General features: G+C 42.7%; 3 protein-coding genes and 1 pseudogene across 5 annotated transcripts; 1 reads left to right on the top strand and 3 right to left on the bottom strand.

The window, feature by feature from the left end:
• Window positions 1–11,514: 11,514 nt before the first annotated feature.
• On the bottom strand, window positions 11,515–12,789 carry LOC123482499 (annotated as a pseudogene).
• A 13,356-nt stretch (window positions 12,790–26,145) lies between these two features.
• Window positions 26,146–38,509, bottom strand: nrros (negative regulator of reactive oxygen species). The gene is made up of 3 exons (XM_041861382.2): window positions 38,419–38,509; window positions 35,204–35,324; window positions 26,146–28,662 (listed from the first exon to the last, which is right to left on the bottom strand). Exons 2-3 carry the CDS (start codon window positions 35,309–35,311, stop codon window positions 26,695–26,697), a joined length of 2,076 nt encoding a protein of 691 aa, XP_041717316.2. The 5' UTR covers window positions 35,312–35,324; window positions 38,419–38,509; the 3' UTR covers window positions 26,146–26,694.
• Window positions 38,510–41,554: 3,045 nt separating this feature from the next.
• fbxo45 (F-box protein 45) lies at window positions 41,555–44,212 on the bottom strand. Of its 2 annotated transcripts, none has more exons than XM_041861380.2 (3): window positions 43,720–44,212; window positions 42,924–43,280; window positions 41,555–42,512 (listed from the first exon to the last, which is right to left on the bottom strand). In XM_041861380.2, the coding sequence occupies exons 1-3, from the start codon at window positions 44,035–44,037 to the stop codon at window positions 42,306–42,308; spliced, it is 882 nt and encodes a 293-aa protein (XP_041717314.1). In that variant the 5' UTR covers window positions 44,038–44,212; the 3' UTR covers window positions 41,555–42,305. The 2 variants fall into 2 exon arrangements, with proteins under 2 accessions (XP_041717314.1, XP_041717315.1); XM_041861381.2 differs by having other exon boundaries at window positions 41,555–42,491.
• A 2,459-nt stretch (window positions 44,213–46,671) lies between these two features.
• On the top strand, window positions 46,672–51,493 carry LOC121550088 (myelin-associated neurite-outgrowth inhibitor-like). 2 transcript variants are annotated; one of them, XM_041862221.2, is made up of 7 exons: window positions 46,672–47,443; window positions 47,983–48,077; window positions 48,219–48,305; window positions 49,660–49,802; window positions 50,204–50,387; window positions 50,536–50,657; window positions 50,968–51,493. In XM_041862221.2, exons 2-6 carry the CDS (start codon window positions 48,002–48,004, stop codon window positions 50,643–50,645), a joined length of 600 nt encoding a protein of 199 aa, XP_041718155.1. In that variant the 5' UTR covers window positions 46,672–47,443; window positions 47,983–48,001; the 3' UTR covers window positions 50,646–50,657; window positions 50,968–51,493. The 2 variants fall into 2 exon arrangements, with proteins under 2 accessions (XP_041718155.1, XP_041718154.1); XM_041862220.2 differs by having other exon boundaries at window positions 50,201–50,387.
• The last annotated feature ends 3,416 nt before the right edge of the window (window positions 51,494–54,909 follow it).

Here is a 54,909-nt window from a genome sequence, read left to right as displayed (position 1 = left end):
GCACAAACTCAGGAACCGTCTCAGGGAAGCTCATCTGCATGCTCGTCGTCCTCATCAGGGTCTTGACCTGGCTGCAATTCGGTGTTGTAACCGACTTCAGTGGGCAGATGCTCACCTTCGATGGCCACTGACACGCTGGAGAATCCCGGTTTCAACTGTACCGGGCAGATGGCAGACAGTGTGTATAGTGCTGTGTGGGCGAGCGGTTTGCTGATGTCAATGTTGTGAACAGAGTGTCCCATGGTGGCAGTGGGGTTATGGTATGGGCAGGCATAAGGTACGGACAACGAACACAGTTGCATTTTATCGATGGCAATTTGAATGCACAGAGATACCATGATGAGATCCTGAGGCCCATTGTCGTGCCATTCATCCGCTGCCATCACCTCATGTTTCAAATTGATAATGCACAGCCCCATGTTGCAAGGCTCTGTACACAATTCCTGGAAGCTGAAAATGTCCCAGTTCTTCCATGGCCTGCATACTCACCAGACGTCACCCATTGAGCATGTTTGGGATGCTCTGGATCGACGTGTACGTCACGTTCACGTGTCTCTCTATTCTGCTTGGGAATACTTGGGAACATATTTCCAAAATTAAAGATGGTACACTACATTACCAAATGTATGTGGACACCTGCTCGTCAAACATCTTATTCCAAAATCATTTGCATTAATATGGAGTTGGTCCCCCCTTTGCTGCTATAACAGCCACTAGATGTTGGAACATTGCCGCTGGGACTTGCTTCCATTCAGCCACAAGAGCATTAGCGAGGTTGGGCACTGATGTTGGGCGATTAGGCCTGGCTCGCAGTCGGCGTTCCAATTCATCCCAAAGGTGTTCGATGGGGTTGAGGTCAGGGCTCTGTGCAGGCCAGTCAAGTTCTTCCACACCGATCTCGACAAACCATTTCTGTATGGACCTCGCTTTGTGCACAGGGGTATTGTAATGCTGAAACAGGAAAGGGCCTTCCCCAAACAGTTGCCACAAAGTTGGAAGAACAGAATCGTCCAGAATGTCAGTGTATGCTGTAGCGTTAAGATTTCCCTTCACTGGAACTAAGGGGCCTAGCCCGAACCATGAAAAACAGCCCCAGACAATTATTCCTCCTCCACCAAACTATACAGTTGGCACTATGCATTGGGGCAGGTAGCGTTCTCCTGGCATCCGCCAAACCCAGATCCGTCCGTCGGACTGCCAGATGGTGAAGCGTGATTCATCACTCCAGAGAACTAATTTCAACTGCTCCAGAGTCCAATGGCGGCGAGCTTTACCCCACTCCAGCCGACGCTTGGCATTGTACCCAAGATGGCGTAGCAGTGCGGTCGCTTTTATTCATTGTCCCTGTGTAAATATCCAGTTTCTTGTTTTTTTGTCTATTTTGTATATATTTCTAAATTTTTACTTTTCATTCTTTAACTAAATATACTTTCCTGCAACCCGCCTCACCCAACGTGGAAAGGATTCTATTATTTCTTTATAACTTTCATCAAGAACCGTAAGCTGAAAATAGTGTAGCTGCAACTGAATGGCTACTTACTATTAGTCACCGTTAGCGTCTTCACCACTGTCCGTGGCCTACACTATCCACCAGCCAGCTCTAGCTCTAGCCTGGACAATTCGTCGGCCAGTCTGCACAGCGTGCTATCGACCCAGCGTGCTATCGACCCAGAGCTTATTGGACTTTCTGCCGGAATCACTGGACCCTAGCGCCGGATCATCGCAACCAGCTAGCTAGCTGCAACCTGTTGTTGGCTGATTACCATTGCCCTATAGCAAGCACCAGTTAGCCTTGAGCTAGCCTCAGGCCCATCTCCCGGCTATCTACCTCTCTGTCAACCGGACGGGACCTCCTAGTGTTGACACTGAGCCCCGCCGATCCAACACGACTGGTCTGCCCACGAAATAGTCTGATGTGGTTTCAACAGGCTTCCCGTTGCGACGACCACGAAGATCCATCTGCCAGCCCCGGCCCGCTAGCACACGCAAACTACAACTGTGCTCCCTGCTAGCTGTGCTGAAGCACCAATTTGAACTGCTCTCGGACTCACATATTGCTGTTCACTGGACCTTATGATCACTCAGCTGCACAGCTGATGCCTGCTGGACTGTTCCTTTACACGGTATCCTGTCCTGTTTATTCTGTTTAGCCTTAGCCCAAACGTTATCGCTATTTCCAGTTGTTGTCTTAGCTCTCTCTATTAACACCTGTGACTGCTTTATGCCTCTCTCCCATGTCAATTATGCCTTGCCTATTGCTGTTTGGGTTAGTTCTTATTATACAATTTCACTGTAGAACCCCTAGTCCCTCTCAAACTGCCTCAAATAGTTCCTTTGTTCCACCCCCCATACACGCCGAGACCGGCTCAATCGGTGCCTCCAGTGACGCTATCTCTTTCATTGTTACCCAACGCTTAGGGTTACCTGAACTGTACTCATATCCTTCCATATCATTTTCTGTACATAATGCCCTGAATCTTTTCTACAACGCCCGGAGAACTGCCTCCTTTATTCTATGTACCCAACGCACTAGAAGACCAGTTCTTAAAACCTTTAGTCGTATCCTTATTCTAGTCCTCCTCTGGTGATGTAGAGGCTAACCCAGGCCCTGCAGCCCCCAGTATCACTCCTACTCCCCAGGAGCTATCATTTGTTGACTTCTGTAACCGTAAAAGTAAAAAATATCAGAAGCCTCCTTCCTAAGTTTGAGTTATTCACTGCGTTAGCACACTCCGCCAACCCTGATGTTCTAGCAGTGTCTGAATCCTGGCTTAGGAAGGCCACCAAAAATTCTGAAATGTCCATCCCCAACTATAACATTTTCCGTCTAGATAGAACTGCCAAAGGGGGTGGAGTTGCAATCTACTGTAGAGATAGCCTGCAGAGCTCTATCATACTATCCAGGTCTGTGCCCAAACAGTTTGAGCTTCTACTTCTAAAAATTCACCTTTCCAGAAATAAATCTCTCACTGTTGCCGCTTGCTACAGACCCCCTCAGCCCCCCAGCTGTGCCCTGGACACCATATGTGAATTAATTGCCCCCCATCTATCCTCAGAGTTCGTACTGCTTGGTGACCTAAACTGGGATATGCTTAACACCCCGGCCATCCTACAATCTAAACTAGATGCCCTCAATCTCACACAAATTATCAACGAACCTACCAGGTACAACCCTAAATCCGTAAACATGGGTACCCTCATAGATATCATCCTGACTAACTTACCCTCTAAATACACCTCCGCTGTCTTCAACCAGGATCTCAGCGATCACTGCCTTATTGCCTGCGTCCGTAACGGGTCCGCGGTCAAACGACCACCCCTCATCACTGTCAAACGCTCCCAAAAACACTTCAGCGAGCAGGCCTTCCCTAATTGACCTGGCCCAGGTATCCTGGATGGATATAGATCTCATTCCGTCAGTAGAGGATGCCTGGTTGTTCTTTAAAAGTAATTTCCTCTCAATCTTAAATAAACATGCCCCATTCAAAAATACAGAACTAAGAACAGATATAGCCCCTGGTTCTCCTCAGACTTGACTGCCCTTGACCAGCACAAAAACATCCTGTGGCGTACTGCATTAGCATCAAATAGCCCCCGCGATATGCAACTTTTCAGGGAAGTTAGGAACCAATATACACAAGCAGTTAGGAAAGCAAAGGCTAACTTTTTCAAACAGAAATTTGCTTCCTGTAGCACTAACTCCAAAAAGTTTTGGGACACTGTAAAGTCCATGGAAAATAAGAGCACTTCCTCCCAGCTGCCCACTGCACTGAGGCTAGGAAACACTATCACCACCGATAAATCTACAATAATCGAGAATTTCAACAAGCATTTTGCTACGGCTGGCCATGCGTTCCACCTGGCTACCACTACCCTGGCCACCAGCTCTGCACCCTCCGCTGCAACTTGCCCATGCCCCCCCGCTTCTCCTTCACACAAATCCAGACAGCTGGTGTTCTGAAAGAGCTGCAAAATCTGGACCCCTACAAATCTTCTGGGCTAGACAATCTGGACCCTTTCTTTCTAAAACTAGCCGCCGAAATTGTCGCAACCCCTATTACTAGCCTGTTCAACCTCTCTTTCGTAACGTCTGAGATCCCCAGAGATTGGAAAGCTGCCGCGGTCATCCCCCCTCTTCAAAGGGGGTGACACTCTAGATCCAAACTGTTACAGACCCATATCCATCCTGCCCTGCCTTTCAAAAGTTTTTGAAAGCCAAGTCAACAAACAGATCACCCGACCATTTCGAATCCCACCGTACCTTCTCCGCTATGCAATCCGGTTTCCGAGCTGGTCATGGGTGCACTTCAGCCATGCTCAAGGTCCTAAACGATATTATAACCGCGATCGATAATAGACAGTACTGTGCAGCCGTTTTCATTGACCTGGCCAAGGCTTTCGACTCTGTCAACCACCGCATTCTTATTGGCAGACTAAATAGCCTTGGTTTCTCAAATGACTGCCTCGCCTGGTTCACCAACTACTTCTCAGATAGAGTTCAATGTGTCAAATCGGAGGGCCTGTTGTCTGGACCTATGGCAGTCTCTATGGGGGTGCCACAGGGTTCAATTCTTGGGCCGACTCTTTTCTCTGTGTATATCAATGACGTCGCTCTTGCTGCTGGTGACTCTCAGATCCACCTCTACGCAGACGACACCATTTTGTATACATCTGGCCCTTCATTGGACACTGTGTTAACAAACCTCCAAACGAGCTTCAATGCCATACAACACTCCTTCAATAGCCTCCTACTGCTCTTAAACACTAGTAAAACTAAATGCATGCTCTTCAACCGAACGCTGCTTGCACCCGCCCACCCGACTAGAATCACTACTCTCGACGGGTCTGACCTAGAGTATGTGGACAACTACAAATATCTAGGTGTCTGGTTAGACTGTAAACTCTCCTTCCAGACTCACATTAAGAATCTCCAATCCAAAGTTAAATCTAGAATCGGTTTCCTATTTCACAACAAAGCCTCCTTCACTCATGCTGCCAAACATGCCCTCGTAAAACTGACTATCCTACCGATCCTTGACTTCGGCGATGTCATTTACAAAATAGCCTCCAACACTCTACTCAGCAAATTGGATGTAGTCTATCACAGTGCCATCCGTTTTGTCTCCAAAGCCCCATATAATACCCACCACTGTGACCTGTACGCTCTTGTTGGCTGGTCCTCACTACATATTCGTCGCCAAACCCACTGGCTCCAGGCCATCTATAAATCACTGCTAGGCAAATCCCCGCCTTATCTTAGCTCATTGGTCACCATAGCAACACCCACCCGTAGTCTGCGCTCCAGCAGGTATATCTCACTGGTCATCCCCAAAGCCAACACCTCCTTTGGCCGCAATTCCTTCCAGTTCTCTGCTGCCAATGACTGGAACAAATTGCAAAAATCTCTGAAGCTGGAGACACTTATCTCCCTCACTAACTTTAAGCATCAGTTGTCAGAGCACCTTACCGATCACTGCACCTGTACACAGCCCATCTGAAATTAGCCCGCCCAACTACCTCATCCCTATATTGTTATTTATTTTGCTCATTTGTACCCCAGTATCTCTATTTGCACATCATCTCTTGCACATCTATCATTCCAGTGTTAATACTAATTGTAATTATTTTGCACTATAGCCTATTTATTGCCTTACCTCCATAACTTGCTACATTTGCACACACTGTATATATATGTATTTCTGTTGGATTTTTGACTTTGTTTTGTTTTACCCCATATGTAACTCTGTGTTGTTGTTTTTATCGCACTGCTTTGCTTTATCTTGGCCAGGTCGCAGTTGTAAATGAGAACTTGTTCTCAACTGGTTTACCTGGTTAAATAAAGGTGAAATAAAATAAAATAAATAAAATTGTGCATGGTGATCTTAGGCTTATTGTTGGCTGCTCGGCCATGGAAACCCATTTTATGAAGCTCCCGACAAACAGTTATTGTGCTGACATTGCTTCCAGAGGAAGTTTGGAACTCGGTAGTGAGTGTTGAAACCGAGGACAGACAAGTTTTAAGCGCTACGCGCTTCTGCACTCGGCAGTCCCGTTCTGAGAGCATGTGTGGACTACCACTTCACGGATGAGCCGTTGTTGTTCCTAGATGTTTCCACTTCACAATAACAGCACTTACAGTTAACCAGGGAAGCTCTAGCAGGGCAGAAATGTGAGGAACTGACTTGTTGGAAAGGTGGCATCCTATGACGGTGCCACATTGAAAGTCACTGAGCTCTTCAGTAAGGCCATTCTACTACCAATGTTTGTCAATGGAGATTGCATGGCTGTGTGCTCGATTTTATACACCTGAAATAGCCGAATCCACTCATTTGAAGGGTTGTTCACATACTTTTGTATATATAGTGTACTTGTACTGTAGCTTTGTTGGTCTAAGGCAGGGGTGTCAAACTCATTTTAGCTCAGGGGCCACATGGAGGAAAATCTATTCCCAAGTGGGCCGGACCGGAAAAATCATGGTATATATATAACTTAAAAACAACAACTTCAGATTGTTTTCTTTGTTTTACAGTTTTTCTCCATTGGTTTGGCTCATTTCTTGAAACAGAAATTACATTCTCAAAACTCTAAGATCATTTGGCAAAACAGTCTTACAGTTCAGCACAACACTATAGCTCACTTGCAAAAGCTCATATCTCTCCTAAAACTGTTCACTCATGCTTCAAAACTAAATTCCTTTCCCATATAAGGAGTCAGTGCCACGAAAATGGCAAAGATCCTTCTCAATTGCTTTGGCTCATTTCTTGAAACAGACCGGACGTTCTCAACACTCTTGGTGCTTTAGCCAAAATAACGTGGATGGTTCGGCACAACACCATGGTTCACCTGCAAAAGCTCATACCTCTCCCAAAACAGTTCACGCATGTGTCAAAACTAAATTTCCTTCTCATTTAAACAGTCAGTGCCCCCCAAAATGCTTCGTCCCTTTGGCATTGTGTAAGCACTGCAAGTCAAAATGTTTAGATGTTTTGTCACTATGGCAGAGGACCATTGAAATATCCCTCATGTCCACCTTTCAGTCTTAGCCCAGTCCTTCATTGACAATGGTTACTGTACTGTTTTTTGTCTAGCTAACAGAATACAATTGTGTATAAAACTGAAAAAAATAAATAGGATTTTAGGGTAAGAGTAGCCTCCAAGGTTTGACATCACACATTGCACTCATACTGCCAAGGAAATTGTAACCATTATCATTCACACACATAAAGTAACTTCCATACATCAGAGTAAAAGAAAATGTATACAGCATAATATACTGTAATATAAACACACAAACAAAAAACAATGAAAATTATATGCAGCCTACAGTGCTGTAAATAAAGCTGGAGTTTCACAACTAACAGTTCTTCACTGGTCGCTGTCCTCACCCTCCTGGCCATCCACACGCTGCTGTCTGTCTGGCCACAGATTCTCGAATCCACATCACAGCGTATATTCTCCCTTGCGATGCAACGAGGGAAGAAACGGCGTGCATGTCGCAACCATCCCCTACACTGATCTCCTGTAATATCCTCACACGCAGCATCCATTGCATGGAGCAGGGACCTCTGATCTTGAGCCCGATGCTCATACACTCTCCACCTCCAAGCGGAGAAATACTCCTCAATAGGATTGAGGAAAGGAGAGTAAGGTGGTAGGAACACCATGACCATCCTTGGATGAGTAGTGAACCAGGCCCTGATGAGCGGGCCACGGTGGAAATTCACATTGTCCCATACAATGACATATTGTGGTAGGTGAGGCCCTACGAGACCGCTCTCATTTTCAGGGATCAAATCAACATGAAGGCGGTCCAAGAAGATGAGGAGCTTCTGTGTATTGTATGGGCCAACACTGGGGATGTGAGTGGCCACACCATTCTCCGATATGGCAGCACACATAGTTATATTGCCCCCTCGCTGGCCTGGGACATCCACCATGGCCCGGTGGCCAATAATATTACGGCCACGTCTTCGGCCCTTGGCCAGGTTGAAGCCAGCTTCATCCACAAACACGAGGATGTGATGGGTCTCGTTTCCTTCCAATGCCATTATTCTCTACAATAGCGTAAAAAAGAAAACATCAAATCAGTCATACAGAAGAGTCATACACTACAGTTACAGACAATTACATAGGAATGTTCTATGTTCTCCACAAGTTCAATATACTACTGGCCACTACTCCAGTGGTTCCAAACCTGGGGTACATGTACCCCTATGCAGAAGGTACTACAGGGGTATTTGACAGAAAGGGGAGGGGGGAAATCATCAATGACTAGACTTACTGAAATGTTACAGTAAAACCCACAGTATTAGATAGATTTACATGGGAGGCACTAATTGCAGCTCTTTGACCCCTTTTCTTATTGTATGTTATATTCTTCAAAATAAGGATTATAATGATAATTGCATCATACAGTAAGCTGCAGTTTTTAGGCGAAATGTTGAAGTCAGATAAATCAAATACTTCCATACCTGGATTACCTGGATACACAAATCAGGTAAAGTGGGTACTGAAGCCAAAAAAGTTTGGGAACCACTGCTTAATTGTAAAAATGTTATAATGATGGACAACCAGTAACTGACTTACATGTACATACTGGTACCGCAGCTCTTTCACTCTATCAGAGTTCCTCTCAAATGGTACCCTGTAAATTTGCTTCATTGTCATCTGATGCTTCTTCAATATCCGGTCTATTGTGGAGATGCTTATAGAGTTGACATTTTGGAATATGGCATTGTCTTGTAGGATTGCAGCGCGGATCTGTCTCAATGTGATGGCATTATTTGCCATCACCATGTTACAGATCTCTTGTTCTTGTTGTTCATTGAGAAGTTTTCCTCTGCCACCTGTGCAAGGTTGTCGTCCAATCCTAGATATAGAAGTCAAAGGACAACACTCCATTCAGTAATGTATACCTTATGTATTCCTTACAGAATGAGTTACCTATGTAATTGTATTGTTGTTTTACTTACAGTAACTTTACCACAATTCTAATGCATCACTGCACAGTGACTGGAATACTACTGTAAACTGTATCATCAATACTGTAGAAAATAAACTATTCCATAGTTTATTTTCTCCAATGTTTTTCTTGTCATTTTTAGTATCATAACATCCCATTGAGGTAAGATATTACTGTAGGCCTATCACACACACACACTAAATGAATAGGTAAATATGTAAATAAATATATTTCTTGCTCTATGCACAGTGTCCTGTCCTATACAACATATAATTCCATCATTGACTGACTACATACCTGTTTTCCCTGCGAAAGGTTTGGATGATGGAGGAGACTGTTGAGCGAGGCACATTAGGCTGCACTCGGCGACCTGCCTCCGCCATTGTGAGGCCATGGTTGATGACATGGTCTATAATTGTGGCCCGAATTTCATCCGGGACAGCATGGTGTCTTCGTGCTCCTCGGCCTCTTCCCCCTATTCCACCACCACGCACCCTTACTCCTCCTCCTCCTCTTCTTCTTCTTCCTCTTCCTCGAGCAGGCAGTTGCCCTTGTTCATTTACTTGGCCAGGTGCCTCCATGTTCAGAAATTGTACTGGTCCTGCATGGTCAAGCTCTTTACATACATGTTTGGCAGCATTCACAGTCATGGACAGCACCTGTCAGGTAACTAAACATACTGTTTGATTGGTCATCTGAGATGTGTGAAACTCCTCCTTCGTTAGTCAAGTTCTAGTTTCACCTGACTGTCAATTGCTGTAATAAATTTATCAAATGTTCCAAGGGATTCATATATGGTATTCATGGTATTATGTTCTTGACTAATTTTGACAATTGAACAGACTATTGTGCATGTGATGACTTATACAATGAAATGACGCTGACACGTTTTGGAGCGAACAACCATTAGACTGAGAATCAACAATCAGTTTAGATCAACAAGATCTATTCACTTGGAAATTGTGCTAAATGTAGGCTACCTGTACTTAATCATTTGCAAAGATGTACTGAGACATTGAGACATGTACTTAGACATTTGCAATTTGATGAAATGAATGAGAAATTCAATTCTGTTGTGAACAATTGCCAAGTGGTTTGGAGGTTTGTCCATGTAGTTTTGAGAATGTAATTTCTGTTTCAAGAAATGAGCCAAACCAATGGAGAAAAACTGTAATACGATCAACATACAACATAAAGCTGGAGCCTGAGGACAGTGTGTCCAAAATAGTACAAGCACAACATTACTATTAATCATAAAACACGTCAAGTTTATTTGAAAATTCTAAAGAAAAAGAACACACAAACACACAATGCCTCAGTGATTAACAGAACTGTTTCACAGATCACAGAACTATATCAGGGTGTCATTTCTCAGGCAGAAATGTAGATAAAAATAATGAAATCCTGTTCCCCAAACAAGTGCAAGAACCACAGAGTCAAGAATATGTTAAATATACAAATAAAATAAAAACAATTAAAAACAATAGCACATCAACATAAAAACATATAAACATAAAGCTGGAGCCTGAGGACAGTGTCCAAAAGCACAACATCACTATTAATCATAAAACACCTCAAGTTATTTGAAAGTTCTGAGGACAAAGAACACACAAACACACAATGCCTCAGTGATTAACAGAACTGTTTCACAGATCACAGAACTATATCAGGGTGTCATTTCTCAGGCAGAAATGTAGATACAAATAATGAAATCCTGTTCCCCAAACAAGTGCAAGAACCACAGAGTCAAGAATAGGTTAAATATACAAATAAAATAAAATCAATTAAAAACAATAGCACATCAACATAAAAACATATAAACATAAAGCTGGAGCCTGAGGACAGTGTCCAAAAGCACAACATCACTATTAATCATAAAACACCTCAAGTTATTTGAAAGTTCTGAGGACAAAGAACACACAAACACACAATGCCTCAGTGATTAACAGAACTGTTTCACAGATCACAGAGCTATATCAGGGTGTCATTTCTCAGGCAGAAATGTAGATAAAAATAATGAAATCCTGTTCCCCAAACAAGTGCAAGAACCACAGAGTCAAGAATAGGTTAAATATACAAATAAAATAAAAACAATTAAAAACAATAGCACATCAACATAAAAACATATAAACATAAAGCTGGAGCCTGAGGACAGTGTCCAAAAGCACAACATCACTATTAATCATAAAACACCTCAAGTTATTTGAAAGTTCTGAGGACAAAGAACACACAAACACACAATGCCTCAGTGATTCACAGAAGTATATCACAGATCACAGAACTATATCAGGGTGTCATTTCTCAGGCAGAAATGTAGATAAAAATAATGAAATCCTGTTCCCCAAACAAGTGCAAGAACCACAGAGTCAAGAATAGGTTAAATATACAAATAAAATAAAAACAATTAAAAACAATAGCACATCAACATAAAAACATATAAACATAAATCTGAAAGCGTTGCTCAAACTCCCGTAACAGTCCCGTTATTTTATCTTTGAACCCCTTCATGTCTGCCACATGTTGGGTCGCGCACACATTTTTCAGACAGGGAAGTGAGCTGCATCACCACCGGCAAGTTGCGTCTCCCACAATGACAGCTTCAACTTGAAAGAACGTATGCTGTCATAATACTGCGTGACAACTTTGTTGCGCCCTTGCAGCTGTTTGTTCAAGTTATTCAGGTGCTCTGTAACATCCACCATAAATGCAAGGTCCTGCATCCATTCTGCGGAATGAAATTCTAACACTGGTTTGCCCTTTTCTTCCATGAACTGTTCAATTTCTTCTCGTAAATCAAAGAAACGCCTCAGCACAGCACCTCGGCTTAACCATCTTACCTCAGTGTGGTATGGCAGGCCATAGATGTGGTCTTTCTCTCTGAGAAGGCTGTCAAACTGACGGTGATTCAGGCTTCTGGATCGGATGAAATTAACAGTTTGGATGACCACCTTCATGACGTTATCCATCTTTAATGACTTGCAACACAAAGCCTCCTGGTGCAAAATACAGTGAAAAGTCAAAAATCACGTCCTCCATTTGCAGATTGCACTTTCTCTCTGAACTTTGTCACAACGCCTGCTTTTTTCCCGATCATTGAGGGCGCACCATCTGTAGCCAGGCTGACAGCGCGGGACCAGTCCACTCCGACCCTGTCCAGCGCGCCCGACGAGTGCGGTAAAAATATCAGCTGCTGTCGTTGTATCTGTCATCGGCACCAACTCCACGAACTCCTCGGTGACGGTCAATGTGTCATCAACTCCGCGGATGAAAATGGCCAGTTGTGCAACATCTGTAATGTCCGTGCTTTCATCAATTGCAACCGAAAACGCAATAAATGACTTTACTTTTTGCTTCAACTGGCTGTCCAAATCCACTGAAAGATCGGAAATCCTGTCTGCAACTGTGTTTCTTGTCAGGCTGATATTTGCAAAAGCCTGCCGCTTTTCAGGGCACACAATCTCCGCTGCCTTCATCATGCATGTTTTTACAAATTCACCCTCACTAAATGGTTTTGAAGCCACTGCGATTTCATTAGCAATGAGGTAGCTAGCTTTCACTGCAGCGTCACTGATGTCTCGGCTGTGAGTAAACACAGACTGCTGTTTCTTCAGACCCGCCAACAGTTCATTCACCTTCTCTCATCTCCGCTGTCCTTGAAAGTTGTCATATTTGTCGGCATGAAGACTCACATAGTGGCGACGAAGGTTATATTCTTTCAGCACTGCAACATGCTCTGAACACACCAAACATACAGCTTTCCCATTCAATTCCGTGAATAAATAGGATGACCATTTTTCTTGGAACACTCTGCACTCTGCGTCCACTTTTCTCTTTTTTGACAGAGACATATTGGGGCAAAGAGGGTGCCAAAGCACATAATGTTAAAAGTAGAAGCCGTAATAAATATCGCGGGCAAAACAAAGTATCTCATTGGCTGCACGTGCTTGACCTACTTGCTCTGCCCCGGTATAAACAGTTTGCTTGCTTAACACAATTGCTATTGCGCCATCCAGTGGACGCAATTGGAACAGCAGTTTATTTTATTGAAAAATTGCAGCGCATTTTTATGCTTTACCAAAACATTTTTATATATATTTTTAATATTATTATTTTTTAATCATCTCGCGGGCCGGATTAAACCCGTTTGCGGGCCTGATCCGGCCCGCGGGCCGGACGTTTGACACCCCTGGTCTAAGGGCAAGGGCCCCTTGTGGCTGGGCTGTTACCCAGTATCTGTATTAGGCCTGCTACTTTTCACAATTTGATTGAATAAAGTGGCATTGAGGAATGTCTAAGCTTCCACATAGGCCTTCTGTTGTTTTGAGTTTGATTTCCGTGGCATTGCATCATTTACATTTACATTTACGTCATTTAGCAGACGCTCTTATCCAGAGCGACTTACATCAATACTTGTTTACAATGAGACTGAGTGCAGTAGAGTATACGTAGAGACTACATCATAGATTACTTTGGAATTCACCCTGTGAGTTGTGAAAGCACACTTCCTCTTTCATCAGGAGATGGCCATTTTATATTTCTTTTTAATGAACAAACCTATGCTCAGTCAGCTCAGTAGATAACCCCCCGGAGTGGAGAGCAGCCCAAAGTGTGCAGAGAGAGTGTGCTCCAGGCTTCTCAAAGGCCTTCCCTCCCTGCCAGCTGGGTTTCTCTTACTCTCTCTGTTCCAACCATAGACTTAGATAGACATTGCATTATTGTATCTGTCCCATTATTGTGTCTGTGTGAGCAGGGGCAGCACACTGAGGTATATATGAACTACAGACAGCATCCAATATGGACGCCCGTTGTTTTCAACATAATCTACTCATGTTCACATACGCCGTTTCATGGTTGCTGACATCTTTCTATATCTGCTTTTACTGGGATTAATACGCCGCAACACTAGCAGGACAGAACTGGACAGCAGTATCGCACGAACATGCTCCATGAACTCTGCCAGAGCGTGCCAAGCACATGGACAGTTAAACAAACAAACCAGCACTTGGCCCCTGGCCAGCTGAGCTCATGACGTCACAGCATGAATACAACATTTTAATATCTTCGGCTGTAAGTGATGGAAAAGAAATCGGCCTCAGCGCCATTATTTGAATAATTCAATGGATGTTTTATAAACAAAGGTCTAATTAGGAATTTTCAAATTTGACTTCTTTATGAGGTTGTCTATGGGAATTGTCTTTCTGGGCCGTACTGCAATACCGATGCTGTCCTCTGGGCACAGTGGAAAGCATGCTTCCAGACCAGAACCCTGGGGCCTTGAGGCAGCGCCATTGAGGCCATCTCCATTTTGAAGTAGTCCATTTTCTTTTTTTACTACTTCTATGAGTTGGCAAACAAACTGAAAGGGTGCATACCGCCACATAGAGTGTGTTTTTTTAACAGGTATAAAGTCCAGGTTGGAGATTTACTACCACCTGCATTTGTGGAATATTTGCTCACAAATATAATTAATTGGCTAATCCCTCTTGGTGACCTGAATGGAATTATGTGATCCTTCCCTAACCCATAAGAAGTACCACACAGTTGACTAAATGGTGAAAGTTCTCAATGGCACTGCCCATGCTAAAATATGATTTTGGGCACTAGAGTCCTCTATCTATCTCTATGGTTCCAACCACCATGACCTACAGCCACAGCATAACCACAGTGGTAATCTGGTTACGCTCTGGTTAAGCCTGTACTCCACATCACGGTTGCTCTGCACTCTACAGCTCCAAACAGCCATCCTGACCGGCACCCAGTACTGCCTGCCTGCCAGTAACCCTGAGGGTCCTGCATTGATACACACACACACAAACACTCTTTAAATACCAGAGCTAAGGTAGCTGACTAAACTCAACTCCATGGTGAAGGGAGTTTCTGATTAACTCCACCAACGGAGTTGAGCAGAGACCAGGCTTTGTGGAATTCAGATCCACCTACATCGATTCGCCCAAGGTCAATACTTTAAAAAATGTAATTTATGAAACACCTGCCTTGTACCTATGTTTGTCCTCTGTAGTTGTGTGCCTTACTTTGTTTGCTGAAATTCATACTTTTTAATGAAATGTTAATCAAATACAACCACTGACACAAAAAGATCCCATCATGTCAAACGAACAAATTGTCTGTCTACATTTATAAAATTGTACCGTCATTTCCTGTTTCCATCAGCCCGGTCGTGTCTTTTTTCATGCGTAGCCAAAATTAAGACATTTTATATAAGATACTTTTAGCTCCCTCAGCACCCCTACTTCCCGCGACTATGGAAATGTTTGCCATTTTTTATATGATATCTGAGTGAGACTGACAAAATCAATGGGGTCCCCCTGGCCAGTAATTGACCATGATAACAAGTTTAGATAGCTGGCCTCTAAACTAATTTAGCAATCTAAACAATTTTAGCTGACATGGGCTAATTGACTGATTATCAGTGACTGACATAACAAAATAAAAACTGCTGATGCACAACCAAATTTCAAAATTGCACCTTGTATATTCTACTATTCTAACTCGCAACAGTAAGTTGAGACCTCGACTTCCTTTTTGGGAAATTGATCCGAGGGCCTCCCTGTTTTATTAAATTTTTTTACATTTTAGTCATTTAGCAGACGCTCTTATCCAGAGCGACTTACAGGAGCAATTAGGGTTAAGTGCCTTGCTCAAGGGCACATTTACGTCATTTAGCAGACGCTCTTATCCAGAGCGACTCACCAATTGGTGCGTTCACCCTATAGCCAGTGGGATAATCACTTTACAAATTTTTGTTTTGGGGGGGGGGGGCGGTAGAAGGATTACTTTATCCTATCCCAGGTATTCCTTAAAGAGGTGGGGTTTCAAATGTCTCCGGAAGGTGGTGAGTGACTCCGCTGTCCTGGCGTCGTGAGGGAGCTTGTTCCACCATTGGGGTGCCAGAGCAGCGAACAGTTTTGACTGGGCTGAGCGGGAACTATGCTTCCGCAGAGGAAGGGGAGCCAGCAGGCCAGAGGTGGATGAACGCAATGCCCTCGTTTGGGTGTAGGGACTGATCAGAGCCCGAAGGTACAGAGGTGCCGTTCCCCTCACTGCTCCATAGGCAAGCACCATGGTCTTGTAGCGGATGCGAGCTTCAACTGGAAGCCAGTGGAGTGTGCGGAGGAGGGGGTGACATGAGAGAACTTGGGAAGGTTGAACACCAGACGGGCTGCGGCATTCTGGATGAGTTGTAGGGGGTTTAATGGCACAGGCAGGGAGGCCAGCCAACAGCGAGTTGCAGTAGTCCAGACGGGAGATGACAAGTGCCTGGATTAGGACCTGTGCCGCTTCCTGTGTAAGGCAGGGTCGTACTCTCCGAATGTTGTAGAGCATGAACCTGCAGGAGCGGGTCACCGCCTTGATGTTGGCGGAGAACGACAGGGTGTTGTCCAGGGTCACGCCTAGGCTCTTCGCACTCTGGGAGGAGGACACAGCGGAGTTGTCAACCGTGATGGCGAGATCATGGAACGGGCAGTCCTTCCCGGGAGGAAGAGCAGCTCCGTCTTGCCAGGGTTCAGCTTGAGGTGGTGATCCGTCATCCATACTGATATGTCTGCCAGACATGCAGAGATGCGATTCGCCACCTGGTTATCAGAAGGGGGAAAGGAGAAGATTAGTTGTGTATCGTCAGCGTAGCAATGATAGGAGAGGCCATGTGAGGATATGACAGAGCCAAGTGACTTGGTGTATAGGGAGAAAAGGAGAGGGCCTAGAACTGAGCCCTGGGGGACACCAGTGGTGAGAGCACGTGGTGCGGAGACAGCTTCTCGCCACGCCACTTGGTAGGAGCGACCGGTCAGGTAGGACGCAATCCAGGAGTGAGCCGCGCCGGAGATGCCCAGCTCGGAGAGGGTGGAGAGGAGGATCTGATGGTTCACAGTATCAAAGGCAGCAGACAGGTCTAGAAGGACAAGAGCAGAGGAGAGAGAGTTAGCTTTAGCAGTGCGGAGAGCCTCCGTGACATAGAGAAGAGCAGTCTCAGTTGAAGGACAAGAGCAGAGGAGAGAGAGTTAGCTTTAGCAGTGCGGAGAGCCTCCGTGACACAGAGAAGAGCATTAAGATTCCCCAAAGACAAAGACAAAACAGCAAATGAAGGGAACTCTTAAGAACTTGAGAAGGATTTTATTGTTTCAAAATGCCATCATTGCAGAGTTAAAGCAAAAGTACCACAGAAGAAAAAATCACTAGATTCTATGAACATGATGACAACAGTAGAGCAACAACAGGGAAAAAGGACACTAACGAGGAACAAGAAGAAAAAGCAGAAGCGCTTCTTAAAAGGAACAATTCAGAACCTTTATCTAAAGTTTAAGAGGGAATATTCAGATATTCAAATGTCCTACTATGAATTCTGCAAAAGACGTCCTTTTTGGGTTGTCAAGCCAACAGTCCAGGATAGGGACACATGCCTCTGCAAAACCCACGCCAACCTCCAGTTCATGGTGGACAAACTACATTGAGAACCTTATTGAGTCTTTGTGCTGTGAGAACATTTTACATTTTAGCCATTTAGCAGACGCTCTTATCCATAGCGACTTACAGTTAGTGAGTGCATACATTTTTCAAAACCTGAAGAAAGAGTGCATGTACAGAGAGTGCTCCCTTTGCCAGGCAAAAGAGCTTAAACATCTGACTTTGATGCTGGTGAGCAGACATGGTGGTTTGAGTGGAAAAACAAAGCTGAAGAGAGAGAGAAACATGGAGAAGTTCACTGTACATTTGACAGTAAAAGAAAAGGTGGGTGGCACACTGCAGATTCTACTGGAGGACTTCTCCAAAGGATTGAAAGAGAAGTTGGGGAAACACGTGTACAACATTCGACACCAATACTCCAAACTGAGAGAATTAAAAGAGAGTCTGCGGAAAGAGGAGATCATCGTGCATTTTGACTTTGCAGAGAACTACCTGTGTAAATACACCAGTGAAATCCAGGCAGTTCACTTTGGTGATTCTCACAAGCAGGTGACCCTCCACACCGGTGTTGGATATACCACAAATGATACAGTTTGACTTTGCTCACTGAGCTCTTCTATGTGGCTTGACCCCTCTGCTATTTGGGCCCATCTCTCATGGCTTGACCCCTCTGCTATTTGGGCCCATCTCTCATGGCATGACCCCTCTGCTATCTGGGCCCATCTCTCATGGCATGACCCCTCTGCTATCTGGGCCCATCTCTCATGGCATGACCCCTCTGCTATCTGGGCCCATCTCTCATGGCATGACCCCTCTGCTATCTGGGCCCATCTCTCATGGCTTGACCCCTCTGCTATTTGGGCCCATCTCTCATGGCATGACCCCTCTGCTATCTGGGCCCATCTCTCATGGCATGACCCCTCTGCTATCTGGGCCCATCTCTCATGGCTTGACCCCTCTGCTATTTGGGCCCATCTCTCATGGCTTGACCCCTCTGCTATCTGGGCCCATCTCTCATGGCTTGACCCCTCTGCTATCTGGGCCCATCTCTCAAAAACACTGGCCTACTTCCTTGAGCTCTGCCCATCGGCTACTTTTGGAATCTTACTTTGTCTTATATTAATTAAATGTTGAACAATGGTTGTTGTTCAAAAATGTTTGCAATAAAATATTGTTTTCATACGTTTTTTATTTTATTTCCACCACACCTTGTCTTTTCCATCACACCCATATTTTTGAGGTAAATGAGTATACTATGTATAATTTACATTGATTGATTTGTTGTAGACAGGGAAATCATATGGTTGTTATCATAATCTCACAAAACGGTTGGGTGGACATTTTTATTTTTCATGATAAATAAATGTTTTCAGCTGTCACAAAGGCAAGTTTATACATTCAGGGGTCGTGTTGAATTATTAATATTAGGAAAACCTTAAAAATCAATACAAGTTCATGTACAAATGTATAAGAAATGTGTTATAAATAAATTGTATGATATTTCATTTTCAAATAAAATTGATGTTTAATGACATGATGGAAATGACATTTGTCTATGGCTGTCTTGGAAAAATGACAAGAATATATACATTCTTGAATAGCACGATCGCAGCCATTATCAGATATTGTTTCTAGACAAATCAAAGACAATTATAATACTGGTAAAAGTGTGTTTCAATATGCTTTAATTTCTGAAATCTTGCAGGGCCAAAGTGCCCGAAGTTGCAGAATCACCCAGATACACTATTTAGTTGTTACTTTGTGCCCGTGTTACTTTGTGCCCCAGTCTCCCCTAGATCTATAGGTTTCAGGTTTTTTGCCAAGGTTTTCATTCTGTAACTTTGTTTTAAGTAGCTAGGCCTAAGGTCTGTGTGGTGCAGTGATTAAGAAACATAATAATAGGACATTTTCTGTTTTAACTACTTTAGAGGGTTTTTTGGTGAAGTAAAGCATTTTCAGAAAACGTGTGTTGATTCAGCTGTCTAAAGGATGAATTCGCTATTTGACTGTAATTCACTGTTCTGATTTCTGTTTAATTTTATTTGGTCTTTGGTCTCAAGCTATTTAAGCCATTTAATAGTTGTTGCCATTTAAACCACTCTTAGTAGACCTAGGCCTAATTTGGTCCCATTGAGCTGGTTGGTGGCCATTTTGAAAAACTGCTGCCTGTACAGTAGGCCTAATGGGTAAAATCTGCTATGTTTATTTAGACTTTTGCTGGCTTTCTGTAAAGGTTAAGTGGTCTCATCATAAAAGTATTTTGTGAAAATTAGTTTCCCCTCTGCTGGATTCTGCATTTATATATCATTATATGGGTGTCTACTGTCTACATGGCAGGTAGTAAAAATAAGAATAAAAAACACTATTTTTGTACCCCCTTTTTCATGATATCCAATTGCGATCTTGTCTTATCGCTGCAACTCCCAAACGGGCTTGGGAGAGGTGAAGGTCAAGTCATCCGAAACATGACTCGCCAAACCGTCTGTAGGCCCCCGGCCCGCCACAAGGAGTTGCTGGAGTGCGATGAGCCAAGTAAATTGTGCCAATGATGGGCCAATTGTGCACCGCCCTATGGGACTCCCGGTCATAGCCTAGGAACGAACCCGGGTCTGTAGTGATGCCTCAAGCACTGTGATGCAGTGCCTTAGACCGCTGCGCCACTCAGGAGGCCTCAGGTTGTTAATTGTTTTATAAACAAAAAGTCTATGTACTTTTCAATGTAGGCTAGGAGCATGAGGATGATTTTTTTATATTCACTGAAATCAACCGGTTGCAGCTATCACTTCCATTGATTGTTAGCTAGCTGTGGCTAAAGTTTGTAGTGGCTGTGGATTACAGTTTCACCTGGCTCATAGAATACTGAACTTTGGCTTTAAATTTGGACTGAATTAATCAAACTGGTTCATTTAACCAAACCATAATTTAATTCAATTTACATTTAATTCAATCCATTTGTAATCTGTTATTTCCACACTCATAGATTCACTTATGAGGACCAGCACAGGAGGGACACTGGACTGGAGGAGTAGATTCCATCTGCAATGGAGGACAGGCAGCAGCTAAATCGATTTAACATACAGGTTAAATCAACGTCGTCACAAATCTGGGACCAGCGCCATTGCTAACTACTAACCATTGCTAACTGTTGCTAACTAGCATAGCTGGTCCCATTGTTGCAAAGAGCTATGGGATATTAGTATCCCGTTGTCTTAACCTTTGTCATTTTCAACCTAGAGCTATGGAAGACCCACTTTGCATCACATCATGCCCAGATGAGGTTAAAGGTACTGTAAGTGGTGTTACATAGATGCTGTGTTCACGATGCATGATTAATACATAATTCATGGTTTATTTGATGTAGTAAAAAATTAAATGATTTATTGATGTATAGGTAAGAATTTAAATGTGATGTAACAGGTAAAATTAACGTTAGGCCATTGTTTGTGTGTTTATGTTCCATCCTGCTACGGAATTTTTTAATTGACTGTGTGCAATCTAACTTAAGCAGATCTTAGTCTGAGTTATAATTGTTGATGGCAGAGGCCAAGAAAGACAGTAAAGGGACTTTAAGGATTCAAGAACCTCTTTTCAGGACAAGCAGCCAACGAGGTATTTTGTTCAACCTGTAGAACTTTGTTTATATTGGCGCCAAGTGTCTCCTGAGTGGCACAGTGGTCTAAGGCACTGCATTGCAGTGCTAACTGTGCCACTAGAGATCCTGGTTCGAATCCAGGCTCTGTCGCAGCCGGCCGCGACCGGGAGACTCATGGGCGACGCACAATTGGCCCAGCGTCGTCCAGGGTAGGGGAGGGAATGGCCGGCAGGGATGTAGCTCAGTTGATAGAGCATGGCGTTTGCAACGCCAGGGTTGTGGGTTCATTTCCCACGGGGGGGCAGTATGAAAAAAAATATATATGTATTCACTAACTGTAAGTCGCTCTGGATAAGAGCGTCTGCTAAATGACGTAAATGTAAGTGCCATTTGTATTGTCGCGCCAAGCGCCATTTGTATTGTCGCGCCGAGCGCCATTTGTATTATTTTGTTTCAGTACTGTATAATTTATCAACGTTACTGTGTTCATCAAATATATAGTTCTCACGGTGTGACGTGGATGCATCGAAGAAAAAGACGTGCAAGGCAATAAACGCCCGTTTCAAGGAACCAACCTGTGTCTGTTGTCGTGAAGAGAGCTACAGGTACACTAGCACACAGTAGACTTGAGCTGAAGTGAAGAACATGAAGATAAAGGTGCTGTTTCTTACTTAGAAGTGTTTTTTATTATTATTTTGGCCCGTGTTCCAATCGTGAAATGTGGCCCGTCAGGTGTTGTATGTTGATTGGTGCTTCACTTTAGGCAGAGTTGATTTGTATGGAAAATAGTGATTGTCATTTTTAAACACGGTGAAAGCACAATACTTTTTGGAAATCTATAACCTTTAGCTGCTAATAGTTCAGTACATAGGACTGACCTGACAACATAGAAAATGTGAAGGATAAAGTTGTGCCGTAGTCCAACACACTTTCATACTAACATTTTACCTTTCAAAGCCATGTTGGTGGAATACTGGAAATCAACTTAAATGCGGTCCCCGTGGCCAAAGTTGTAGCTGTGCCTCACAAATCCGACTCGAGGCCAACTCCTTTCTGAGACACAACTGGGCAGTTGCTGCACATCTCAACAAAACAGGAAATGTCATGTTTCCTCAGCTGCTTTTAGCAACAGTTTGCATCACAAGACTTCTGCACACACATACAAACACAATAAGCGCACACAACAGGCCCCTAGAGGCAGGGATGGTGTAAACCAAGTACACATAGTACCATCAGATTATAATGATGCAAAAAGGTCCAGCACATTTATGGGAAATCTTGACTGGCTTCCGAAAAATGTATAGCACGCAGTTATCAAATAAAATAAAATTGTATTTGTCACATGCGCCAAATACAACAGATGTAGACCTTACAGTGAAATGCTTACTTACAAGCCCTTAACCAACAATGCAGTTTTAAGAAAAATATGTGTTAAGTAAAAAATAAAAGAAATAAAAAGAAATAACAAATAATTAAAGAGCAGCAGCAAAATAACAGTAGTGAGGCTATATACAGGGGGTAGCGGTATAGAGTCGTTGTGCGGGGGCACAGGTTAGTTGAGGTAATTGAGGTAATATGTACATGTAGGTAGAGTTAAAGTGACTATGCATAGATAATAAACAGAGTTATTTATCACATCTGGTTTATTTTAACAGGATACAGTATGTTTGTTTTATGTTTTGTCAATGTGAGAAATCACCACATGTAGGGGAGAGAGGGGTAACTTAATCAGAACTCATGTTAACATCACAGCTTTGAAAACATAGCTTGTCCAAAAAAATGTGGGTAAGTTGAGCCGCTGGACAGGGTAAGTTAAGCCACCTACAAATGTCTGTACCTGTCACGTCTCCTCCCATTGCTCCCCTCCGGCGCTCTGATTCGCCGGTCTACTGAGCCACCGGTCTGAGCGCATCACTTCGGCAAACACAGGAATGGAAACCCAACGCACCCTAATCACCTCCAGCGCACCTGCACCTCATCATCTCATCACCACCCCTATTTAGCCCTGGACTGTTTGTTCATTGTTGTGTGTAATTGTTAGAGTCGTGTCGTTTATGTACGCGTTGGTATGCTCGTTGTCATTGTTAAGTAAACCTTTACCTTGTTAATTCCTGCTTCTGCATCCTGCCTTTCGTATCCTCAGTACTCGTCACAGTACCGAACGAAATATTACCACTACCTTTTTAAAACATGTCTATCTTTATTTCCCAAACACAATTCAACACAATCACAATTGCTTTTTTGTCTTTTAATCATTTTAAGCATCTTTTAACACAGGCTTAACATCTAACAAACATGTTGTACTTTTTTTTACACTATAACATAGGCCCTGTTGTTACCTCATAGCCCAGCGATAATGCCTTGCATTATGCCTGGGCAGTGGCGATTTTAGCATGTTTTTTTTAATGCATGCCAGCAAAGCCACTACACAAAAGAACACAACACTAAACAATACATTAATTGCACTATAATGGTGACAAACGGTGCCCACAAACTGTTAGGGCCTACATAAAGCTGTCCCAACAGCAGAGCTTTCTTTTCAGCACCATGGAGTGAATCCTTACCACTGCTACACCTGGCTATCAGCGGAGCCTTGTCTGGCAGCGAAACAGTTAATTCAGCCTCATTTACTGCCTTTAAAAAACATGGCTGATATGACTGACTTGCTTAAACAAATGTGCTTTCTACTGACAATTGAGATGTACAAACTATGGCATAAGGGAACGATGAGCGGATAAGAGGCAATCCGTAATTTCGATTAAGACATTAATGAGCGAGCTAAGACAGACGTAGTCAATATAACTATTTGTTCAGCACTTTGGAAATTTACAGCGACAGAATTCAGAACGTGGGCCGTTCTTACAGTATTCTCCCTGTACATCAAGTCAGAACTGTAGGATAAATAAGGGGGCATATAAGCAGACAATGAAAGCTCTTACAATATTTGTTGATGACATTTCTCTAAAACAGGCTATAGACTACATGTGTCCACCAAGTCAGAACAGTAGGCTAAGTTATGAGGGGGAAAGGGACCAACTTATTTGGGTGAGGCACATGGGCTACTAACAGTTTACTACACAACATACACTTAGTATTACTTTCTTAGCTACAGTATACATATCTCCCTGGCATATTACATAATTTATGCAGCAGCATACAAGACATTTTTGGACTCACCGTTGTGCTGTGCTCACTTGGACCGCCGCGCCACCTTCCTGTTCTTCTTGTGGGCAAATGTTTTCATTAAACTTTGTCATCAAGATATGGGAACTCTGAAAAAAAAAGGTTGAATCATGACTTCAGTGATCTTCAGGTCGGAGCTCTAGAAAGAGGCTTGAGTTCCTGACTTGGAATTCCGAGTTGGATGACCGTTCAAAACGTGTTTTCCCAGTCTGAGCTAGTTTTTTTCAGAGTTTCCAGTTGTCTTGAACTCACTGAAGTCTGCGATTTCCCAGTTCTGAGTTTCCAGTTGTTTTGAACGTGGCAGAAGTCATGCTGGATTGACAGCATGGCCAATATATTCAACCTTTTCTGGCCCATGGTGTTGCGTGTGAATGTTTATCCTTTTAAGCTTGGAAAAGAGACCCTTAAACCCAGACTTGGACCACACACCCTCTCCACCAAATAGCAGGGGAAGCAAAATAGTGATTGCTTTGCAACGCTTGCAGTTAGCCACTGATTCCTTCCAAACCACTCATTGTTGAATTTGCGATTTCCAACTTGTTGTCTAATGTGTATGTCCAATGGCTGATGAGCACCGATACGTTTTATCTATAATTTCTCTTCATATGACAAGGATTGAAAATGATTTGCCAGTAGATTGTTGATGTGATTCATGATGATGACTGCTTGTCTAGCTTGCTAGCTACAATTTTTTAAGTATGATGTTGACATGATCAGTCCAATCAAAGCTACGGTAGATATAACGTGATTTGACGTCCTTTTATCTGTGGCCAATGACCTTGAGCCTTCTTGGATGTGCACTTCTAATGTAAATCTATGGCAGCACCTGTCACGGTTTCGGCCGAGGCTGCCTCTCTCCCTTGTTCGGGCAGGCTTCGGCGTTCGTTGTCTCCGGAATACTAGCTGCCACCGTTGTATGTTTCATGTTCGTTTGCTTTTGTCTGTTTGTTGTCACACCTGTTCTCGTTTAGCGTAATTAGTGTCCTATAAGTTTCTCGTTGTGTTTGTCTAGTGTTGTGTGTTATTGATTTTGGTCTGTCGTGTGTAGGGCTTAATTAGTATTTTCGCTCGGTTGAGCTTCCCTCCACTGCGTTGGAGTGTTACGCACCTGTTTAGTGCGCTTTTGTTTTTGTTCGCCTTCGTGCGTAATTTCGCCTTCGGGCAAGAGTTGTCGTATTTCCTTGTTGGAGATTTACTAAAGTCTGTTGGACTATACTTCGGTGTCCTGCGTTTGATTCCACCACTGCACCCACCTACAGCACGCGTGACAGCACCCAAGGGGGCTTGAACTTTCTAGCTCTCCCTGTAGATTTTGCGGTGACGTAGTGTCCCCGTGAGTGACAGAACACTGAGCCAATCATGGCGCAACTACAGAAGATTACCAACCCCTACGCTCTGTATTTTCAGCTGGCTGCCCCTCCACCACAGAAAGCACTGAGCTAGGCTAAAACACCTGCATTTTGGAAAGCAAAAAGGAGACCATGTTTGTATGCAGCTTTATATGTGACACGCAAACTGATATGTGACACGTATTAATGCCAAAATGACATGCAAAACAGGCAGCAACAAAGAAAATATATTTCTTTATTAAAAAAAAAATTTTTTAAAACAGATGGGGCTCAAAACTGGTGGGGCTCTGCCCTGAATGACGGATCACCACTGCGCCTGGGAAGAAAACACTTTTAATTTGGTCAACTTGCCATTGGCTCAACCATTTACTCAACTTACCCCATGGCCATTGGCTCAACTTACCCCAAGGCAAACATTTTGACTATATTATCCCACACAGCTACAGGGATGCACTTTCATGCTAGGTTTTGGACCTAATAATATTGAAGCTTATAGAGACCAAAACTGATATATAGAACAATCTTAAAATTATCTACTTTGGTTTAGATACAAGCATCATGAAACCTCTAACACAATAAATTCAAAATCTCAGGTTGTTCTGAAATTGTTTCTGTTGTTAGAAACAGATAACATTAGCATTCCTGCAACTTTATGTTGTTTAAATATTATTTGATCTCTGCAAAATTAACTTCATTGATTAATTTATCTGAACAGGAAAATAAAAAATATCACCAAATTACATAGGATGAAGAAACAATACTCGGAGCCGCATTTCCATACTACCTGTCAAACATTGAGAACTGATACTATATACTCATTGTTGGGGTGGGATTGATGTGAGGATTTCTCATGTCTTACTCATTGTTAGAAAATACTTTGGTACTATAATTATTGAATATTATAATGAATCCTATAAATTAAAGTGGCCAATTTGGGTGCCAACAATTAGCTCAATTTCTCAGAGATCAAATTATATTTCAACAAAATAATGTTTCCGGAATGCTTATCTTATCTGTTTCTAGCTACAGAAACGATTTCAGAACAATCTGAGATGGTGGGTGTCATGGCTTGCTGAAATGACATGGAACGACCCATGTGCAAAACATCACACTTGGACAGAATGTACCACATTGTCTTAATTATTTGACCTTTCTTCCACAACACAGGGAAGGTGACTGAAATGTCAGTATGACGTGGGCCTCCAGCATTTCTTTTTAATGGCCTTGGGAAGCAGTCTGGGCCTGAAAGTGAGCAGGAAGATGACAGAAATCCCAACCAGGCAGAGGACAGGTACGATAAACAACAGGATGTACCAGTACACAGACTCCTCCTCACTCCCACCACATATTACAGGGTCTAAAAGCACCACTCTGTGTGTCCTTTTTGTCAGATCCTGACATGAAATGTCTGAGAGGTCAATGATATTGACTGTTTTCGCCCTCTCAAATGTCCTGTACCAGTCCAACTGGCAGCAGTTGAAAGTGTTTCCATTGAGAAAAACAGTGTGTAGTTTCAAGGCTAATGTGTTAGCCTGATCTAAGGGGAGAGTGTTCAGTTTGTTGTCCCTCAGGTCCAGCAGCCTCAGCTCCAGGTGTAGCAGTGAAGCAGGGAGCTGAGTAAGAGAGTTTCTGGAAATGTTCAAAGACTTCAAGTAGTGGAAAGGAGAGAAGTCAAAGTCTCTCAGGCCTGTGTTTCCCAATCCTAGATGGTGTAAAGTTCTGCTGAGGCCTACTATCGAGCTGTGCCCGATGATGAGTTCTGGGTTATTAGACAGCTCCAGGTGTGTTAGAGGTGTCCCTGCGAACGCTGACGACGGCAGCCTCCCCAGGTTGCACCCTGATAGGTGGAGCTGTCTCAGAGAGATGATGTTTCTCCAAACGACACAGTCTGATTGGTTACCCCCACCCATGTTCCCGCCCCCTTTCTCAAGGGAGCATATGCCAACTCTGTTAAAGCTGATATCCACAGAGCTGATGCTGGTGAGTGAGGAGAACAGTCTAGGAGGTAGACTCTGCAGGCCATTCTGGCTCAGGTTGAGATAGCTCAGGTTGCCTAACTCACTTAAACTACCTTGGTCAGCATGGAGCTCCGTTAATCTATTGTTGCTCAAATCCAACTCGTACAACGTCCCCGGAAGTTTTTCCAGTGTTAGATTTAAAACCTTGAGACAGTTTGTCTGCATCCTGAGTTTGGCCAGGCTAGGCATTTTGCTGATAAACCCTTGGGGGAAGTAGCCCACCTGATTTCCACTGAGATCCAGCAGGTCTAGAGAGGAGATGTCGCCGTGCAGGCTCTCGTCCCACAGCTGGGCCGTGACATTGCTCACGTTGCCCCTCAGGTTGTAGAACTGGACACTGGTGGTCCAGTTTAGGTAGCCAGCTGTGTCTGCCAGGTGTTCGTAGAAGCTCAACATGTTCTGGGACAGATAGAGGTTCCTCAGGCGGCTCTGGGTGGGCAGGAAGGGGAAGAAAAGGAGGTTGTTGTCGGTGAGATCCAGGGTCTCCAGCTGGAAGGTTTCCTGGAGGTCCTGGTTGGCTATGAACCACTCAATGACGTTGTGACTGGCGTTGAGCACAACCAGCTGGGTCATGTTGAAGTCCACAAGGCAGGGCAGGTAGTTGAAGGCCAGGTTTAGTTTCTGGAGCTTGTGCAGGTGATCGAAGGCCCCAACGATCTCAAACAGCATGTTCCTCTGCAGGTCCAGCTCTCTGAGCTGGTGGAGGTCGCTGAAGGAGCTTTCGTCCAGCCTTTGCAGGAGGTTCCTGGAAAGGTTGAGGTACTCCAGGGACGTCATATTCTGGAGGAGGACGGAGGCCATGTCATCCGTAAGCTGGTTTTCTGACAGATCCAGAACTCTGAGTCCAGACAGGGTGAGCAGCGCCATGCTAGTTTGCTGGTATCCAACGTGAAGTTTATTGGCAGCTAGATTGAGGCTCTCTAGATGAGGTGAGTTGTGAAAGAACTTTGACCCCACTGTCTCCAAGCGGTTTTCTGCACAGCTCAGAGTGCGAAGGAAGATGTAGCGGGAGAGGGAGTCATCTTGTAGCGTCTGAATGTGGTTATGTGTCAGGTGGAGTTCCTCTATGTTGTCCGGTAGGTCCCTCGGCACAGATGAGATCTCACTTTTACTACAGAGAGCAGTCTTTTGGGTCTGTAAAAAGAAAGGGAGAGAAATTAAGTGTATGCGAGATCAATACAATTTCAAATACTTCATTTTATATGTTAAAATACTTTAAACAGCAAAGAAAAAAGGTATTATACCACAAATCAGACCAGAGAGTATACGACGATATAAAAGTATTTAATGTATGCATGAACGGAAACCCTGAGAACCAGCAGTAGTAGCTGTTTCCATGATAGAATTACCTTTGCTTATATCTATTGTGGTAACTTATGCTCTCTCTTCCCTTCAGAAACCAGAGTGTATGCTGCATTTCTTATGAAGATGTCATCAGGCACTTTTTCACAGCTTTCAGTGAGAACCACAAGCTCTGAAGTTCATAATTCAAAGGAACTTTTTTACATGGTATTTTATTGTATGTTTTTTGTATTTTTGTATTGAGAGTTACTGTGGGGCCTGAAATTATTGACACCCTTGATAAAGATTAGCAAAAATGTATAAAATAAATATTTCAAATACTGAGCTATGTTGTATGCCCTGAAAAAGTAGAAATTATATTATTTTATACTAATACAATTGCTCAGAGAAAGAGATTTTGTTTAACAAGTAATCATTTGTTTAGTACCTTTCAATAGCTTACCTTGCAAGGATAACGGCACTGAGCCTTTTTCTGAAATGTTTTATGAGTTGGAGAACACATTGGGAGAGAGCATAAAAAAAAGGAATATCGCTAGCGTAACAGAATAAACTAATTTTGAATTACATACAGTACCTACAGTAGAAAAGAGGAGAATATCTTATTTCTAATTATGTCAACTTATTTCTTAAAGTACCAATGCAGCCATTTTTATCTCAATATCAAATCACTTGAGAAGGATTTTATTGTTTCAAAATGCCATCATTGCAGAGTTAAAGCAAAAGTATCAAAACATGCGCAGTGCCAAGGACAAACAAGTGGCTTCAAAAATGCTCAGAGGCAACATCCTGAGAAAGTATGGCCTAGTCAAAGCCGCAAACAGAGAATTTTGATTTTCAGCAAAAGCAATGAGGGCAAATGAAAACAGGCCAACAAGTCTTCAATACTCCAGGAAAAAGCAGTGTAACAGAATTAGCACAGCCACAGAAGAGAAAATCACTAGATTCTATGAACATGATGACAACAGTAGAGCAACAACAGGGAAAAAGGACACTAACGAGGAACAAGAAGAAAAAGCAGAAGCGCTTCTTGAATGGAACAATTCATTTTACATTTACATTTTAGTCATTTAGCAGACGCTCTTATCCAGAACTACTTACAGTTAGTGAGTGCATACATTTTTCATACTCCTTTATCTGAAGTTTAAGATGGAATATTCAGATATTCAAATTTCCTACTATGAATTCTGCAAAAGACATCCTTTTTGGGTTGTCAAGCCAACAGTCCAGGATAGGGACACATGTCTCTGCAAAACCCACGCCAACCTCCAGTTCATGGTGGAAAAACTACATTGAGAACCTTATTGAGTCTTTGTGCTGTGAGAACATTTTACATTTTAGTCATTTAGCAGACGCTCTTATCCATAGCGACTTACAGTTAGTGAGTGCATACATTTTTCAAAACCTGAAGAAAGAGTGCATGTACAGAGAGTGCTCCCTTTGCCAAGCAAAAGAGCTTAAACATCTGACTTTGATGCTGGTGAGCAGACATGGTGGTTTGAGTGGAAAAACAAAGCTGAAGAGAGAGAGAAACATGGAGAAGTTCACTGTACATTCGACAGTAAAAGAAAAGGTGGGTGGCACACTGCAGATTCTACTGGAGGACTTCTCCAAAGGATTGAAAGAGAAGTTGGGGAAACACGTGTACAACATTCAACACCAATACTCCAAACTGAGAGAATTAAAAGAGAATCTGCGGAAAGAGGAGATCATCGTGCATATTGACTTTGCAGAGAACTACCTGTGTAAATACACCAGAGAAATCCAGGCAGTTCACTTTGGTGATTCTCACAAGCAGGTGACCCTCCACACCTGTTTTGGATCTACCACAAATGCTTGAGCTCTGCCCATCGGCTACTTTTGGAATCTTACTTTGTCTTATATTAATTATATGTTGAACAATGGTTTTAGTTCAAAATGTTTGCAATAAAATATTGTTTTCATACGTTTTTTATTTTATTTCCACCACACCTTGTCTTTTCCACCACACCCATATTTTTGAGGTAAATGAGTATACTATGTATAATTTACATTGATTGATTTGTTGTAGACAGGGAAATCATATGGTTGTTATCATAATCTCACAAAACGGTTGGGTGGACATTTTTATTTTTCATGATAAATAAATGTTTTCAGCTGTCACAAAGGCAAGTTTATACATTCAGGGGTCGTGTTGAATTATTAATATTAGGAAAACCTTAAAAATCAATACAAGTTAATGTACAAATGTATAAGAAACGTGTTATAAATAAATTGTATGATATTTCATTTTCAAATAAAATTGATGTTTAATGACGGAAATGACATTTGTCTATGGCTGTCTTGGAAAAATGACAAAAATATATACATTCTTGAATAGCACGATCGCAGCCATTATCAGATATTGTTTCTAGACAAATCAAAGACAATTATAATACTGGTAAAAGTGTGTTTCAATATGCTTTAATTTCTGAAATCTTGCAGGGCCAAAGTGCCCGAAGTTGCAGAATCACCCAGATACACTATTTAGTTGTTACTTTGTGCCCGTGTTACTTTGTGCCCCAGTCTCCCCTAGATCTATAGGTTTCAGGTTTTTTGCCAAGGTTTTCATTCTGTAACTTTGTTTTAAGTAGCTAGGCCTAAGGTCTGTGTGGTGCAGTGATTAAGAAACAGAATAATAGGACATTTTCTGTTTTAACTACTTTAGAGGCTTTTTTGGTGAAGTAAAACATTTTCAGAAAACGTGTGTTGATTCAGCTGTCTAATGGATGAATTCGCTATTTGACTGTAATTCACTGTTCTGATTTCTGTTTAATTTTATTTGGTCTTTGGTCTCAAGCTATTTAAGCCATTTAATAGTTGTTGCCATTTAAACCACTCTTAGTAGACCTAGGCCTAATTTGGTCCCATTGAGCTGGTTGGTGGCCATTTTGAAAAACTGCTGCCTGTACAGTAGGCCTAATGGGTAAAATCTGCTATGTTTATTTAGACTTTTGCTGGCTTTCTGTAAAGGTTAAGTGGTCTCATCATGAAAGTATTTTGTGAAAATGGGTTTCCCCTCTGCTGGATTCTGCATTTCTATTTCATTATATGTGTGTCTACTGTCTACATGGCAGGTAGTAAAAACAAGAATAAAAAATACTATTTTTTTTACCCCCTTTTTCGTGATATCCAATTGCGATCTTGTTTTATCGCTGCAACTCCCCAACGGGCTCGGGAGAGGCGAAGGTCGAGTCATGCGTCCTCCGAAACATGACCCGCCAAACTGCGCTCCTTAACACCCGCCAGCATAACCCGGAAGCCAGCTGCACCAATGTGTCGGAGGAAACACCGTTCAACTGATGACCGAAGTCAGCCTGCAGGCACTCGGCCCACCATAAAGAGTCGCTGGAGCGCAATGAGCCAAGTAAAGCCCCCACGGCCAAACCCTCCCCTAACCCGGATGACGCTGGGCCAATTGTGCACCGCCCTATGGGACTCCCGGTCACGGCCGGTTGTGACATAGCCTAGGAACGAACCCGGGTCTGTAGTGACACCTCAAGCACTGTGATGCAGTGCCTTAGACCGCTGCACCACTCGGGAGGCCCCAGGTTTTTTTTTTTTATAAACAAAAAGTCTATGTACTTTCCAATGTAGGCTAGGAGCATGAGGAGGATTTTTTTATATTCACTGAAATCAACCGGTTGCAGCTATCACTTCCATTGATTGTTAGCTAGCTGTGGCTAAAGTTAGCTGAAGTTTGTAGTGGCTGTGGATTACAGTTTCACCTGGCTCATAGAATACTGAACTTTGGCTTTAAATATGGACTGAATTAATCAAACTGGTTCATTTAACCAAACCATAATTTAATTAAATTTAAATTTAATTCAATCCATATCAATATCAAATAATTTCTGGGTCACAATTAAGTACCTTGCTGTGATTGTTTGAAATTAAAATGGTAAAAAATAAACAAACATTTCTTCTTAGCAAGAGCAATTTCTAAAGCAATAATTTTGCTAGGAATGTCTGGGAGTGGTTTGAGTGGGGAGGGGAAAACTGAAAATGTGCTGTTATTGGCAGAGAGGTTTGGAACTCTTTCTTAATAGTCTATGAACTAATTCACCGCATTCACTCCCATCAAAACAGGCAGAAATTTCAGGCGGTCTTTTCAAACAGCTCTTACACTGAAAGCGCATTATCATAATTTTCACAATTTCACAGTATTATTCCAACCTCATAGTGTGGAAATATACACTGAATGTACAAAACATTAGGAACACCTGCTCTTTCCATAACTAGACTGACCAGGTGAATCCAGGTGAAAGCTATGATCCCTTATTGATGTCACCTGTTAAATCCACTTCAATCAGTGTAGATGAAGGAGAGGAGACAGGTTAAAAAATTATTTTTAAGCCTTGAGACATTTGAGACTTGGATTGTGATATTTTTGCTAACGTATGATGGGGGGTCCCAGGGTCGCCGGTGTTCCTGTGTAGGTACCTACATGTTTTATTGTTGTGTTTTTTTTTTCTGATGTATTCTCATTTCGACGTCAAACCCACGACTGATGTGCTTGGCCAAAGAGCTCTATTTTCATGTCATCTGACCAAAGCATCAGTTCCAATCCAAGTGCCAACGCTGTTTAGCAAACTCCAGGAGTTTACATTTGTTGGATGACATGAAAATAGAACTCTTTGGCCACTCACAGCAGTTGTGGGTTTGGTGTCGAGATGAGCATGCATGAGCAGAAAATAACCCCATACCTACTGTAAAATATGGTGGTGGTATTTTTGCTTCCACTGGTCCTTGGGCCCTTGTTAAGGTCAACGACATCAGGAGTGGCTCTTCCAGCAAGACAATAACCCCAAGCACACAAAAATTTTTAATTGGCCACAACATTTAAATTTTTGCAAAGACCTGAAACCCATTGAAAACCTGTGGTTTGAATTGAAGAAGGCAGTCCATAAGCGCAGATCGAATTATATCAAGGATCTAGAAAGATTCTGTATGGAGGAATTGTTACGACTTCCGCCGAGGCTGCCTCCCCTCCTTGTTCAGGCAGGCTTCGGCGTTCGTCGTCACCGGCTTACTAGCCACTGCCGCTCCATATATCATCATTCCATTTGTCTTGTCTTGTCAATTACACACACCTGGTTCTTATCCCCTCATTAGTCCGTGTATAAGTGTTCCCTCTGCCCCCTTGTCCTTGTGGGTGATTGTTTATTGTGAGAGTAGTGTAGCTCGGTGGAGCTACTCGCACCTTGTATTGCCGGGGTAGATATTTCCCCTGTGCCTGTATATTGTTGGAGTATCCCGTACCGTGTATTGCCAGGGTAGATATTTCCCCTGTGCCTGTATATTGTTGGAGTATCCCGTACCGTGTATTGCCAGGGTAGATAGTTTCCCCTGTGCCTGTTTTCGTTTGTCGCTATCCAGCGCAATTGTGTACGACAGAATAAACTCTGTATTTGGTGATTTACCCTACTGCGCCTGACTCCTTCTATCACACTCATCACAGGAATGGTCTAAGATCCCTCCCAATGTGTTCTCCAACTCATAAAACATTTTAGAAAAAGGCTCAGTGCCCTTATCCTCGCAAGGTGAAGTATTGAAAGGTATTGAAAACAGGGGTGTCAATCATTTTAAACAATCTCTTTCTCTGAGCAATTGTATTAGTATAAAATAATATATAATTTCCCCTTTTTTTGAGCATACAATGTAGCTTAGTATTTGAATTATTTATTTTATAGTCATTTTTGCACATCTTTATCAAGGGTGTCAATAATTTCAGACCCCCACTGTATACAATTTAGAAACCACTTAGAAAAGCTGTTATTCAATGTGCTAATGCTTGGTTAGTGTCTCTACATGCCTATCAGTTTTATTATTGACCTGTGAAATATTCTCCATGTGTCTAAACATATCATTTCTATCAGTAAAATTAGGTATTTTGATTTGTATAGTTGATGACAATAATTATTGTATTTTCTCACAAGATTCAGATTAGTATAGGCTCCTATCTTGCTGTAGATCACATTAAATATGAATGTTTGTCAACGTTTGGAATTGTACTTTATTGATTGCATATTTGGATTTCTGTGAATTTCAAGGTCAATCAAATTAATTTGTGACTTTACAAGTGTGCCACTCAATGTTATTTGTATTATTACTATTGTTAATAGTATTATTATTTATATTATTCATAATAGAATGCCGGGACATAAACGGTTCCTACAGTATCCTTAAAACCCTAAAAGGTTCCTCAGGGAAAAGGTTCCTGGAGGCACCTTTATGGGTTTCGCTGGTGTTGCAATCTGAGGAACCCCTGAAGGTGCCTCCAGGAACATTTTCTTTTTAGAGTGTATATTTGCTTCCTCTACACTCTAATAACTTGTTCAAGAAGTTTAGCTCTTACCAGTCTGCAGGGGCTGTGGTGAGGGTGGCAGAGGGCGGGCATCAGCAGGCTCCACAGGGGCCAGAGGGTGAGACAGATCAGGGTAGGGAGGAGGCCGTGGATGGGCATCTTAACATCCTCACTGTGGAGGAGAGAAGGGAGCAGGAGAGGACTGAGACTCAGAAAAGGAGAGGTAGTCTATGGTTTCCCAAACTCGTTGATGAGAAGTCGAAGGAGAATGGCAAGAATTGTGCAAGTTGTCCAGGCAGCCCACAAACAGGCAAATAACGGCGCAGTACAACTTGTCGATCCTTGCCACAGATGGGCTATTGCAGCAGATGACCACACCGGGTTCCACTCCTATCAGCTAAAAACAAGAAGAAGTGGTTCCAGTGGGCACGCGATCACCAACACTGGACAATTGAGGAGTGGAAAAACATTGCCTGGTCCGACGAATCCCGGTTTCTGTTGCGTCATGATGATGGCAGAGTCAGGATTTGGCGTAAACAGCATGAGCTCATGGCCCCATCCTGCCTGGTGTCAACGGTACAGGCTGGTGGCGGTGGTGTAATGGTATGGGGAATGTTTTCCTGGCACACCAATTGATACCAATTGAGCAACGTTTTCATGCCGCAAAAAATTCAGGCTGTTCTGGAGGCAAAGGGGGGTCCGACCTGATACTAGATGGATGTACCTAATAAACTGGCCACTGAGTGTATGCCAGACAATACAACACCAACGCAGTCTCTCACCCATACGAATAGAATAACAGCTGTATATCTCCGTTATCTTTTAACCTTGATAAGCATTCAATTAATGCTTTTCATACTGTAACCATCAAATCTGAAAAATTCTATCAAATCTATGTGGCACATAGGTCAATTCCACTATTCTCTGTTGGAAATATATGTTACATAATAATTTGTGTTATCCTATGTGCACTACTGTAGTAATAAGACAGTATGAGGGTTTGCGCTCAGGCTAAAAACAAAGGTGACCGGTGCGTATGAGAAATAATACTGTACAGTGAGGGAAAAAAGTATTTGATCCCCTGCTGATTTTGTACGTTCGCCCACTGACAAAGAAATGATCAGTCTATAATTTTAATGGTAGGTTTATTTGAACAGTGAGAGACAGAATAACAACAAACAAATCCAGAAAAACGCATGTCAAAAATGTTATAAATTGATTTGCATTTTAATGAGGGAAATAAACATTTGACCCCCTCTCAATCAGAAAGATTTCTGGCTCCCATGTGTCTTTTATACAGGTAACGAGCTGAGATCAGGAGCACACTCTTAAAGGGAGTGCTCCTAATCTCAGCTTGTTACCTGTATAAAAGACACCTGTCCACAGAAGCAATCAATCAATCAGATTCCAAACTCTCCACCATGGCCAAGACCAAAGAGCTCTCCAAGGATGTCAGGGACAAGATTGTAGACCTACACAAGGCTGGAATGGGCTACAAGACCATCGCCAAGCAGCTTGGTGAGAAGGTGACAACAGTTGGTGCAATTATTCGCAAATGGAAGAAACACTAAATAACTGTCAATCTCCCTCGGCCTGGGGCTCCATGCAAGATCTCACCTCGTGGAGTTGCAATGATCATGAGAACGGTGAGGAATCAGCCCAGAACTACACGGGAGGATCTTGTCAATGATTTCAAGGCAGCTGGGACCATAGTCACCAAGAAAACAATTGGTAACACACTACGCCGTGAAGGACTGAAATCCTGCAGCGCCTGCAAGGTCCCCCTGCTCAAGAAAGCACATATACAGGCCCGTCTGAAGTTTGCCAATGAACATCTGAATGATTCAGAGGAGAACTGGGTGAAAGTGTTGTGGTCAGATGAGACCAAAATGGAGCTCTTTGGCATCAACTCAACTCGCCGTGTTTGGAGGAGGAGGAATGCTGCCTATGACCCCAAGAACACCATCCCCACATCAAACATGGAGGTGGAAACATTATGCTTTGGGGGTGTTTTTCTGCTAAGGGGACAGGACAACTTCGCCGCATCAAAGGGACGATGGACGGGGCCATGTACCGTCAAATCTTGGGTGAGAACCTCCTTCCCTCAGCCAGGGCATTGAAAATGGGTCGTGGATGGGTATTCCAGCATGACAATGACCCAAAACACACGGCCAAGGCAACAAAGGAGTGGCTCAAGAAGAAGCACATTAAGGTCCTGGAGTGGCCTAGCCAGTCTCCAGACCTTAATCCCATAGAAAATCTGTGGAGGGAGCTGAAGGTTCGAGTTGCCAAACGTCAGCCTCGAAACCTTAATGACTTGGAGAATATCTGCAAAGAGGAGGGGGACAAAATCCCTCCTGAGATGTGTGCAAACCTGGTGGCCAACTACAAGAAACGTCTGACCTCTGTGATTGCCAACAAGGGTTTTGCCACCAAGTACTAAATCATGTTTTGCAGAGGGGTCAAATACTTATTTCCCTCATTAAAATGCAAATCAATTTATAACATTTTTGACATGCGTTTTTCTGTTTTTTGTTGTTGTTATTCTGTCTCTCACTGTTCAAATAAACCTATCATTAAAATTATAGACTGATAATTTCTTTGTCAGTGGGCAAAATCAGCAGGGGATCAAATACTTTTTTTCCCTCACTGTATATACAGAGAGTTCAAAAGGTACTCGCACTCAAACCATGAAAATGAATAACCCAAGGAGGCTGAGATGCAAAAATAATATACTTAATTGAATACATGCCTATATCATTTTTGCATCTCGGCCTCCTTGGGTTACTCCTTATTATGGTTTGAGTGCGAGTACCTTTTGAACTCTCCACTACTGTAGTAATCAAATACATTAATTATGAATAATCTATAATCTATTTATAAATCCAAAGTATTGAATTGACATATTAAATATCTGAACAAATAATGCACCGTATAATGCTTTACAAGACGTTTACTAATAGTGAAATAAACAAATAAATAATAGTTTATTAGCAATTTATAAGCAGATTGACAAATACAATGAATTAGCATAGACTGTATAAAAATAAGGATATTAAGCTACAAAGTAACATTCCTTGACCTAAGAGCATGAATGAAAATAAATTCAAAGTTACACTTTCTGTTCTGATATTACAAGTATGTACTGAGAAAAGTGTCATTTGCGCGGATGTTATTCATTCATTACTTTGTTACACGCTGTTGAGTGTAAATAGCTCACACACAGATAGAGCAAGTGCACAGTGCACCATGCATCCACTACTTACGCTGGTGGTTAGGTGTGTGTTCTTCTAGCAACTTGACGGTTGAGCTCCTGACCATATCTCTGGTTTGTGCGACGCAGCGTCGGTCGGTAGATCGGTTCTCATCTATGTGGAGCCGTGTGTGTTCTCAATATAGCGGAGCCGTGCTTTTGTATTTGCGGAAGCAGGCAAGCAACGGAAACCAAAGTCACATGGACAAGCAAGATCATACATATAGGTTCGCATGCCTTGGTCAGAGACATGCATGTCCTGTACTGCATTACACATAATGCATTGGAACTAGAAGATGCAATATATTTTTATGTGATGCATTTCATGCATGCCCATAGTACATCAGTGTCAACTTATGATATTTGCAGATACTTAAGGCTTACATCAAATGCAACTTTCTCACGTATCTGTTTCTATTTGGGAATTCTGGGTTAAAATACCTTTTTCAAAGTATTTTAAAAATACTGTAGTAATGTGAAGCACCTGCCATCCACACCATGATTTGTCTGTGCATGTGTTTGTGTAGGATTCTCTTGTCTACTACGAAAACCTACCGACAAAAACCCTATTCTCACCTCTCACTCCTGTTTCTGAACATCAGATACTACAGAGGAAACCACTCAACACTCACACCCTTCCTGCCTAGCTGACACTTTTGCAACAGCGAAGAGAAAGATTTGATTCTTGGCAATTAGTTCAGCTACTTTGACACGTCATACTCAACCATCCCTCTCATTTACCATGAACCATTGGAAGAGAAACAGCTTTTTTTCCGTAGTCTAGTATCTGGTTGTGGTCTTACTGACCATGACATACGTGTTTCCCTCAAAACAAATTAAAATTGGTGCAGCCCATGCGCTCTCTCTATCTCCACTACACACATTGAGAAAGTACAGGTAATTACGTTTCATTCTGTGGCCTACAGCGTAGTTTGTGTCATGTATTTTCCCATAGTTCTGGAATTAGAATCAGGAAGTGATGGAGCTACCATTGCAGTGGTGATTTGTTGGGGCTTCCTTCCTGTTTTCATGCTATGAGTTCTCTCCTCTCACTCTCATTTCTGACTTGATTAAGTGATTGGCAGCTGAAACCAGCTTTACGCTCAGTTGAATTCATGAATTCAGTTGCCATTAATTTTTCATAGGCTTAGCCTCACTTCAAATATTAGGCCTAGATCTCTTTTCTTCCAATATCCCTTTTAATAAGACACATTTATGCCTTGTTTAAAAAACTGTACACAGTACTAACTACACACACAGACATCCCTCATGTTCCCTGTGTGTATGTTGTGTGTGTGTGTAGCATTGAGGTAGAACACCACTGACATGCTAAGCTTTCATGTGGTTAAAACACACACACCCAGGAAGCTTGACAAACTGATATATTGTGGCAAACTACACTGAACAAAAATATAAACGCAACATGCAACAATTACAGTTTGTATAAGGAAATCAGTCAACTGAAATAAATTGACTAGGCCCTAATCGATGGATTTCACATGACTGGGAATACAGATATGCATCTGTTGGTCACAGATACCTTAAAAAAGAAGGTAGGGGTGTGGATAAGAACCAGTCAGTATCTGAGGTGACCACCATTTGCCTCATGCAGCGTGACACATCTCCTTCGTATAGAGTTCATCAGGCTGTTGATTGTGGACTGTTGAATGTTGGCTGTGGAACACGCTGTCGTACACGTCGATCCAGAGCATCCCAAACATGCTCAATGGGTGACATGTCTGGTGAGTATGCAGGCCATGGAAGAACTGGGACATTTTTAGCTTCTATGAATTGTGTACAGATCCTTGCGACATGGGGCCGTGCATTATCATGCTGAAACATGAGGGGATGGTGGTGGATGTATGGCACGACAATGGGCCTCAGGATCTCGTCACGGTGTCTCTGTGCATTCAAATTGCCATCGATAAAATGCAATTGTGTTTGTTGTCCGTAGATTATGCCTGTCCATACTATAACCCCACCGCCACCATGGGGCACTCTGTTCACAATGCTGACATCAGCAAACCGGTCGCCCACAGGATGCCATACACTCTGTCTGCCATCTGCCCGGTACAGTCGAAACCGGGATTCATTTGTGAAGAGCATACTTCTCCAGCGTGTCAGTGGCCATCGAAGGTGAGCATTTGCCCACTGAAGTCGGTTATGACGCAGAACTGCAGTCAGGTCAAGACCCTGGTGAGGACAACGATCACGCAGCTGAGCTTCCCTGAGACGGTTTCTGACAGTTTGTGCAGAAATTCTTCAGTTGTGCAAACCCACAGTTTCATCAGCTGTCCGGGTGACTGGTCTCAGACGATCCAGCAGGGGAAGAAGCCGGATGTGGAGGTCCTGGCCTGGAATGGTTACATGTTGTCTGCGGTTGTGAGGCCAGTTGGACACACTGCCAAATTCTCTAAAACAACGTTGGAGGCTGCCTATGGTAGAGAAAATAACATTCAATTCTCTGGCAACAGTTCTGGTGGATATTCCTGCAGTCAGTTTGCCAATTGTACGCTCCCTGAAAACTTGAGACATCTGTGGCATTGTATTGTGTGACAAAACTGCACATTTTAGAGTGGCCTTTTATTGTCCCCAGCGCAAGGTGCACCTGTGTAATGATCATGCTGTTTAATTAGCTTCTTGATATGCCACATCTGTCAGGTGGATGGATTATCTTGGCAAAGGAGAAATGCTCACTAACAGGGATGTAAACAAATGTGCACAACATTTGAGAGAATTAAGCTTTTTGTGAGTATGGAACATTCATGGGATCTTTTATTTCAGCTCATGAAACATGGGACCAACACTAACATGTTGCATTTATATTGTTGGTCAGTATATATCAGAAACCTGGCACCACTTTTCACCTGCTTTACTTAAGATAACCTGGGGCATCGGAAATGACCTAGAGACCTACACTATGCTGCAGTTAATTCAGCCCACAAACACCAACTGTATGAGAACGTCAGACAAAACAGAAATCATTTGACTGTAGATAAAAGGAGAGTACAATATGACTAAAGACAATTTGGGAAGTAAGTAAAATAAAGGCATATTAAAATGTTAGTGGGTGGTTCTTATTTTATATAGAAGTCAATGATTGCCCTCTTGTGGAAGCATTATGAAACATCATTCAATCAATTACAGACTGGCACCAGGTAGACTTTATTTTTAAGGTTCCATGACCTCTTCAATAGTACCATGGATTAAAACCTAGAAATAAATATAATGAAATACTATGATGAATACCACCACAATTAAAATGGATTCACAGTAGCATTGAACAGAAAATAGCGTAGTCTCCTCACTTCTGCTCTCCTATACAATGTATCTGGAGAGGAGACGTTTCAGTTATACTGCAATGACTAGCTTTTCTACTGAAGCAGTCTTTTCCAAGTGTCCCATACGGTATATTCCTCTGAAGTGTCCCCCTTGCTGTTCCATCCATGGCAGTTACACGTGTGCTCTAGAAATGTTACAGCTTGCATTGTCACATATACATTATTATCAATATGATGATTTGTGATTTCTGTCTTTATTTGCCACAGTTCATATTTGGTTTTGCCTCATAGGAACAGACATAATAAAACAGGACTCAGTGTTGTTACTTCATAAAATAACATAAAAAAAGAAGTCAAGTCCTCCCGTACTGTAAATAAAATGGTCCAGCAGCTGAAGTGGATAGGATCCATGTTGAGACAGAAACACTTTTGAAACAACCCCTGGTCCCCCACCCTCCTCCCCTCTTGTCCATCAATGATCACTTCCCCCACCCTGGTCAAACCCTCTTCCATTCCTGTGGTTGTGGAATGTTCGTTTAGAGTCCTCTCAGTGCCAACCATCAGTCATTATCCTTGGCACACCTGATGTGACATGGCACCGGCTGGTCTTGTGGCGGTGCTACCCATCCAGAGGCTTGCCCAGGTAGACCATGGTCACCTCAGTGTTGCCATAGACAGCTGAGACTGCCGGGAAGAGGCAGGCTTTGGGCAGCCCTCGGAAGGCCACTCCCAGAAACTCAAAGCCTCTCTCGAAGGCCAGGGTCTTGTCATCCATGTCAAGAATCACTCGTATCCTCTCCCCGATCTGTGGACGGACACCATTACACTAGAAAGTAATATAACAATAAGTAACAGCTACAATACAGCAAATGGCTTCACTTGAACCCTACAATTAATACATGATTACTGTTAAGAGAACTTCTAATTTAAGGTAGCGTTCTTCTTGTCATGCGTTCTACTGCACAGGCCTAACATCCCACAAATGTTTATCTAATATTTCAACTAGAATCACTTCATTGGGATGGGTCATCGGCCTAAAACAATGGCTTAGAGCTTCAATAGGACATTTTAGTTCATGCATACAGATATGTTGTCTATTCCTCTGTCTGCAGCCTACCCCATGGTGACGAAGTCCCTGAACTCCGGCACTAAACTAGCTGTTGTTTTCTGTTGCAAAACGTTTTGCTACGATGTGCACTTATGAATACGACCCAGGAGAAACACGTTGTTAACCTACCTGGTATTTGGGTGCATTGTTGCACTGAGGGAAGTTCCCGTTGACCTCCCCGTTGTGGAGCAGGTTGTTATCCACCAGATTCCAGCCCCAGCTCTGGTCGTCACTGCCCAGGAGGGCCACGTAGCCCTGGCATTGCATGGCAGCACGCTTGGTGGCAATGCCAATCACCGCCACGGTCCCCAGGGGCCCCTCCCACCAGATCTCCCAGGCATGGCGGCCCTTAGAGAAGCCGATCTTGCCGCGGGCTCCGTCTGTGCTCTGGGCGATGGGGTTGCGGTGAAGGGTGAAGCCGTTCTTCTTCACGTAGACGTTGCGTGAGCAGTCATGGGAACTCAGAGCGTGCTGGTAGGACTTGAGCTGCAGGACAGGAGAGGCAGACAAAGATGTGTTATGGTTTTGAAGAGGATCAATACATCAATCCAAGTGATTGAGAGCAGAATCAACATGCATACCAGCAACTAAAAATCATTGCTATTCCATTTTACTTAAAATATAATCTAATTCAAGAAATTATTGCACCATGCTTATGGCTCTTATTTAATGCTGGCGTTGCTGCATAAATAAACAACTGGGCGTGTGTGTATAGACGGCTAGCCACTAGTCTGTGCATGACAGACAGGGTAACTCATAACATTGATGAGTAGCCTAGGCTATGATTGAATGGCAAGTTAATGTGTGCTGAAAGTGGGTTTGTGAGCTTTTCACAATGTGGTATCTTCTGGATTGAAATCAAAGTCTGTAACAACAGCTATAGGCCTTCACTTTGGTCTTCAAATGGTAAACAAACGTTAGCTACCTTTCCCTTGTATGTTGTCAGATTGCAGAGAATGTCGGAGCGCAGTGCCTCTTCACTAAGAGAGCGAGCGCACAGACTCCGCCACACCTCGCTGTTCTCATCCGCGAGGCAGTTGTTCCAGTGCCAGCACACCAACGAGCACCGCATCAAATCATACAAGTCCAGATAGGAGAACACATGCTCCAGAACCCGACTAGGAAGCCTGCCTGCTATTCCCACTCCTCCGCCCGCTGCAACATAGGACAACCCAGCTGAGTTACAACTGGCAGCGGCTGCGCCAATGCAAGCGGACGCCCCTTCAGCGGCTGCTCCCGACATATTTGCTCAATTGAGTTCACCGATTGATGAACGGTGTTTTTACAGCATAAATTATTAACTAAAATGAATTAAAATGGACCATTTCTAACAACACGATACTAGCTAAATCACGGCGGTGATATTGTTATGCATTTAATTCGATGGACCCAGACCGGGTTGGTAAAGTAGGAAGACAAACGCGAAATCCAGTCAGGTCCCAAAAATGTTTGAATGGCAATGATAAATCATGCATTTCTAAATTAATCTAAATTAAATATTTATTCTTATCTGCAATCTTCAATTATAAAGAAGGAGACAGAGATAATCCCATAAACAACGTTTTGTCTTGAAAATTACAACAGGTGTATTTTACTTTGTGTTCCTGTTAGGACCTTTTTCGGACATCCAGCGCCCCTCGCAGCTGATCTACAGTCAGTTTAGATTTTAACCCACTAGAGTCCAAACTCAAATTTGTAGTGTGGTTTACTGATTGATCCTAGATCTGTGCACAGGATCAATTTCCATTATGTGGATTGCCCTAATAGTGTAATACACATGGTTGGAATTGTCATTAGATGGATGCAAGAATGCTTCTTTCAGATTTGATAGCAGTTTTGTAGGAACAATTTATTGCTGAGCAATGCCAGCACCTAAACAGGTCCAATATGATAACTTGTACAATTTCCTAATGATTTGGTTCCAAACAGACGATGCCTATGCATCAGTGTTTTCTTTACTCTACTTGGGTTATATAAAGGTGTATAAAATGTTTTACATAAATGCTGTCCCAGACCCAGAGAGAAAGCAAAGCGAAAGTCACCTTTTTATACAGTACCACATCATTTTACATGGGCACGATGAGCTTCATGCAGCGTTCAAAACAACTGGGAATTCGGAACTCGAAATCGCTGAATTCCGATTTCAATGCGTTCAAGACAACTGGGAACTCGGGAAAAAACGAGCTCCGACTGAGGAAATGTGTTTTGAACAGTCATCCAACTCGGAATTCCATGTCGGAAACTTGGGCATCTTTCTAGAGCTCCGACTTTCCAACCTAAAGATCACTGACCAGATCCCAGTTGTCTTGATAAATGGGAAAGCCTCGTAAATGGCGTCCCTTGAGAAAGCAAGAAACAGATGTATGTCAGGAGAAGTGCAGTATTATCATAAGGAGACGTATACTTGGATGGCGGAGGAGGAATGGAGGGAAAAAGAGAGGCAGAGGAGGTCTAAGAGAGAGAGGGAGGAAGATTGTGAGCTTGAGTGTGTAAAAAATGGTGGGAAAAAGGGAGAAGGTTTGTTAAATAAGAATGGTAGGAAATGTAAGCAAAGTGAGCTGAAGACAGGAGGAGAAATGGAAGTGAATGAGGGTGAAGTACTCAGAGCCCGAGGCTTGCACAGAGGGTCAGGACAAAGATGAGTCTGTGACAGTAAAAGTGAAGTTTTGGGAAAAAGTGGACCCTTGCCTCTTGGCTGATCCATTTGTGGTTTCAAGATGGGTGAAAAAAGCGTTGGGTATAGTGGAATCGGTGAGGGTAACCAGAAGTGGTCTAGTGATAATTGTTTGTGTTTCTGTTGGTCAGAGGGAGAAGGCGCTCAGAGTTAAACAAATGGGGGAAAGAATTGTGAATTGTTTCGCTCTCAAGAAAAATGCACCATTGAAAGGAGTGATTTCTTAGGTAGCAGTAAATGTAAAAGTTGCCCAACTGAAGGGGAAGATTCCCGGAGTTTGTGATGCTCTTCGTTTGGTACGACGCAAACAGGGTGGCGAGAGTGGGGAAACAGAATAGTCATTGTCTGTTCTTTTGAGTTTTGAAGTTGAGTCTTTGCCTGACAAAGTGAAGTTAGGATATATACGTTATCCTGTACGAGCTTATGTGCCGAATATATTACGATATTCAGGTGTCAAACTTATGGGCATGTGGCAGCAGTGTGTTTGAGAGAGGTTCCAAGGTGTGAGAAGTGTGCAGAAGGGCATGAGACAAAGGAATGTGTAGCATTGGGGAAAGTAGTGGTATGTGCTAATTGTAGGAGTGCCCATGGGCCTTGGGATCAGAAATGTCCCGTGCGAGAGAGGCAGGTTGAGGTTTCCAGGGTAAGAAAGAGTAGTGAAGAAGTTGTCATATGCTGAGGCAGTGAAGAAAGTAGAGGAAGATGGGTCAAGGGGGAGGAGTGGTGAGAGTAGTTGATATGTACCAGTACAGAGGGATAGGCCAACAAGTGATATGTGTTTCAGTGAGTTTATAGTAATGGTTATTAATTGTACTGCAGGGATGGAACGTAAGTCGAAGAAAATTGAGGTTGTGGTGGCAGCTGCAGAGAGGTATTTGGGTGTGCGAGACTTGACATCAGAAGAGTTACAGGGAGTATTAAGTGGTGATGTCCCATCATTTCAGGTTGAGGGCATGAGGTAAGAATGAATATATTTAAATAGTGGAGTAGGGTGGTGTAAATTATTAATAATTTGAATTTGTGAGTGTAGTGTTAGATGGTAGGGTATTTTTTTATTTAATTTTTTCAAGCAAAATATAAGGGAGTTGTACTCCAGTCTAGTAGGTGGGGGTAATGCAACAAATTGGATGCCAACCGCCGTTAAACCTCATCGAAGAAGAAGAAGAAGAAGAAGATGAAGAAGACAGTTGTCTTGAAAGCGCCACAAGCTGTACTCGGAAGTGACGCTGGTTGTTGGATCATTTTTGTGTGTGAGCCAAGCAGAAAATAAGTATCAGTGAGAACCAAAATACAATACCCAAAAGTAAAGAGTACAGCCAAAGAACAGCAGTCGTGGGAATTCAGAGCGTGCTGGTAGGACTTGAGCTGCAGGACAGGAGAGGCAGACAAAGATGTGTTATGGTTTTGAAGAGGATCAAGACCAATCCAAGTGATTGAGAGCAGAATCAACATGCATACCAGCAACAAAAAATCATTGCTATTCCATTTTACTTAAAATATCATCCCATTCAGGAAATTATTGCACCATGCTAATGGTTCTTATTTAATGCTGGCGTTGCTGCATAAATAAACAACTTGGCGTGTGTGTATAGACGGCTAGCCACTAGTCTGTGCATGACAGACAGGGTGACTCATACCATTGATGAGTAGCCTAGGCTATGATTGAATGGCAAGTTAATATGTGCTGAAAGTGGGTTTGCGAGCTTTTCACAATGTGGTATCTTCTGGATTGAAATCAAAGTCGGGCATCTTTCTAGAGCTCCGACCTTTCAACCTAAAGATCACTGACGAGATCCCAGTTGTCTTGAAAGCGCCACAAGCTGTACTCGGAAGTGACGCCACTGCATTTTGTGTGCAGTGAGCCAAGCAGAAAATAAGTGTCAATTCAACCAGAACCAGTGAGAACCAAAATACAATACCCAAAAGTAAAGAGTCTAGCCAAAGAACAGCAGTCGGAAACGGAGAAATTACAACTGTGAGTATCATTGATAACTAGAGCTAACATCACAGTTGACATCTATTGTTAAACCTGTTGCCAATATTGGCAAAGACGAAGAGGTAGTTGAAGGGTGACTGGGAGAGCAAGTACAAGAATAGAGATAGATGCTAAAAGCCCGGCCCTTGTGTTTTTGTGGAGTTACTGCAGCGCCTATTGATAAACGCATGTTTGTTAGCTAGCTAAGTTAGTATAGCTACCTGATGGAATTTATCAGCACAGACGGACAATACATTTTTTTAAATCTAGTTTGTTTAAATCTAGCTTGCTAGCTACGCTAGGCATTTTATCTTTCAATAACCAACATACATTTAGCTAGCTAGCCACTGCTGCGATCAAGGCAAGGGTCCCATTACGTGTACCTCCAGGCATCAAGCGAAAGGGCGCAACAGGATAGCTAATTATGAATGACTAAAAATCCTTGATCAATGTAACGTTAGCTAGTTAGCCAATGAATAAAAGACAAGGCTTTTTACAATCTGCATCAATCTTCTCAACAATGTGTCTTGTCTTTGCAGTATCTGAAAGGAGTGCATTATGAACCCAGTGTACAACCCTGCACCAACAGGGGTCCCGTATGTCAACCCTAAGGGACATTTAGTAGGATACCCAGGTAAGCAGTGTAACCAGTGTGTAATGGATTGGAAATGTAAACCACCCAAACAGACCAGTGGGTAATTAACACACACTGTTTCTCAATGTATGTCTGACTCTTCTGATTTTCCTGACACTTATATGACCTTTGACCCTGCAGCTGGATTTCCTGGGGGGTATTCGGCCGCCCCTGTTTACACTCCCAACATGTACCACCCTGGAGCCAACAACCCATCCTTCCCCACAGGTAAGTTATCAGTCCCTCTCAGAGAGCTGCATGTAGCCTACTCTTGTGCAGTGAGTGCATATATTTTTTGTGATCCCTTAGGAATTGAACCCACAACCTTAGTGTTGCTTACCAACTGAGCTGCACAGAGTCGCATCAGTTTGGACGGGGGGGTAGGAACGTGCTGCCGATCATGGGATCGTTCCAATACATTACTCAAGGCTAAATCCTGACCTGAATTGAGTCAGTCTAACAAAAATCACAGTCTTAAGCATAGTAAGTAGTGCATCAGAAGCTTTAAGGAGTTCCTGGCACCATGGGTTCATCAACTTTGCTTTAGCTAAACATGGAGAAACAGACAGCTCTCAGGAGAGATGATTATGTTATTCAGGGCTGTAAAAAAGCCAAAAGTTTCTGCCTCAAGTCTTGTTTGCCAGCTGCCCATACAGTATTTTACTGTTCACTGAAACTCCCTTCTTTTGTGTTATTGTCCAGATTCAGAGAGGTGTCGGACAATAGTCAGTCCCGTTACAAGCCCTTAGGACAGGGATCATCAACTAGATTCATCCGCAGGCAGATTTTTGTTGTTGAGCGGATGGTCGGTGGGCGGAACATAATTAAGCCCGAGGGGGTGTGGTATATGGCCAATATACCACGGCTAAGGACTGTTCTTATGCATGACGCAACTCGGAGTGCCTGGTTACAGCCCTTAGCTGTGGTATATTGCCCATATACCACAAACCCCAGAGGTGCCTTATTGCTATTATAAACTGGTTACCAACGTAATTAGAGCAGTAAAAATTAATGTTTTATCATACCTGTGGTATACTGATATACCACGGCTGTCAGCCAATCAGCATTCAGGGCTTGAACCACCCAGTTTTTAATTACAAATAATTTGTAGACTGCACATTGACTAAAACATAATGATTTAAAACATTGCTTGCATGTATATGATCACATTTTACATTTTAGTCATTTAGCAGATGCTCTTATCCAGAGCGACTTACAGTTAATGAGTGCATAAAACAATTTTTTTAGACTGGCCCCCCTTGGGAATCGAACCCACAACCCTGGCGTTGCAAGCGCCATGCTCTACCAACTGAGAAACACGGGGCCCATTATTGTATATGTCTCTATTATTCGTGGGGATACTTGGGAACAGATTTCTTAAATGAAAATCACATGGAGCTTATTTCCTGGTGTTTTTACAACCTTTTATGTCCAACAATGGAGGAAAAAAAGTAATAATATTTTATGTGTAGTAAGTGTGAATTGTTTGGTTTTCCCTGTTAAAATGTGTAATACCCTAGACGGTGTGTTAACAACGCCACTCCTCACTGTGTGTTTATAGCTCTGAAACCCTCTCTTATAGGTTACGCTCCGGGCACTCCTTTTAAAATGTCCTGCTCACCCACCACGGGGGCTGGCCCACCCTACTCCTCGTCACCCAACCACTATCCTGCAGCAGTCTACCCTGTGAGGAGCACCTACCCCCAACAGAACCCCTACACACGGGTCAGTTAGTCAGTCAGTTAGCCAACTGACATCATCTACCTCTACCATCTGAAGTAGTACAATGTAACTGAACCTGTTTATCTTATTTTCTGTACTGCAGAATTGGTATTTATAGCTGCATTGTTACAAGGTCATAACAGTTACATAGGTCAGACGGAATATAATAATATCTGTCTGCCAAAGCCAATTCGGATACACATTAGCTTGCTGCTTATTGCTGCTGTAGTTGTACTTGTCTCACTGTGGCACTGACATTTGTATTTGTATTGGTATTTATTAAGGATCCACTCTTCCTGGGGTCCAGCAACATTAAGGCAGTTATATACAGTTAAAAATATTACATGACATAACACTTTCATAACTCTTTGCCCTCTCTCTCTCTCTCCTCTCTCTCTCAGCAGCAAGGCACTTACTACACACAGCCTCTGTATGCAGCCCCACCCCATGTCATTCATCACACTACAGTGGTCCAGTCCAATGGGATGCCAGCAGCCATGTATGCCCCGCCCATGCACCACCAGTCCCGCCCCCACAACGGCATTGCCATGGGGATGATAGCAGGGACCACTATGGCCATGTCAGCTGGTGAGTTCCATTTAGACATTATTTTATGCGTTGACCATTAAAAAAAAATAATACATGTAATGCATACAATCCGATCGCAACAGTGTTAAATAAATGGTTTTTGCTTTGTCTAATTTCCTGACTTCACCCACCTCCTTCCTTTCTCCAGGAACTTTGTTAACGCAATCCCCGACCCCCCTCGCCCCCCACCAAGTTACAATGCCCACATACCGACACCCAGGCGTGCCCACCTACAGCTATGTGCCCCCCCAGTGGTAAAGTGATGGCACTGTGAGTACTGAGTACATCCTCCATATCATATCCTTCTTGTTCTCTCTGGTCAATATGGATGGGAGAGAACACTGGGAAACAGCACTGACACTAGAATACATAATGGTTACAATTTATAGTCATGAAATAGATAGTCATTTATTTAAATGAAGGTAGGGTATTTATTAAAACATTTTGGGAAAGGTTAGCAGTAGGCAATAGCTTAATGTCAATTAGGATAATACCCTCTGTCAGTATAAATACATTTATGTGTAGAAAGACCAACAGTTACTGTGTATTAAATCAACTGTTTCTCTGCTTCTCTCTTCAGGTCAGAAGATGGTAGATATGCATTCACACTCCAGTCCAGTATTCTACAGCTGGTGATGATGCACGCTCTCCGGTGTCTCGTATCAGCTGTTTTTTCCTTCCTTCCTTCCTTCCTTCCTTCCTTCCTTCCTTCCTTCCTTCCTTCCTTCCTTCCTTCCTTCCTTCCTTCCTTCCTTCCTTCCTTCCTTCCTTCCTTCCTTCCTTCCTTCCTTCCTTCCAAGCATACTGTGAATCTGAAGCCCAACTACAAAACAACAATAGGTCTGTTCAGAACAGGATGAAGAGAATATTCCCACTCCTGACTATTCCTGTTTTGAATAACACTGTCCCAGAATCCTTCACTCACTCTGCTGCATATCTTGCGTCTGACAGCTAAGTGTCCATGCAAACTTGTGTTTTGTGTACTGCCCTGTGATTTTTATAGCTAACTTTGTTAAGTGGTGAAAAGGGAGTTTGAATTTGTTTTGATTTTGGCATCCATATCGAGTTGAATGCATGTGTGTATATACACTGAGTGTATAAAACATTAGGAACACCTTTGCCCTCAGAACAGCTTTAATTCATCGGGGCATGGACTCTACAAGGTGTCAAAAGCATTCCACAGGGATGTTGGCCCATGTTGACTCCAATGCTTCCCACAGGTGTGTCAAGTTGGCTGGATGTCCTTTGGGTGGTGGACCATTCTTGATACACACGGGAAACCAATGAGTGTGAAAAACCCAGCAGTGTTGCAGTTCTTGACACAAACCGGTGCACCTGGCACCTACCACCAGACCCCGTTCAAAGGCACTTAAATATTTTGTCTTGCCCATTCACCCTCTGAATGGCACACATACACAATCCATGTCTCAAGGCTTGAAAATCCTTCTTTAACCTGTCTCCTCCCTTTCATCTACACTGATTTGAAGTGGATTTAACAGGTGACATCAATAAGGGATCATAGCTTTCACCTGGTCAGTGTCATGGAAAGAGCAGGTGTTCTTAATGTTTTGTACACTCAGTGTATAAGAAGAAATAACGCTAGCTCAATCTACCTTCCGTGACTAATGCAAAATCATCAAAAAGGAAATATCCGAAGGAGCTACAAAAGAAAAACTGCAATTTTGAATCACTGATGCCATTTCTTAATGTGAAACGCTAAAAGAAAGGAAAACGTTTATTTCATACAAACAGGTAACTTAAGTTTACCCACAAAGCTGTGCAGAACAATTATTTTCATTACTTGTTTTTGGTAATGTTGCTAGGATGCTATTATTTCTCTGGGGGATGCTATGTCAACATTTGTCTTTCGGCCATTTTTGTATTTTGGGAAGGTGGGGCTTTTTGAGTTTTGAGCCTCTGTCTCAGATGTCTGATATCCATTCCAACACTAAATCATTATTCACTCTCTTTGCCCATGGACGATGTGAACACAGACTTGAGTCCCAAAGATAGTTTCCTTTCCCTTGGACCATTAGCCTAAGAGGCCCTAAACAGTGCTTGACTTGGGCAGGAGCGCACCGGACCTGAGTACCGGCACCTCAAATGTTTTACTGCTTGAGCTCCTGTTCCTCTTATAGAATATTAGCTAAAAAGTATTGCAGAGCTCCGGCACCCAAAATGAGTACCGGAACCTATTTCAGTTCAAGTCAAGCACTGGCCCTAAAGAAAGCTAGCAGAATGACACAGACCTGTCATGACATTTGATCTATTACTGGTCGCAAATGAAAGGATTTGAGAAAAGGAAGCTATTTAGAACTATTTGGACTCCATCCTACAGACAGTGAGTGATTGAGCGAGAGCATTTGTATGCATGTGAGCGTGTTTGTGTATAATTCTATTTGTTGAAAGAGGATTAAATACTAAAGCCATTGTACATACAGATGTAATGTATGTATCATACCTGAACATTTCTACAGATTCCTTTCTGTCATTGGTTTGGGTTTAACCACACCAAGAGCTACAGAAATTAGAATCACTGCAAACCGGAGACAATTTAACAGGTTTTAAACTTTTATTTGAATCGATCAAATCGATTATAAGTTGCTTAGCACTACTGGAAGAAAATACACATTTGAAATGCTCTGTTTTAAGGAAGACAGAACTTGACATTGTTTCATAGTTACCTCAAGGCTCCACCAGAACTCACCGATATATCATTGTCTTTGATTTACTCGTCTATATTGCCTATCCAAGACGTCACCTCAGTTACTGAAGCTGTTTTGCAATGTTTTATGTGTTTTGGTTTTTTATTTTCAAGAAAGACCAACAAATTCAATTATGAGAATTGTCAGTGGTTTTTATTTAATAATTTAATTGAATCATGTCACCTTCACATTTCTGGGGGCCCAGGTGATATGGTGTTTAAGCTGACCACTATAACACATGCTCCAAGCTATGTCCTCTGATGCCTGCATCTAGCTAGCCCATGGTTATGCCTTTGTTTTGAGGTTCACTGCAGTAATCTGGTCAGATAATGCAAGTCATTGTTTAAATGTCCACTAGGTGGTCCCTATGTCTCATATCTGCCTTCAGCGTCTACACATTGCATTTAGTCAAAGTGTGTATTGGATGATAATGTTAGTATTTTGTTGGAATATGTGCTAGTCTCTTTAAGATTTCTAGTTATGTAGAATGTGTGTATATACAGTTGAAGTCGGAAGTTTACATACACTTAGGTCGGAGTCATTAAAACTCGTTTTTCAACCACTCCACAAATGTCTTGTTAACAAACTATAGTTTTGGCAAGTCGGTTAGGACATCTACTTTGTGCATGACACAAGTAATTTTTCCAACAATTGTTTACAGACAGATTATTTCACTTATAATTCACTGTATCACAATTCCAGTGTGTCAGAAGTTTACATACACTAAGTTGACTGTGCCTTTAAACAGCTTGGAAAATTCCAGAAAATTATGTCATGGCTTTAGAAGCTTCTGATAGGCTAATTGACATAATTTAAGTCAATTGGAGGTGTACCTGTGGATGTATTTCAAGGCCTACCTTCAAACTCAGTGCCTCTTTGCTTGACATCATGGAAAAATCAAAATAAATCAGCCAAGACCTCAGAAAAAGAATTGTAGACCTCCACAAGTCTGGTTCATCCTTGGGACCAATTTCCAAACGCCCGAAGGTACCACGTTCATCTGTACAAACAATAGTACGCAAGTATAAACACCATGGGACCACGCAGCCGTCATACCGCTCAGGAAGGAGACGCGTTCTGTCTCCTAGAGATTAATGTACTTTGGTGCGAAATGTGCAAATAAATCCCAGAACAACAGCAAAGGACTTTGTGAAGATGCTGGAGGAAACGGGTACAAAAGTATCTATATCCACAGTAAAACGAGTCCTATATCGACATAACCTGAAAGGCCGCTCAGCAAGGAAGAAGCCACTGCTCCAAAACCGGCATAAAAAAAGCCAGACTACGGTTTGCAACTGCACATGGGGACAAAAATCATACTTTTTGGAGAAATGTCCTCGGGTCTGATGAAACAAAAATAGAACTGTTTGGCCATATTGACTATCGTTACGTTTGGAGGAAAAAGGGGGACCTTGCAAGCGGAAGAACACCATCCCAACCGTGAAGCACGGGGGTGGCAGCATCATGCTGTGGTGTGCTTTGCTGCAGGAGGGACTGGTGCACTTCACAAAATAGATGGTATCATGAGGAAGGAAAATTATGTGGATATATTGAAGCAACATCTCAAGACATCCGTCAGGAAGTTAAAGCTTGGTCGCAAATTGGTCTTCCAAGTGGACAACGACCCCAAGCATACTTCCAAAGTTGTGGCAAAATGGTCAAGGTAAATCAAGGTATTGGAGTGGCCATCACAAAGCCCTGACCTCAATCCTATAGGAAATTTGTGGGCAGAACTGAAAAAGCGTGTGTGAGCAAGGAGGCCTACAAACCTGACTCAGTTACACCAGCTCTGTCAGGAGGAATGGGCCAAAATTCAC

Source organism: Coregonus clupeaformis, chromosome 34 (genome assembly GCF_020615455.1).
Source record: "Coregonus clupeaformis isolate EN_2021a chromosome 34, ASM2061545v1, whole genome shotgun sequence".
In the NCBI taxonomy this organism is placed as follows: domain Eukaryota; kingdom Metazoa; phylum Chordata; class Actinopteri; order Salmoniformes; family Salmonidae; genus Coregonus; species Coregonus clupeaformis.
Note: the sequence above shows the minus strand (reverse complement) of the source record. Positions and strands in the feature narration are given on the sequence as shown.

Excerpts from the sequence above, each read along its gene's own strand:
- nrros (XM_041861382.2), bottom strand. The coding sequence starts at position 35,311 with ATGCCCATCCACGGCCTCCTCCCTACCCTGATCTGTCTCACCCTCTGG. Across the intron at positions 28,663-35,203 it reads ACCACAGCCCCTGCAGACTG|ACCCAAAAGACTGCTCTCTG; the intron begins GTAAGAGCTAAA and ends TTCTTTTTACAG.
- fbxo45 (XM_041861380.2), bottom strand. The coding sequence starts at position 44,037 with ATGTCGGGAGCAGCCGCTGAAGGGGCGTCCGCTTGCATTGGCGCAGCC. Across the intron at positions 43,281-43,719 it reads TGACAACATACAAGGGAAAG|CTCAAGTCCTACCAGCACGC; the intron begins GTAGCTAACGTT and ends CCTGTCCTGCAG. Across the intron at positions 42,513-42,923 it reads ACAATGCACCCAAATACCAG|TGTAATGGTGTCCGTCCACA; the intron begins GTAGGTTAACAA and ends ATTACTTTCTAG.
- LOC121550088 (XM_041862220.2), top strand. The coding sequence starts at position 48,002 with ATGAACCCAGTGTACAACCCTGCACCAACAGGGGTCCCGTATGTCAAC. Across the intron at positions 48,078-48,218 it reads ACATTTAGTAGGATACCCAG|CTGGATTTCCTGGGGGGTAT; the intron begins GTAAGCAGTGTA and ends TTGACCCTGCAG. Across the intron at positions 50,388-50,535 it reads CACTATGGCCATGTCAGCTG|GAACTTTGTTAACGCAATCC; the intron begins GTGAGTTCCATT and ends TCCTTTCTCCAG.